Genomic DNA, 72,089 nt, shown 5'->3' on the forward strand with positions numbered 1-72,089 from the left:
GCTGTAGTCAATGAATAGCATTCTCACGTAGGTGTTCCTCTTGTTCAGGTGGGAAAGGGCAGTGTGGAGTGCAATAGAGATTGCATCATCTGTGGATCTGTTGGGGCGGTATGCAAATTGGAGTGGGTCTAGGGTTTCTGGGATATTGTTGTTGATGTGAGCCATGACCAGCCTTTCAAAGCACTTCATGGCTACAGACATGAGTGCTATGGGTCGGTAGTCATTTAGGCAGGTTATCTTAGTGTTCTTTGGCACAGGTACTATGGTGGTCTGCTTGAAACATGTTGGTATTATAGACTCAGTCAGGGACATGTTGAAAATGTCAGTGAAGACAGTTGCCAGTTGGTCAGCGCATGCTCGGAGTACACGTCCTGGTAATCAGTCTGGCTCTGCGGCCTTGTGAATGTTGACCTGCTTAAAAGTCTTACACACATCGGCTATGGAGAGCGTGATCACATAGTCATCCGGAACAGTTGATGCTCTCATGCATGCTTCAGTGTTGCTTGCCTCGAAGCAAGCGTAGAAGTGATTTAGCTTGTCTGGTAGGCTCGTGTCACTGGGCAGCTCGCGGCTGTGCATCCCTTTGTAGTCTGTAATAGTTTGCAAGCCCTGCCATATCCGACGAGCATCGGAGCCAGTGTAGTACGATTCAATCTTAGTCCTGTATTGACTATTTGCCTGTTTGATGGTTTATTAGAGGGCATAGCGGGATTTCTTATAAGCGTCTGGGTTAGAGTCCCGCTCCTTGAAAGTGGCAGCTCTACCTTTTAGCTCAGTGCGGAAGTTTCCTGTAATCCATTGCTTCTGGTTGGGGTATGTACGTATGGTCACTGTGGGGACGACGTCATTGATGCACTTATTGATAAAGCCAGTGACTGATGTGGTGTACTCCTCAAAGCCATCGGAAGAATCCCGGAACATATTCCAGTCTGTGCTAGCAAAACAGTCCTGTAGCTTTGCATCTGCGTCATCTAACCACTTCCTTATGAACCGAGTCACTGGTGCTTCCTGCTTTAATTTTTGCTTATAAGCAGGAATCTGGAGGATAGAATTATGGTCAGATTTGCCAAATGGAGGGCGAGGGAGAGCTTTGTACGCATCTCGTTGTGTGGAGTAAAGGTGGTCTAGAGTTTATTTTCCCCTGGTTGCACATTTAACATGCTGGTAGAAATTAGATAGAATGGATTTAAGTTTCCCTGCATTAAAGTCCCCGGCCACTAGGAGCGCTGCCTCTGGATGAGCGTTTTACTGTTTGCTTATGGCCTTATACAGCTCATTGAGCGCAATCTTAGTGCCAGCATCGGTTTGTGGTGATACATAGACAGCTACAAAAAATATAGAAGAAAACTCTCTTGGTAAATAGTGTGGTCTACAGCTTATCATGAGATACTCTGCCTCAGGCGAGCAAAACCTTGAGACTTCCTTAGTATTAGATTTCATGCACCAGCTGTTGTTTACAAATATACACAGACCGCCGTCCCTTGTCCAACCGGAGTCAGCCGTTCTATCCTGCCGATGTAGCATATATCCCGCCAGCTGTATGTTATCCATGTCGTCGTTCAGCCACGACTCGGGGAAACATAAGATAATACAGTTTTTAATGTCTAGTTGGTAGGATATCCTTGATCTTAGGTCGTCCATTTTGTTTTCCAATGATTGTACATTGGTTAATAGGATGATGGAAGAGGTAGATTACACGCTCGCCGTCGGATCCTTACAAGGCACCCTGACCTACGCCCACAATATCTCTGTCTCTTTCTCATGCGAATGACGGGGATTTGGAACTTGTCTGGTGTCTGTAGAATATCCTTCGCGTCCGACTCGTTGAAGAAAAAATCTTAGTCCAATACGAGGTGAGTAATCGCTGTCCTGAAATCCAGAAGCTCTTTTTGGTCAAAAGAGACGGTGGCAGAAACATTATTTACAGCATAAATTACATACACGCGAAAAAGCACACATAATACACAACTGGTTAGGGGGCCGTAAAATGGTAGCCATCTCCTCCGTCACCAGTACTCTGTATTAAACCCGTTGCCCAGCACAAGAGACCAATTTAAGTTTTACAGACTCTATTGAGTAATACGATTAACATACAGTTCCAGTCAAAAGTTTGGACACACCAACTCATTCAAGGGTTTTTCTTTATTTTTACTATTTCCTACATTGTAGAATAATAGTGAAGACATCAAAACTATGAAATAATACATATGGAACCATGCAGTAAACAAAAAAGTGTTAAACAAATCAAAATATATTTCATATTTGAGATTCTTTAACTAGCCACCCTTTGCCTTGATGACAGCTTTGCACACTCTTGGCATTCTCTCAACCAGCTTCACTTGGAATGCTTTTCCAACAGTCTTGAAGGAGTTCCCAAATATGCTTAGCACTTGTTGGCTGCTTTTCCTTCACTCTGCTGTCCAACTCATCCCAAACCATCTCAATTGGGTTGAGGTCGAGGGATGGTGGAGGCCAGGTCATCTGATGCAGCACTCCATCACTCTCCTTCTGGGTAAAACAGCCCTTAAACAGCCTGGAGGTCTGTTGGGTCATTGTCCTGTTGAAAAAAACTAATGATAGTCCCACAAAGCCCAAATCAGATGGGATTGTGTATCGCTGCAGAATGCTGTGGTAGCCATGCAGGATAAATGTGCCTTGAATTCTAAGTAAATCACAGATAACGTCACCAGCAAAGCACCCCCACATCAAAACACCTCCTCCTCCATGCTTTACGGTGGGAACTACACATGCGGAGATCATCCATTCACCCACACCGCATCTCACAAAGACATGGCAGTTGGATCCAAAAATCTCAAATTTGGACTCCAGACCAAAGGACAAATTTCCACCGGTCTAATGTCCGTTGCGCATGTTTCTTGGCCCAAGCAGGTCTCTTCTTGTTATATGTGTCCTTTAGTAGTGGTTTATTTGCAGCAATTCGACCATGAAGACCTGATTCACACAGTCCCCTCTGAACAGTTGATGTTGAGCTGTGTCTGTGACTTGAACTCTGTGAAGCATTTATTTGGGCTGCAATTTCTGAGGCTGGTAACTGTAATAAACTTATACTCTGCAGCAGAGGTAACTCTGGGTCTTCCATTCCTGTGGTGGTACTCATGAGAGCCAGTTTCACCATAGCGCTTGATGGTTTTTGTCACTGCACTTGAAGAAACTTTCAACGTTCTTGAAATGTTCTGTATTGCTTGACCTTCATGTCTTAAAGTAATGATGGACTGTCATTTCGCTTTGCTTATTTAATCTGTTCTTGCCATAATATGGACTTGGTCTTTTACCAAATACAGGGAGGGAAAAAAGTATTTGATCCCCTGCTGATTTTGTACGTTTGCCCACTGACAAAGACATAATCAGTCTATAATTTTAATGTTAGGTTTATTTGAACAGTGAGTGACAGAATAACAACAACAAAAAAATCCAGCAAAACGCATGTCAAAAATGTTATAAATTGATTTGCATTTTAATGAGGGAAATACGTATTTGACCCCTCTGCAAAACATGACTTAGTACTTGGTGGCAAAACCCTTGTTGGCAATCACAGAGGTCAGACATTTCTTGTAGTTGGCCACCAGGTTTGCACACATCTCAGGAGGGATTTTGTCCCACTCCTCTTTGCTGATCTTCTCCAAGTCATTAAGGTTTTGAGCCTGACGTTTGGCAACTCGAACCTTCAGCTCCCTCCATAGATTTCCAATGGGATTAAGGTCTGGAGACTGGCTAGGCCACTCCAGGACCTTAATGTTCTTCTTCTTGAGCCAGTCCTTTGTTGCCTTGGCCGTGTGTTTTGGGTCATTGTCATGCTGGAATACCCACCCATGACCCATTTTCAATGCCCTGGCTGAGGGAAGGAGGTTCTCACCCAAGATTTGACGGTACATGGCCCGTCCATCGTCCCTTTGATGCGGTGAAGTTGTCCTGTCCCCTTAGCAGAAAAACACCCCCAAAGCATAATGTTTCCACCTCCATGTTTGACGGTGGGGATGGTGTTCTTGAGGTCATAGGCAGCATTCCTCCTCCTCCAAACACGGCGAGTAGAGTTGATGCCAAAGAGCTCCATTTTGGTCTCATCTGACCACAACACTTTCACCCAGTTCTCCTCTGAATCATTCAGATGTTCATTGGCAAACTTCAGACGGGCATGTATATGTGCTTTCTTGAGCAGGGGGACCTTGCGGGCACTGCAGGATTTCAGTCCTTCACGGCGTAGTGTGTTACCAATTGTTTTCTTGGTGACTATGGTCCCAGCTGCCTTGAGATCATTGACAAGATCCTCCCGTGCAGTTCTGGGCTGATTCCTCACCATTCTCATGATCATTGCAACTCCACGAGGTGAGATTTACATTTACATTTACATTTTAGTCATTTAGCAGACGCTCTTAACCAGAGCGACTTACAGGAGCAATTAGGGTTAAGTGCCTTGCTCAAGGGCACATTAACGTCATTTAGCAGACGCTCTTAGCCAGAGCGACTCACAAATTGGTGCGTTCACCCTATAGCCAGTGGGATAACCACTTTACAATTTGGGGGGGGGGGGGGGGGGGGGGGGGTTAGAAGGAATACTTTAGCCTATCCCAGGTATTCCTTAAAGAGGTGGGGTTTCAAATGTCTCCGGAAGGTGGTGAGTGACTCCGCTGTCCTGGCGTCGTGAGGGAGCTTGTTCCACCATTGGGGTGCCAGAGCAGCGAACAGTTTTGACTGGGCTGAGGGGGAGCTGTGCTTCCGCAGAGGAAGGGGAGCCAGCAGGCCAGAGGTGGATGAACGCAATGTCCTCGTTTGGGTGTAGGGACTGATCAGAGCCTGAAGGTACAGGGGTGCCGTTCCCCTCACTGCTCCAAAGGCAAGCACCATGGTCTTGTAGCGGATGCGAGCTTCAATTGGAAGCCAGTGGAGTGTGCGGAGGAGGGGGGTGACGTGAGAGAACTTGGGAAGGTTGAACACCAGACGGGCTGCGGCATTCTGGATGAGTTGTAGGGGTTTAATGGCACAGGCAGGGAGCCCAGCCAACAGCGAGTTGCAGTAGTCCAGACGGGAGATGACAAGTGCCTGGACCAGGACCTGCGCCGCTTCCTGTGTAAGGCAGGGTCGCACTCTCCGAATGTTGTAGAGCATGAACCTGCAGGAGCGGGTCACCGCCTTGATGTTGGCGGAGAACGACAGGGTGTTGTCCAGGGTCACGCCTAGGCTCTTCGCACTCTGGGAGGAGGACACAGCGGAGTTGTCTACCGTGATGGCGAGATCATGGAACGGGCAGTCCTTCCCGGGGAGGAAGAGCAGCTCCGTCTTGCCAGGGTTCAGCTTGAGGTGGTGATCCGTCATCCATACTGATATGTCTGCCAGACATGCAGAGATGCGATTCGCCACCTGGTGATCAGAAGGGGGAAAGGAGAAGATTAGTTGTGTATCGTCAGCGTAGCAATGATAGGAAAGGCCATGTGAGGATATGACAGAGCCAAGTGACTTGGTGTATAGGGAGAAAAGGAGAGGGCCCAAAACCGATCCCTGGGGGACACCAGTGGTGAGAGCACGTGGTGCGGAGACAGCTTCCCGCCACGCCACTTGGTAGGAGCGACCGGTCAGGTAGGACGCAATCCAGGAGTGAGCCGCGCCGGAGATGCCCATTTCGGAGAGGGTGGAGAGGAGGATCTGATGGTTCACAGTATCAAAGGCAGCAGACAGATCTAGAAGGACAAGAGCAGAGGAGAGAGAGTTAGCTTTAGCAGTGCGGAGAGTCTCTGTGACACAGAGAAGAGCAGTCTCAGTTGAATGACCAGTCCTGAAACCTGATTGGTTTGGATCAAGAAGGTCATTCTGAGAGAGATAGCAAGAGAGTTGGCTAAAGACGGCACGCTCAATAGTTTTGGAAAGAAAAGAAAGAAGGGATACTGGTCTGTAGTTGTTGACATCAGTGGGGTCGAGTGTTGGTTTTTTGAGAAGGGGAGTAACTCTCGCTCTCTTGAAGACGGAAGGGACATGGCCAGCGGTCAAGGATGAGTTGATCAGCGAGGTGAGGTAGGGGAGAAGGTCACCGGAGATGGTCTGGAGAAGGGAGGAGGGGATGGGGTCAAGCGGGCAGGTTGTTGGGCGGCCTGCAGTCACAAGTCGCAGGATCTTATCTGGAGAGAGAGGGGAGAAAGAAGTCAAAGCATAGGGTAGGGCAGTGTGAGCAGGACCAGCAGTGTCATTAGGCTTAACAAACAAGGATCGGATGTCGTCAACCTTCTTTTCAAAGTGGTTGACGAAGTCATCCACAGAGAGAGAGGAGGGGGGGAGGGGGGGGGGGAGGATTCAGGAGGGAGGAAAATGTGGCAAAGAGCTTCCTAGGGTTAGAGGCAGATGCTTGGAATTTAGAGTGGTAGAAGGTGGCCTTAGCAGCAGAAACAGATGAAGAAAATGTAGAGAGGAGGGAGTGAAAAGATGCCAGGTCGGCAGGGAATTTAGTTTTCTTCCATTTCCGCTCCGCTGCCCGGAGCTCTGTTCTGTGAGCTCGCAATGAGTCATCAAGCCACGGAGCTGGAGGGGAGGACCGAGCCGGCCGTGAGGATAGGGGACACAGAGAGTCAAAGGATGCAGAAAGGGAGGAGAGGAGGGTTGAGGAGGCAGAATCAGGAGATTGGAGGGAGAAGGATTGAGCAGAGGGAAGAGATGATAGGATGGAAGAGGAGAGAGTAGTGGGAGAGAGAGAGCGAAGGTTGCGGCGGCGCATTACCATCTGTGTAGGGGCAGAGTGAGTAGTGTGGGAGGAGAGTGAGAGAGAAAAGGAAACAAAGTAGTGGTCGGAGACTTGGAGGGGAGTTGCAGTGAGATTAGTAGAGGAGCAGCATCTAGTGAAGATGAGGTCAAGCGTATTGCCTGCCTTGTGAGTAGGGGGGGACGGTGAGAGGGTGAGGTCAAAAGAGGAGAGGAGTGGAAAGAAGGAGGCAGAGAGAAATGAGTCAAATGTGGACATAGGGAGGTTGAAATCCCCCAAAACTGTGAGGGGTGAGCCATCCTCAGGGAAGGAACTTATCAAGGCGTCAAGCTCATTGATGAACTCTCCAAGGGAACCTGGAGGGCGATAGATGACAAGGATATTAAGCTTAAATGGGCTAGTGACTGTGACAGCATGGAATTCAAATGAGGAGATAGACAGATGGGTTAGGGGAAAAATTGAGAATGTCCACTTGGGAGAGATGAGGATTCCTGTACCACCACCCCTCTGACCAGATGCTCTCGGGGTATGCGAGAACACATGGTCAGACGAGGAGAGAGCAGTAGGAGTAGCGGTGTTTTCAGTGGTGATCCATGTTTCCGTCAGCGCCAGGAAGTCGAGGGACTGGAGGTTGGCATAGGCTGGGATGAAGTCAGCTTTGTTGGCAGCAGAACGGCAGTTCCAGAGGCTGCCTGCGACCTGGAACTCCACGTGGGTGGTGCGTGCAGGGACCACCAAATTGGAGAGGCAGCAGCCACGCGGTGTGGTGCGTTTGTGTAGCCTGTGCAGAGAGGAGAGAACAGGGATAGGCAGAGGCATAGTTGACAGGCTGTAGCAAATGGCTACAAAAATGCAGAGGAGATCGGAATGAAATGGGCTAAGCATCTGGGAGTGGAGAGAGCAGGGCCTCCCTCACCAAATCTTCTAGCTCGGAAACTAAAATTGTTTCACTGAACCACCCGAACAAAGACTCTCCCAACTTCCGCCTTTGGAAATCAGAATTGTTGTGAACCACAGCGGTTCAATGTTTAAAGGAGTAGACTCAACCCACTTTGTTCAGCTAGCCAACTATGACTCCATAGCCAACTAGCAGACTAGCATCCAATAACAATAACACACCGTTTAGCGCCAACACTTGGTCACAACAAACCACCAATATTGTGATATCACACTAAACAGATCATTCGTGTCTGTGTCAAGTTCCTTATATGACGCAGCAATGATTAGACGTTGGCTAGCTAGGACAAGTAAATTGTGGTTAGCTACTACAGTACAGCCAAATGGTCATGTTGGGTAGCTAGCAATGGCCACTGTGTCGACTCTGTTTGAAGAACGGCTAGCTAGCTAGCTTCGTGCTACAGCTGGCACGGCCGAGGACACTGCCAAGACACAGTAACTACCCACAACAACCCACGAAGCCTAGCTATGACGCCGTAGCCAACCTGCAAGCTAGCATCCATTAACACACAACTTAGCATCAACACCTGGCCACAACAAACTGCCAAGAGTGTGTCAGCACACCAAACAGACAATTCAAGTCCGTGTCGAGTTCCCTTCACAACGCAGCAAAAAAATAATAATAATAATAATAATAATAATTATTAAACGTTGGAACCAGCTCTCCAGCGTTGCTAATCGTTACCAATAGCTACCCGCTAGCTAGCTAGCCTCGTGCCTCGATACTAGTCCACAATTACCTATGGAAAGCTACTACAACCACAATACTAACCTACAATAAATTCAGATCTTGCATGGAGCCCCAGGCCGAGGGAGATTGACAGTTATTTTGTGTCACCTTCTCACCAAGCTGCTTGGCGATGGTCTTGTAGCCCATTCCAGCCTTGTGTAGGTCTACAATCTTGTCCCTGACATCCTTGGAGAGCTCTTTGGTCTTGGCCATGGTGGAGAGTTTGGAATCTGATTGATTAATTGCTTCTGTGGACAGGTGTCTTTTATACAGGTAACAAGCTGAGATTAGGAGCACTCCCTTTAAGAGTGTGCTCCTAATCTCAGCTCGTTACCTGTATAAAAGACACCTGGGAGCCAGAAATCATTCTGATTGAGAGGGGGTCAAATACTTATTTCCCTCATTAAAATGGAAATCAATTTATAACATTTTTGACATGCGTTTTTCTGGATTTTTTTGTTGTTATTCTGTCTCTCACTGTTCAAATAAACCTACCATTAAAATTATAGACTGATCATTTCTTTGTCAGTGGGCAAATGTACAAAATCAGCAGGGGATCAAACACTTTTTTCCCTCACTGTAAATATTGCCTACACAATACCTTTCAACATGCCAGTATCTGTGTAAATTTTTTAAGAAATGCTGGTATAAATAATACAATATACAAAATAAAATACGTTAAATTAACCATCAATTTGTTTAAAATGTGGTTGCAATGCTGTGAAAAAGAGTTGTAGTTTAGCATGTCTTTGTAGGGGACTCTTATTCTGAGATTTAAAAATACGCGATCGTGCTGACAGCATAATATTCTGCTGCTTGGAGAGCGGTTATTCACACAGCGCATGCTTTTTGCACGGAAACGCGCAGAGGCCAGTGCCGGCTAAACTTGAGCAAACTTGTTTCGGCCTCTATGTGAAGTCAATTGGGATGTAATCCAAGCAGCCTATCATCAGTTTGATGTACGTTTAGATTGGCATATGCCCTGATAAGGATATTATAATTTAGTATTTGCATTTGCATTTCCTCAGTTTGAATTTACCTGTCATACAATGAGGAACATAGGCCTATGACCTAATATGTCATTATAGCTATTTCAATCATTGCACATTTCTAATGGATAAAGGTATCCTACCAAAGGAATGCTTGAATTCATTTATTGCGTAGTTGTTCATTTATTTGTATAATATGCATATGCATCACTGAACACTAGGCGATGTGTCACCTCCATAATTTCTCTCTTCCCAGAAATAAAATGAACAATGAGGTTTTCTGGAAATGTGCTCAATTATGAAATGTAACATACATTCCAGACCAGACAGACAGCCACAGAGAAAATGAATTTTCCAAAGTATAATTGTGATATTAAATATGCATGTACAGTGGGGGAAAAAAAGTATTTAGTCAGCCACCAATTGTGCAAGTTCTCCCACTTAAAAAGATGAGAGAGGCCTGTAATTTTCATCATAGGTACACGTCAACTATGACAGACAAATTGAGAAAAATAAATCCAGAAAATCACATTGTGGGATTTTTAATGAATTTATTTGCAAATTATGGTGGAAAATAAGTATTTGGTCACCTACAAACAAACAAGATTTCTGGCTCTCACAGACCTGTAACTTCTTCTTTAAGAGGCTCCTCTGTCCTCCACTCGTTACCTGTATTAACGGCACCTGTTTGAACTTGTTATTAGTATAAAAGACACCTGTCCACAACCTCAAACAGTCACACTCCAAACTCCACTATGGCCAAGACCAAAGACCAAGGACACCAGAAACAAAATTGTAGACCTGCACCAGGCTGGGAAGACTGAATCTGCAATAGGTAAGCAGCTTGGTTTGAAGAAATCAACTGTGGGAGCAATTATTAGGAAATGGAAGACATACAAGACCACTGATAATCTCCCTCGATCTGGGGTTCCACGCAAGATCTCACCCCGTGGGGTCAAAATGATCACAAGAACGGTGAGCAAAAATCCCAGAACCACACGGGGGGACCTAGTGAATGACCTGCAGAGAGCTGGGACCAAAGTAACAAAGCCTACCATCAGTAACACACTACGCCGCCAGGGACTCAAATCCTGCAGTGCCAGACGTGTCCCCCTGCTTAAGCCAGTACATGTCCAGGCCCGTCTGAAGTTTGCTAGAGTGCATTTGGATGATCCAGAAGAGGATTGGGAGAATGTCATATGGTCAGATGAAACCAAAATAGAACTTTTTGGTAAAAACTCAACTCGTCGTGTTTGGAGGACAAAGAATGCTGAGTTGCATCCAAAGAACACCATACCTAATGTGAAGCATGGGGATGGAAACATCATGCTTTGGGGCTGTTTTTCTGCAAAGGGACCAGGACGACTGATCCGTGTGAAGGAAAGAATGAATGGGGCCATGTATCGTGAGATTTTGAGTGAAAACCTCCTTCCATCAGCAAGGGCATTGAAGATGAAACGTGGCTGGGTCTTTCAGCATGACAATGATCCCAAACACACTGCCCGGGCAACGAAGGAGTGGCTTCGTAAGAAGCATTTCAAGGTCCTGGAGTGGCCTAGCCAGTCTCCAGATCTCAACCCCATAGAAAATCTTTGGAGGGAGTTGAAAGTCCGTGTTGCCCAGCGACAGCCCCAAAACATCACTGCTCTAGAGGAGATCTGCATGGAGGAATGGCAGCAACAGTGATGTGTAAACCTTGTGAAGACTTACAGAAAACGTTTGACCTGTGTCATTGCCAACAAAGGGTATATAACAAAGTATTGAGAAACTTTTGTTATTGACCAAATACTTATTTTCCACCATAATTAGCAAATAAATTCATTAAAAATCCTACAATGTGATTTTCTGGATATTTTTCCCTCATTTTGTCTGTCATAGTTGATGTTTACCTATGATGAAAATTACAGGCCTCTCTCATCTTTTTAAGTGGGAGAACTTGCACAATTGGTGGCTGACTAAATACTATTTTCCCCCACTGTAAGCATGGGAGGACAGGGCACATATGCACCCCTTTTCAGCTGGATAAGACACAGACTAACTAAACTGGGACAAAGCCACTGCAATGTTGGAGCTAGAAACATAAGCATTTCACTGCAGCTGGGATAACAATATCTGCAAAATATGTGTATGAGACAAACAAAATTGAAATGTGATTAGCAGCACAGTTTTGTGTAGTGAACCATTTACTGATGCAAATCAATTTCAAGAGTCTCAAATTGTTGGGGTCTCTTGTGGTGGTGAGAAAAAAGTGTTATGCATTAATTTCCCCCAGACTTTCCTATTCTATTAAATCATAAGTGATAGGCTATAGTCAGAGTTTCTTTGCTATAGTAGCTTGGAGAGGTAAAACGAACTGCCTCCAGTGCTTCAGAAAGTATTCAGACCCCTTGACATTTTCCACATTTTGTTACGTTACAGCCTTATTCTAAAATTAATTAAATTAAATATAATCTTCAGCAATCTACACACAATACCCCATAATGACAAAGTGAAAACAGGTTTGTATATATTTTTGCACATTTATACCAATTTATTTACATAAGTATTCAGACCCTTTGCTATGAGACTCGAAATTTAGCTCAGGTGCATCCTGTTTCCATTGATCATCCTTGAGATGTTTCTACAACTTGATTGGAGTCCATCTGTGGTAAATTAAATTGATTGGACATGATTTGGAAAGGCACACACGTCTATATAAGGTCCCACAGTTGACAGTGCATGTCAGAGCAAAAACCAAGCCATGAGGTCGAAGGAATTGTCCGTAGAGCTCCAAGACAGGATTGTATCGAGGCACAGATCTGGGGAAGGGTACCAAAACATTTCTGCAGCATTGAAGGTCCCCAAGAACATAGCGGCTTCCATCATTCTTAAATGTAAGAAGTTTGGAACCACCAAGACTCTTCCTAGAGCTGGCCGCCTGGCCAAACTGAGCAATCGGGGGTGAAGGGCCTTGGTCAGGGAGGTGACCAAGAACCCGATGGTTACTCTAACAGAGCTCCAGAGTTCCTTTGTGGAGATGGGAGAACCTTCCAGAAGGACAACCATCTCTGCTGCACTCCACCAATCAGGCCTTTATGGTACAGTGGCCAGACGGAAGCCACTCCTCAGTAAAAGGCACATGACAGCCCGCACATTTCAGTTTTTTATTTGTAATATATTAGCAAACATTTCTAAAAACCTGTTTTTGCTTTGTCATTATGTGGTATTGTGTGTAGATTGCTGAGGGAAAAAAACAATGTAATTCATTTTAGAACAAGGCTGTAAATTAACAAAATGTGGAAAAAGTCAAGGGGTCTGAATACTTTCCGAAGGCACTGTATGAAGACCCTTGATAGAATTAGACTAATGTGTCCCTAATCTTTTCTGATTCCCATTAATGTAATTAGTTTCATGAGTACTGTCTGAACAAGGAGTCATTGCTGTAAAATAATAGCCACTGCTGTGACTTAATCCAAAACATCTGGCACGCCTCTTATTGTATAGAGTAGGCCTATGTAAGGCTTTCATCCAAAGCAAACAGGGTAAAGAATAGAATTAGATCAGGGAGGAAATTAATCTTCTTAATCGAACAAAAGCAATTAAAATAGCAACAAGCTCAGACTGTGCTCAATACACAGCCAAAATTAGGGTAGCCTCATGCTGAGCAAGGTACTTGGCAAACTGATGCCCATGCCAAGGCTTGTGCGAGGCTACTTACGCACTTACTTACATGTGAAACTCAAGGTACTCATGAATTACTTCCTAATACTCCATAGCCAGAATGTGAGTTTATCCAAAATAGCCTAATGGTGATAAAGCTACAAAATATCTGATCTAACATCATGTTTGATTTGTCGACTGTGAACTTTAATTGTAGCCCTTTGTACTGTTGCTCACTGAAAAAGCCATGCATTAATCATACTTATTTTCCACACATTCTCTTTTTTCTCTATCAGCAGCATTTGTGCTCAGGGGGCATTTACATGTTCAATGTGACTCAATTATTCAATTTAGAAAACAGCTAAGAAGTAAATCAATGAAACGAGATAGGGAAAATGCAGTTAGGACAAGTTATTTTCTTCTCAAATTAAAGTGATGATGATGGAATTCACGGGAGAGATTAAATGAGTCCATTTAACCCCCTCGATTTAATTGTAATGTTTTATTTCCATTAAGGAAGAAACATGATTCCAGAAATCTATTAACCCATAAGAAGTTTTTAATATTTTTAATGTAATTTAACGCCTTATTTTTGCCACTAAACGGTCTCCATACATACTTCCATTAATCTTTTCAACCAGTACCGGGGGACATTTAGATGAGTCTTGTGAGGCCTGTGGGCCTTTCCTTGGGTTGCACTACAATCCCTGATGTATCAGATTAGAGTGAAAAGGCATAGAGCATCATGCATTGTAACCATTTAGAGGGGGAAAACACATTGTTTCACGTTAAAGTCTCAGGAGAATCAGGTACAAATGTAGTCTTGGTCCTGCCACTGATAGCCAGCAAAGAGAGAGCAGAATGGTAGATACCGCCGTTTGTCTGGAGTGAAATTGAAGGGAATGTGAGCCAATTAATTTGATTTCTTCCACCCTGGATACTGTTGCCTTCAATGTGTAACAATTTTCATTCAACAACAATGAAGGCATTGTGTTTAGAACAAACAAACAGATTCAAAGCAACAAATGTGCCCATTTTCTGAGTATGCTGCATTTATTCACACTGGTGCATGATCACATCTTTGATCACACACGCAAGGCTAACCGGAAATGAGTCATAGATGGTGGATTCCCATTTAAAAGTGATAACGGGGGTGGTATTAAGTGTTGAGGAGGATCAGTTGAAATTGAAGATTCCCGGTGTCTGTGATGCCCGCCGTTTGGTGCGACGGAGATCTGGAGGAGAGTGTGGTGAAACGGGGAAGACATTGTCTGTCCTGCTGAGTTTTAATGTAGAGTCTTTGCCGACAAGGTCAAAAGTGTAAGTTATCCCATGAGAGCTTTTGTTCTGAAAATACAAGTTTATGGGCATGTTGCAGCAGTGTATAGTAGGGAGATTCCTAGATGTGAGGAGTGTGCAGGAGGGCATGAAACAAAGGAATGTGTAGTAGTGGAGAATGTTGTGTGTGTTAGCTGTGGGGATGCCCATGGGGCTGAAGATTGGAGGTGTCCAGTGAGAGAAAGGCAGGTTGAAGTTGCCATGGTCAGAGTAGTACAGAAAGTGTCGTATGGCGAAGCAGTGAAGAGAGTGGTAGAGGAAGATGGGTACAGGGTGAGGGATACTGAGAGGATTCCTGTGGATAGGCAGAGACCAAGAGAGAGCGATGGGAAGAATATGTGCTTCAGTAAGATGTGCTTTTTAGCATTCATAGCCATGGTTGTCAATTGTACTGTAGAAATGGATTGGAAGTCACAGAAAGGTTGTGGTGTCTGTGGCAGAGAAGTACTTGGGATTGCAAGGATTTACTGCAGAACAGTTGCAGGGGGTATTGAGTGGCAGTGTTCTATCCTCTCAGACCGTTGGTCTGGAGTAGGATTAGATAGGGTTAAATAGTAGAATAGTTATTTGTATTTTTTTATTTTTTTTAGAGGGTTAATAGTTGGCAGGGCAATTTTCATTTTAATTTTTTTAAATGTTGTATTACCGTATCAAGAATTTAATGTAGGTAGGCCGTGAATGGCCTCACACACCAGTACAGTAGGTGGCGGTGTATGCACCTAAAAATTGGATGCGATCCACCAACCAAATCCTAAGAGTGGTGAGAAAGTGTAAGAAGGTGCTAAATGTGATGCGCTGTCTGACGGGGAAGGAATGGGGGGCTGGGCGTTCCTCATTGAAGACCATGTATGTTGCATTGATCCGATCTGTAATAGACTATGGAAGTATAGCATATGGTTCGGCAGCCCGGACCTCACTGGAAAGGCTAGATGTCATACAGGGGCAAGGACTCAGAATATGTAGTGGGGCGTTTCGGACGTCCCCAGTGGCTGCATTACAGGTGGAGATGGGGATATGCCATTGCAGATTAGGAGACAGCAGCTGGCAATGAATTATTGGGTCAACCTACAAGGACATGGGGTGTCTCATCCTGCGAAAGGGATTTTACAGGCATGCTGGGAACATGAGCGACAATAGAACACGAGCTTCGGGTGGGTGGGTAATACCCAGGCGAAGGAGATGAGACTGTATGGAAGGGAGTTTAGTCCAACGGCAGTTATTCCTGTAAATCCACCATGGCTACTCCCGCCTCCAGTAGTTGATCTAGAAGTGTTGGAGAGACTACAGAAAGATAAGGAGGGTGTTGATCCATCTGATTTCTTTAAGAGACGTCTGGAAACTGTGTATCAGGATTTTATGGCCATTTACACATATGGTTCAAAAGATCCAAGGACAGGACGTACTGGGTCAGCATTTGTAGTGCAGGAATGTGGGGTGGAAGTCAGGAAACGTATTACAGATCATCTGGCTGTATATACGGTGGAGCTGATGGCCATACTGTTGGCCTTGCAGTGGGTGGAGGAAGTCAAACAAGACAGAGTAGTTATTTGCTCTGATTCATGTGCAGTGTTAATGAGTCTCCAGTCCTTCAGCTCACGTAGCAGACAAGACCTTCTTTATAAGGTGCAACAAAACCATGGCAGGATTAAACAGATGGGTATTCAGATAAGATTTACTTGAGTCCCAGCCCATGTGGGGGTTGAGGGGAACGAGGCAGTAGATGAACAGGCTAAACAAGCACTTAGTAGTGGGGATGTTGATGTTGAAGTTTCAATGAGCAAGGCAGAGGCAAAAAGACTGATATTTACAGTGATGGTGCAGAGATGGCAGGAGCAGTGGAATAGAGATAATAAGGGAAGGCATTTATTTCAAGTACAGAGGAAAGTCGGGGAGGGGAGGACGGCAGGAAGGGACAGAAGAGAGGAGGCTATTTTGACAAAATTAAGGGTGGGACACAGCCAGTTGAATACAACATTAAATGTGATACAACAGGAAAGTGTGATTATTGTCAGGAAACAGAGACTGTGGAGCATGTATTGCTACAGTGTGGGCAGTATCAGAGGGAAAGAGAGAGGATGAGATCTAGAATGAGCTAGAATGGGATACAGGAAATTAGTTTGAGTAGAACGTCATTAGATATAGTCTCAAATATTTTGTTATATTTTTTAAGAGTAACGGGGCTGGCAGGTAGTATTTAGTATGCGCTCCAGCAGGTATATCTCACTGGTCATCCCCAAAGCCAACACCTCCTTTGGCCGCCATTCCTTCCAGTTCTCTGCTGCCAATGACTGGAACGAACTGCAAAAATCTCTGAAGCTGGAGACTCTTATCTCCCTCACTAACTTTAAGCATCAGTTGTCAGAGCACCTTACCTATCACTGCACCTGTACACAGCCCTTCTGAAATTAGCCCACTCAACTACCTCATCCCCATATTGTTATTTACTTTGCTCATTTGCACCCCAGTATCTCTATTTGCACATCATCTCTTGCACATCTATCATTCCAGTGTTAATACTAATTGTAATTATTTTGCACTATGGCCTATTTATTGCCTTACCTCCATAACTTGCTACATTTGCACACACTGTATATATATTTTCTGTTGTATTTTTGACTTTATGTTTGGTTTTAACCCATATGTAACTCTGTGTTGTTGTTTTTATCGCACTGCTTTGCTTTATCTTGGCCAGGTCGCAGTTGTAAATGAGAACTTGTTCTCAACTGGCTTACCTGGTTAAATAAAGGTGAAAAAAAAAATGTGTTTCTCCCCGTCTCTGGCCCACACTCCAGTACAGTAGGTGGCGGTAATGCACCATAACGTTGGATGCCACCCGCCGATAAACCCCCACTGGAGAAGAAGAAGAAGAAGCAGAACCAAATCCTAAAGAAGAAGAAGAAGAAGCAGAACCAAATCCTAAAGAAGAAGAAGAAGAAGAAGAAGAAGAAGAAGAAGAAGAAGAAGAAGAAGAAGAAGAAGAGCGATTGTAAACAGACGAAAAGCACCCATCTTTTACAGCACAGGGAAGTCTTATTTCAACAAAACATCATGGGGGCCGTTCTCGGACTGTGCTCCATGGCGAGTTGGGTAAGCCTTCGGTTTTTTCTTAATTAAAATAAAAGTCGACATCAGATCCAGCTTTTTTTTTAAACGGACCGAATCAACAATTTCTTCTGACGACAGCTTCGCTAGCTACAGTAATCCTAATGTTACTGTAGCTGTGTTAGCGTCAATGCGCAACAACAAAGCCAGGGTGGTTCCCTGTTCATTCTGGCCTGGTGCATTGCCTTTTAATAAAATACATTGGTCCCGGATAATCTTTCAAAAACATGACTACAATTGTATTAGCTAATTTTAGCTAGCTAATGTTAGATTGTTAAAATTATCATAATTGTATTGATAGACAATCGTCATATGCAGGTTTTGTCAGTTCGATCGCCGACTATGTTTTTATGTACATTAACCACGCACTGTTAGTTTGGTTTGCTTTGCGTGCTCTCTCTACGTTCACATTTTCGATTCTACAGCAATGTAGGCCTACTTGAGAGCTAGTTAGACAGCCACTTTGTCATTGATAGCTTAGCTAGTTTAAGCCCGGTACTTGGAAATATTGCAACACGGTAGCTAGCCGTCAAAACAGAATCAAATGTCAGATAACATCTGACGTTAACTATGACGTCTCCAGTTAGCCTACCAGTGCATTGTGAAATGTGGGCCATGAAAATACTCTTGAACATAACGGCACTCAGTTCAGGTAGGCATATGTCTGGGATTGTTTCCTATTTAGTTTAACTAATCCTATTCCTGAAACCATTTTCAAGCTAAAAGTGTAGCGTTAACTGTCTGGTCTTTCTTCCACATTGGTATCAACTTGATTAGGTTTGACACCTGCCATGGCCAGATCTCTATTCTTAGCAGAGATTTGGTTTCCAACGTAGTTAGCAACTTGGCAAAAACAACAGTGTGTTGGTGTTACGTCAACCCTAAGTAGATTTATTAACTTTTGTCAATTAATGAAAACCCTATTGACTTTGTACTTAGGCTGTATTCTAACTGTAAAACCATTCAGTGGTGGGCAGATATATTATTCTGTCAGCATCAGTTCAATACTTGTATGATTTAGCTAATTGGTTTTAATCATGTTTAACCTCATTCCCTTGTCTTGCCTTGTAGATCCCCTGCCTGTGTGGCACTGCCCCCTGCCTGGTGTGCAAATTCTGCCCCAGTGGGAATAACTCCACTGTCACCCGACTGATCTATGCCTTCTTCCTCCTGCTGGGCGTGGGCATTGCATGCATTATGCTCATGCCAGGGATGGAAGAGCAGCTCAATAAGGTACCAAACTATGTGGTTATGTATTTGATATACAACATTTACAATTTAGATAACTAATTCTACACATTTTTGTTTGGCCTGAATAATTACTTGTGCATCTTGGCTCTTGCAGATTCCAGGATTCTGTGATGGGGGAATGGGTACATCAATTCCAGGTGTGGAGGGTCATATCAACTGTGATGTCTTGGTTGGCTACAAGGCTGTGTACCGTGTCTGCTTTGGAATGGCCATGTTCTTCCTGCTCTTCTCCCTCCTCATGGTCAAAGTCAAGAGTAGCCAAGATCCCAGAGCTTCTGTACACAATGGGTAAATAGCACTGTGTCTTATTCAGTAAGCATTATATACTGCAATGCAGGAAGAGAAATGAGGAACAAGGGTATCTAAAAGTATATTTAAGTTCAAACAGGTCGATCAGTTAAAATAATTACGCTTTCTTTTAGGTTTTGGTTCTTCAAGTTTGCTGCTGCGACTGCCATTACCATCGGTGCATTCTTCATTCCAGAGGGTCCCTTCACAACTGGTAATGGTCCTTATGAATTTTTTTCTGGCTCATGGAAATATACGTTTAGCCAATAATACTCACTTAGCCTGCAGCTATTTGAAAGTAGTTCACACTTTGCCCTTCTCTCCCTTAGTTTGGTTCTACATAGGAATGGCTGGAGCTTTTTGCTTCATCCTGATCCAGCTGGTCCTGCTGATTGACTTTGCCCACTCCTGGAATGAGTCCTGGGTGGAGAAGATGGAGGAGGGCAACTCTCGCTGCTGGTATGCAGGTATGGTAATCAACAGGAGCTTCTCTTTAAGAATACCTTGTGAAAATGCACTGGTGACAGGTTGAGTTAAAGCAATCCTCTGTGTCTACACTTTTCTAACTCCCACTGTCCCCACTGTCCAGACATAACTAGTAAGTGTCATTCCTCCCGTGCAGCTCTGCTGTCTGCTACAACCATCAACTACATCCTGTCCCTGGTGTCTCTGGTCATGTTCTACATCTACTACACCCACACTGACGGCTGCACTGAGAACAAAGCCTTCATCAGTGTCAACATGCTGCTGTGTGTCGGAGCCTCAGTCATGTCCGTCCTGCCCAAGATTCAGGTAAGGAAGTGCATTGGGCCAGCATGTCTCCTCACACTCCATGTTGTACCCTGAAAACCTTAGTCTCTGGACCTTCATCTTGTATAATAAACATGTAATTATAATATATTCTGACACATTTACATCTTGGTGTTATCGTACCCCTTTTCTCAACAGGAGTCCCAGCCAAGGTCCGGGTTGCTGCAGTCTTCCATTGTGACTCTGTACACCATGTATCTCACCTGGTCTGCCATGACTAACGAGCCAGGTGAGTGTTTTAATGATCAAAATACACCAATAAGTGGCTAGCTCTTCATCAAGACAAGCACTTTAGTAAATGTGTTTGTCTTTGCCATCCACAGACAGGAAATGTAACCCAAGCTTGCTGGGTATCATTGGCCTCAACAACACCACCCCAGCTGGTAAGGACCACCCTGTTGTTCAGTGGTGGGATGCTCAGGGCATTGTGGGGCTGGTCCTGTTCCTGATGTGTGTTCTGTACTCAAGGTAAGGAAACAGGTCAGGCCCAAACAACAATGTCTGCAGTGTTTCTCTTCTAAGGAACTGCTAATGCTATTTTACCATTTACCAGCTTTGTGCAGCTGCTATTGACCCTGACAATAACATGTTATCCATTCACTTCTCTAGCATCCGCAACTCCTCCAACACCCAGGTGAACAAACTGACTCTGACCAGTGACGAGTCTGCCCTGATTGAGGATGGCCACCACCCTGAGAACTTTGACGTGGAAGATGGTGAGAACCGTGCCGTGGACAACGAGAAGGACGGAGTCACCTACAGCTACTCCTTCTTCCACTTCATGCTCTTCCTGGCTTCCCTCTACATCATGATGACCCTCACCAACTGGTACAGGTGTGTGTCCTCACTCTCCTGGGTGATTTGGTCTGGTAGGATGATAACTAGGCAATTGCAGTAATGTATTGAATATTGTGAAAATATATACAGGCCACTTATTTAAAAGGTAGCCAATAGATGTTGTAAAATAGTCAATGAAACGCAGAAGTTCCATTGACCAGGTTGGCGCACAGTCAAGAAATCTGATCTAACAAAGTGGATATTTGTCAAATCCGTCATGATTTATGTATTGTAACAGGCCCACAATGTGGTTGCTTAAGTCCAGTTTGGATATACAGTATTTGGCTGTTTTCACTGCATAACATATAGAAGTTGTCTCTTTTCGGGTTTAGAAGAAGTGCCTGCTAAATGCTAACTCCACTCCCGTTCGGATAAGATGGTTAGCATAGCTAGTAAACAGAAATCGGTGGTGGTTGTCAGTTGTTTTTAACTCAAATGCAATTGATTGGTTAAGGATAACATTAACATGTATTGGGGTTGACATCCATACAAGCATTATACTCCGATTGTTACCTCAACATAGTGTGAAATACACACAGACAGTAGCCTAAATGAGATCTTTCCCTGTTGTTTTTGATTTTCTCAGCCCTGACTCCAACTATGAGACAATGACCAGCAAGTGGCCCTCTGTGTGGGTGAAGATCTCCTCCAGCTGGATCTGCATTGCCCTCTATGTGTGGACCCTGGCAGCCCCACTGGTCCTGGTCAACCGAGACTTTGACTGATGATCTAAAGAATGAGGGGGGCAATCATTTGCTCAAGATTATAATTTTGAATATTCAACTTGTAAGGTGAACAAGCTCTGTAAATACTGTATGTGCATCCCCCGTGGATAACCCACCCACCCTTTTTGTTAATAAACTGCATGCATGCTATAGTATTGAATACATAGGTGTTTTATGTACCATGTTTTATCCTATTGAAAAATTAAATGTTTTTTGCAGAGTTGGGTTTGAAAAAGGTTGCTGGGGCTTGGAGAGATGGTCAGTGGACATCAGTGTGGTCAGTTAAAGAAGGGAGGACTCGTCCTCAACTGTAATTGATTCTGGATAAGAGACATTCAGAAAGAACTGTTGATTTGTTACAAAATGGGCAAGACTGCTTGATGTTTGATAATATGCTACACTTTACTTTAAGTTATGCATATGTAGCAATGAGGTGCAGGGTTTCAGATATTAGCTCATTGATGTAATCCTAAATTCATTTCCATCAGTGATGTACCATTGGCATGATATTATAGGCTGATCTACCATCATGCTTTGCTGTGCTTTCCTTTTCAGAACATCCTCCCAAATCGCAAAACTGAAACTTTCCCTTTTGCAACATGCACATCTTGTTATAGGTCAAATATTAGTCCCTCAGTTGTGTACATTGTTACTTATGTTTCGCACTGGAGTTATCTTAATGTAAAATACTGATGTTCAGTGGATGTTATTTTGTAGATGCTTTAACATACTAGAAATGTGTATTCAGTATTTCTAGCAGACTGACAATTGTTTTTGCCTTTTGACGTATTAAAGCACATTGTAACCCACCTTTAATAAATAAAGGCAAAGCATGCGTTTTCCTGAATTCTGCCACTTCATTATACCTTCACCTACAGAACAAAGCATTCAGAATGTAATTATGCTTTTGCTGTTCTTTTAATGTTATTGCGAAGCTTGTAACAGTGACAATCTATGCATCTTAACATGAAACCTTATACATACGGTACACACCAGACTACAGTACTTGAAATGATGAACTGTAGGTTTTACTAAGACAAGGAAATATGATGCAGGCACTTCTGTTTTTTGTTCATTAAAGATTGATGTGATCCTTAAAACATATCAATACAGAAATCAATACTACATAGTGAAACATTCCCCTTTTCACAAGAAATGCTGAAACCTAAACCAACAACATAATTGCAGCCTCATCTTTATCAGGGTTTACGTGGAAATAGTGAAGAAACAATACTAAATGACGGAATATCTTACTTCTGACCTATGGACAGGAATGTACCAAAAAGATACAGGGAAATAAATAGATCATTTTGACGAGTATCTACAAAAGGTCCAATCCTTTTTCTGCTCCTTGTATGCCTTGTTAAATCTCCAGCTGTGTCGAGTCAGTAGTGTCACCCTCTGGGTTGAGTTCACACAGGTAGAAGAGCGTTGCCTCGCTGGCCTCTGCCTCAGTCAGGGGCTCCAGGCGGATCAGAGAGCTCCGTGGAGGCTCCTCGTCTGGCTCCAGGAGGTCTGTGGGCACCTCAGTGCTGTGCTGCAGCAGGCTGTCTCCCTCTGTGGCCAAAGGGGTGCAGCCATCCAGGAAGGCCAGCAGAGGGCAGGATGTGTACTGGACCAGCTGGTTGTCTGCAGAGAAACCAGACTTGCCTCCTTTGGATAGCAGCCCTGCATTTTCTTTGGAACCACCACCACCACTCCCCTAAAGATGACATAATTGAGTGAAATTAATGAGGATTCAGAAATACAAATAAAAGGACAATTCAGACAGACTTGGGGTGTAATCATTACGTAGATTCTGTGGCAAAACGTTTCGCAACAGAAACCGTTTCCTCCAAATGGGAAATGCAAACAAGAGTTACTATTGGACAAATTCAGGTAGGTCCCTCCCTGTTTCATTCCGTTTGCTGTGTTTGGTTCTTAAAACGGTTTCTGTAATGAATACACCCCGGATATTGAATTGAGTGGGGGAACCAGGTAATTCTATACAAGTGCATCACTGTAGATTTTGTATGGAAATGTAATTAACATAAACCTCTGGGGCCTATCAACTTCCCTGTTCATCATGACATACAACAGAAATGTAATGCACTATTACATTTCAATATGAAAAGCATACCTCTAAAATATCTGGATCAATGCTGAACTGCTTCCCGTACAACATAGCCTGAAAGTCTTCCAAACTGCAGTCAATGCTGTCCAAGTAGTCCATCAGCTCAACCCTGTTAAACATTTGGATGCCTATTAACTGTAAGCCGAGACAATAATTCAATAGGCCTTACAAATGCAAAAATGCAAGTTATTCAGGAACTACAGGCCACAAAGGTAAAGCTAGTCAAGTCCACTTACTTGCCGAGGAGGTTGATATTCTGAGAAATAGCTCCACTCTCATTGAGGATTGAGTCCATCATCTTCATGGGATCCTCTAGGCTCAAGCCTGACGGTTTGTTGAGCTGCAAGGTGCTGCTTGTGGGAAGGCTATCATATGTGCTTATGGTGGTCTCTTTTGGTTCGATTACCAAAGAGTTGGTCTGTCCTATATTGTCAACGCTGTCTGTCTGTGACACAGTATTGCTGTTGAAGACCTCAACTATTTCTACATCCCTAAGAATGAAGGAGAGGAGAAAAGGCATGAGGATAGATGATGGCAGATGGAAATATACATTAAACAAAAGTGTTTATGTTGACTTACGATTGATCCAATACTCTCTGTGATCTCTGTGTCATCGTCAGTTACATCACAGATGATGACATCGTCAGTAAGATCAGTGCTCTTCAAACCACTGACAGAGGGCTAGGAGAGAGTTAAGAATGTACATCTTAAGAATAGCTTACATTGAGAAAACATACTTTTGAAGTAACATTAAAAACTCATATTATGGAAGAAATCTGCCCCACCGCCAATGTCAAGTTTTGTTCTCACAATAAGCAATTTTCCTGGGCAGTGATCCTGCCTTAATATTGTCAAGAAAAATAGATCTATTTGCTAGTATCATTAGTGTCATGACTGATTGGATGGACACCACCATGTACACTTTACATAAGGAGGTAAACCCATTCAGAACTACACATACTTTGTTGTGGTCCAGAGGAGGTTCATCGTAGATTTCATGGATGTATTTAGGCTTCTTTCCATTGCTGTTCAGTAGAATAGGCCTGTAAAATGGAGATTGAGATGTAAAATGGATTAACAGTGTTTAGTAATCGATGATTTCATTCAGAGGAAGAATTGCTATACTATGAAGCCTTACCTCTTGCGTTTTAAACTCATTCGGTTCTTCTGTACCAATGTGACAATGAATTCTATCAACTGCAATGAATAAAGACAATTATTACCAAAGTTAGACTGAACTATAATACCCTAAAGGCCAATTGTTAAGTGGTTTTATTGTAAGGAAATTGTTTCCAATTCAATTCCCACTGAATATGGAAAGTCATTCTTGGTGCAGAATTTTTTTCTGCACCTTCTTAATGATTTGCTGCTGTTGGGAGTGCTTCTGTCTCAGGTCTGATATTTCCCTCCATAGACCTTCATTATCTCTGTAAACATAAATTCAAGCATCAGCATAGAACTGTCTCCAAACCAACACATCACTACACATCACTACTACTTTCTAACCACCATTTGATAGCCAGGTGCATGGTAGTTTGCTTACCTTTTCAGTGTGTTGAGTCTAGAATCAATGCTTTCTTGTTTTCCGTGAACATTCTGGACACTGGCCAAAATATTGGACAGGTCTTCCTGTCTGATCATGGTATCATCTGGTCTTGCATTGGAAACCTGAAAAAATATGCCCTTATTCAGTTTGACATACTGATATAGGTCATTTATTTGTTTACCATCATATGTTTGTTTACATGAGGCCTTACCTTTCTTTTTATGTTTTCCAGCAAGTCATCCTGACCATGTTTAAAGTAATGATGCTGAAATTCAACTGGTCCATCCCGCTCTTGCTTTACTATGCCTGTGTCGATGTGCATCACTTTGCGAAATCCATCTGCAAATTGACCACCCATTAGACAGCTGCACAGGAGGCATTCCAATAAAACTGAGCCGCTATGTTTATAGAAGCGCTTACTTACACATATTCAGCTGTCTGACAAAGCTGGCCATGTTGTTGTGCTTGAAGAACTTGGGAAGGATCTCCTTGGCAAATCGCTGTTCATCCATGACAAGGAAACTGTTACCCTCCTAAAAAAAAAAAAAAGAATTAGGAGATTATAATGTCTACAACTACTTCCATTCAATTACATTTCTGTGTGTTACATTTCAGGAACTAAATAGAGCATGGGTATTCTTGCTTTATTTTATCATGGAATGCTTATTTATATGCTCTTATAGGAAGCTAGCCAGTTTTATTTATATGCTCTTATAAGAAACTAGCCAATTTGCAAACAGATCATTCAAAATAACGTGCTAGCTGCCTTTAGCCAGCAGGGACAACAATAGCAAATGAATCTCAGTAACAAAACGATGCTTCTTGAAGCCTACTACCGACACCTGCATCTAGGACTAGGCAGACATAGATACTATAACTCGGTATATGAGGCCACAGATGATAAATAGCTAACTAGCTATTTAGCTGGCTAACTCGTTTCACACCCTGCAGAGTCAAGTGCTAGCGCTACCTAGCTCTGCCAGGCTGGCACACTCATTTGGGCAATATAATTTACCTGACTCCAACAAATAAATTCATTGGTGTCAGAATCCTCCACAAGAGTCCAAAGCTTTGTGAGAAAGGCTGGTACATTTGAGTTTTGTTTCATTTTGCAAACTGAAGATGGAAAAATGCCTTTTGTTGATGAAAAAAGCAAGTCGCTGAGAAGAAGAAAACAAGCGTCCTAAGCATGCATACAACTTCCTGTTTGAAGAGCAGCAGCTGATTGGTTGAATGTTGACTTACGTAACGTTTCACACTTGTAACATGCATGGATCATTTTACATTTGCAAATTATTGCTAAAATGTTTTAGTTTTTCTGTGACATACTTTAAAGTAACTGACCAGTGTTTCCAGATTTCTATTAAATATGACCTATAATAAATCACAATATGAGTTAAATCGTTTTCCTTCCAAAAAAAGGTAATTAAGTATTGCTGAAGTGTTGTAGGTTTCCTGACATGTTTTAAAGGTACACTCAACAATATGACATAGATGCAGAAACTGAACAGCATAGCGGGTCAGTTTCCGCAACAACTAAGAGCGTTGAAGCTCGAGGCTCAACTTTTCTGCTGTTCTGGTGCCCTGGATACCACACTGAACAGCATGAAGCGAACCCATGCACATGCGCAGATACTGTGTGTGACTTTGTGAGAGGTCTTGCATCTTGCTCATCTCAATATTTGTGGTTCTACTGCTGGCAATGTCATTTACATTTACATCATTTAGCAGACGCTCTTATCCAGAGCGACTTACAAATTGGTGCATTCAACTTATGATAGCCAGTGGGACAACCACTTAAAAAAAAAAAAAATTATGGGGGGTGGGGGAAGAAGGATTACTTTATACTATTCCAGGTATTCCTTAAAGAGGTAGGGTTTCAAGTGTCTCCGGAAGGTGGTCAGTGACTCCGCTATCCTGGCGTCGTGGGGGAGCTTGTTCCACCATTGGGGTTCCAGAGCAGCGAATAGCTTTGACTGGGCTGGTCGGGAACTGTGCTTCCGTAGAGGTAGGGGAGATAGCAGGCCAGAGGTGGATGAACGTAGTGCCCTCGTTTGGGTGTAGGGTCTGATCAGAGCCTGAAGGTAAGGAGGTGCCGTTCCCCTCACAGGAACGGCACCTCCTTAGGCAAGTACCATGGTCTTGTAGCCTCAACTGGAAGCCAGTGGAGTGTGCGGAGGTGCGGGGTGACATGAGAGAACTTGGGAAGGTTGAACACCAGACGGGCTGCAGCGTTCTGGATAAGTTGTAGGGGTTTAATGGCACAGGCAGGGAGCCCAGCCAACAGTGAGTTGCAGTAATCCAGACGGGAGAGGACAAGTGCCTGGATTAGGACCTGTGCCGCTTTCTGTGTAAGGTAGGGTCGTGCTCTGCGAATGTTGTAGAGCATGAACCTGCAGGATTGGGTCACCACTTTGATGTTAGCGGAGAACGACAGGGTGTTGTCCAGGGTCACGCCAAGGTTCTTTGCACTCTGGGAGGAGGACACAACGGAGTTGTCAACCGTGATGGCGAGATCATAGAGCGGGCAGTCCTTCCCCGAGAGGAAGAGCAGCTCCGTCTTGCCGAGGTTCATCTTGAGGTGGTGATCCGACATCCACACTGATATGTCTGCCAGACATGCAGAGATGCGATTCACCACCTGGTTATCAGAAGGGGGAAAGGAGAAAATTAATTGTGTGTCGTCTGCGTAGCAATGATAGGAGAGACGAGACTCTGAGTCTAGCAATAAGAGGTCATACAATAAGTTTTGTAGTGATTCCTATGTTGTTGATGTAAAGCATGTTTGTTGGTCTGTGGTGTGTAATGACAAGCATCCAGACGCTGCACTTGACACATTTATGAAATTGCTTATTCCAGTTACTAATAAGCATGCACCCGTTAAGAAAATGACTGAAAAAACTATTAATATCCCTGTGGATTGATGAGGAATTGAAAAATGGTGTGGTTGAGAGGAATGAGGCAAAGGGAATGGCAAATAAGTCTGGCTGCACAACCGATTGGAAAACGTACTGCAAATTGAGAAATCATGTGACTAAACTGAATAAAAAGAAGAAACTATACTATGAAACAAAGATAAATGACATAAAGAATGATAGTAAAAAGCATTGGAGCAGCTTAAATGATATTTTGGGCAAAAAGGCACTCAGCTCCATCATTCATTGAATCAGATTGCTCATTCATCACAAAACCCACTGATATTGCCAATTACTTTAATTATTTTTTCATTGGCAAGACTAGCAAAGTTAGGCATGGCATGCCAGCAACAAACGCTGACACTACACATCCAAGTATAACTGATCAAATTATTAAAGACAAACATTTGAATTTTGAATTTTGTAAAGTGAGTGTGGAAGATGGAATATTTGATGGAAAATTACTGAGGATAATAGCGGACGATATTGCCACTCCTATTTGCCATATCTTCAATCTAAGCCTACGAGAAAGTGTGTAACCTCAGGCCTGGAGGGAAGAAAAAGTAATTCCGCCACCCAAGAATAGTAAAGCCCCCTTTACTGGCTCAAATAGGCGACCAATCAGCCTGTTACCAACCATTAGTAAACTTTTTGAAAAAATTGTGTTTGACCAGATACAATGCTATTTTACTGTAAACAAATTGACAACTTTCAGCACACTTATAGAGAAGGACATTCAACAAGCATGGCACTTAAACAAATGACTGATGATTTAGTAAGTCGCTCTGGATAAGAGCATCTGCTAAATTATGTAAATGTAAATGATTGGCTGAGAGAAATTGATGATAAAAAGATTGTGGGAGCTGTTTTGTTAGACTTCAGTACGGGATCATAGTCTGCTGATGGAAAAACGTGTTATTGCTTTACACCCCCTGCTATATTGTGGATAAAGAGTTACCTGTCTAACAGAACACAGAGGGTGTTCTTAAATGGAAGCCTCTCCAACATAATCCAGGTAGAATGAGGAATTCCCCAGGGCAGCTGTCTAGGCCCCTAACTTTTTTCAATCTTTATTAATAGCATGCCACTGGCCTTGAGTAAAGCCAGTGTGTCTATGTATGCGGATGACTCAACACTATACACGTCAGCTACTACAGCGAGTGAAATCACTGCAACACTTAACAAAGAGCTGCAGTTAGTTTCAGAATGGGTGGCAAGGAATATATTAGTCCTAAATATTTCAAAAACTTAAAGCATTGTATTTGGGACAAATCATTCACTAAACCCTAAACCAACAAAATCTTGTAATAAAAACATTTTTGGAAATGGAGCAAGTTGAGGTGACTAAACTGCTTGGAGTAACTCTGTATTGTAAACTGTCATGGTAAAAACATGTTGATACAACAGTAGCTAAGATGGGGAGAAGACTGTCCATAATAAAGTGTTGCTCTGGCTTTTTTCACCCCTTTTTCGTGATATCCAATTGATAGTTACAGTATTGTCCCAGCGCTGCAACTCCCCTACGGACTCAGGAGAGGCAAAGGGCGAGAGCCATGTATCCTCCAAAACACGACCCTGCCAAGCCGCACTACTTCTTTACACTGCTCGCTTAACCTGGAAGCCAGCCGCACCAATGTGTCGGAGGAAACACTGTCCAGCTTGCACCCGGCCCCGCCACAAGGAGTCGCTAGAGCACGATGGGACAAGGAAATCCCAGCCGGCCAAACCCTCCCTAACAACGCTGGGCCAATCGTGCGCCGCCTCATGGGTCTCCCAGTCACGGCCAGCTGTGACACAGCCTGGGATTGAAACCGGGTCTGTAGTGATGCCTCAAGCATTGCGACGCAGTGTCTTAGACCGCTGCGCCACTCTGGAGGCCCAAGCTCTGCCTTTTTAACAACACTATCAACAAGGCAGGTCCTACAGGCTCTAGTTTTGTCGCACCTGGACTACTGTTCAGTCGTGTGGTCAGGTGCCACAAAGAGGGACCTCGGAAAATTACAATTGGCTCAGAACAGGGCAGCACGGCTGGCCCTTAAATGTACACTTAGAGCTAACATTAATAATATGCAATACAATCTCTCATGGCTCAAAGTGGAGGAGAGATTGACTTCATCACTACTTGTTTTTGTAAGAAGTGTTGATGTGCTGAATGCACTGAAGTGTCTGTTTAAACTAGTAGCACACAGCTCGAACACCCATGCATACCCCACAAGGCATGCCACCAAAGGTCTCTTCACAATCGACAAGTCAAGAACAGACTATGGGAGGCGCACAGTACTACATAGTATCACGTTTCAGAAGAAGACCCAGATGCAGACAGTGTCGAAGTAACAAAAGCTTATTACAAAAACAGGGGGCAGGTAAACGACAAGTCAAGGGCAGGCAGAGGTCAGTAATCCAGATCAGAGTCCAAAAGGTACAGAACAGCAGGCAGTCTCAGGGTCAGGGCAGCCAGAGGTCAATAATCCAAGGTGGTGTGACAAGGTACAGAACGGCAGGCAGTCTCAGGGTCAGGGCAGCCAGAGGTCAATAATCCAGGGTGGTGTGACAAGGTACAGAACGGCAGGCAGGCTCAGGGTCAGGGTCAGGGCAGGCAGAATGGGCAAACCAGGAACTTGAGAACGACAGGAGCAAGGGGAAAACCTCTGGTAGGCTTGACGAAACAAAACAAACTGGCAACAGACAAACAGAGAACACAGGTATAAATACACAGGGGATAATGGGGAAGATGGGCAACACCTGGAGGAGGGTGGAGACAATCACAAAGACAGGTGAAACAGATCAGGGTGTGACACATAGAGCCATGGCTACATGGAACTCTATTCCACATCAGGTAACTGATGCAAGCAGTAGAATTAGATTTAAAAAACAGATAAAAATACCCCTTATGGAACAGCGGGGACTTTGAAGAGACACACACAGGCACAGACACACATACACATGATAAGACATGCACTCTACACACAAGTACACATGGATTTTGTATTGTAGATATGTGATAGTAGAGTAGTGGCCTGAGGGAACACACTTAATGTGTTGTGAAAAGTGTTTTGAAATGTAATATCATGTAATATTTTAAATTGTATAAAACTGCCTTAATGTTGCTGGACCCCAGGAAGAGTAACTGCTGCCTTGGTAGCAGCTAATGGGGATCCTTAATAAATACAAATACAAATACCTTTAAAGTAACCGACCAGTGTTTACAGATGTCTACGAAATATGACCTTTAATTAATTACAATATAAGTAAAGTAGTTTTCCTTCCAAAAAATTGTAATTAAGTATGTTATAAAGCAACTTTTCTGTATTGGAATGGTGTGGACAAACCCAAACAACAGAATGGTGTGGGCGTATACCGGTCATTAAAAATATTCATGAGAGTAGACTGCTGATTGGCCAGCTCATCCTCCTCAGGAGGATGACATCATCCTCTATGAGGAAATAGCAAGCATTTTTTTAAATAGGCTGTTTGAGATAAAAGTTTGAGGGGGGTATTTGAAGTGTTTTTTTCTCCACTTTATGCTTTTGACACAAATACAAGTATAGGATGAGTCAACAACATTATTTGGGTATGAGTTAACAGAAAATTAACTTTTAAAAGTGAGATTTTCACTGAACGGTTACTTTAAGGTAACTGGAAATGTTCTCACACAGATATTGACAGCCTTTCAATTGATGCTCTTGAGTCAGCTGGCAGGGGAGGATGCACATAACGCCCCCCATTTATTAGCTTTGTTTACGTTAGATTGTTGAGTCATTCTCTGTCTTGCCACTAGGTGTCAGCCATAGATCATGTCAATTCCATGCTAAAGTGAATAATGGCACCATAACCATTCTGAGGATAACCTGTCACCCCTCAAGTTTACTCACTACAGGTAGCATGTAACATTTTTAGGATAGTTTCCTACCTCAGATATTTCTCAAATTTCTGCTTCTATAACTTATGCTCATGGCACTTTTATTCTAATGTAAATATTTGTTTGTTTTCATTACAGTCTGCTTTTCTTCAACTCTATTCCCTGCATAACGGTCTAACACAAATAAAAGTATAGCAATTATCAAAGTACTGAAGTGAAATGAAGAATACATTGTCAATTGTTCTTGATCATTCATTCAATTTCTGGAATAATAATATTTGCAATGTTCAGGACAAAATGTCCTGCTAAAACTGAGAGAAAAAATCTATTTACTATTACAGTAATCTCAGTGGAAAAAGACAGAAAGGAGAGTTCAGGGGTTAAGTAAAACCATTTCCCTCCACAGGTTGAGAGGACCACTGTTGACTACCTACCTGCTAGAGTGCAGCTAGAGTACAGCAGAAACAATGTGTGGGGGTTGGTTGGCCAAAACTGCCTGCTTTGTGAAACAGATAAGCAAGGACGTAACTTATTCCCAGAGGGCATTTCTTATTTGCCATAAAAGGTACACTATTGCGGTCTATTGTTAGGTAACTTTTCATTTGATTGGTATTAATTGCATTATTCAGAGGGATTAATGCAAATGTTTAAGAATTCCTAAATGCTGCACATGAAGAAAATGTAATGCTATTGAACTGTATTTATCTCACACACATACACTTCATTTCAGTGCTTTTTTCCTCTGTGGCTTAAAAACATAGGCTAACATACTACACCGAGAGGGGGACCATTTGCAGAAAGATCTATGTTGCCGACAGCGCATGCCTCTTCTAACATTCAGACATCATAACAAATTGAGGTTGACAAGTGCACAGCTAATTGGGTCAGACGGTAATATTACATCAAAAGACGTCATGAAGTCCTTTTAAATGGCAGTAATTAGGACATTCTTTGATTCTGAGACAGAGAGATTATAGGAAAGGCAAAATCACAGCACATTAAAGTAAGACAGGTGATATTCTGCCTTTCATTGTATAAGTACAGGGAGGTAAGCTCAGTGCCATATGTACAATTGTCCTGGATCGAAGTAAAATACTGCTTGACCCTTGAACATTAGTATATTTAGACAGTATGGTGCTGAAGTATGTAAGTTGCTTCTTATTATATTTGACAATATCCCTGCCACGGTTGAAAAACGTCCATCGTTGAAAAAATGCTGGAGAGTAGGTGTAGTGCCAGCAAATACAGTTCTTTTTGGGGACTTACAGTATGTCTCACTTGGTGGCAGGCAGCATTGTTAAAGGGCTAATTCAGAAGATTAAATTGGTTTGACTTTTGCGTTTGGTGAATGGTTGTGACACCCTTCCTATCTGACTCTTCCCGTCTGACTTGTAAGGTGTTAATGCCGTAGGAACATATTGATACAGTGTTCCAAAAGGAATTGGCTACATGACTTTACCTATATTTATCGTATTAGCAACTTTTATTCAGGCCTGTGTTTGTACGCAACCGTGAGGAGGACAAAAGCACTGTTAAGGTTCAAGTTTTACCAATGCATTCCTTAATCATGCCCATTCCCTGGACCAGGCTCAGGGTGTTCAGGTAATGGTTGTGAAGCTGCATACTCACTCACTCTCTTTTTGCAGCAAAGTTGGAACAAAAACGTTGGAATGAATTGACATTTTCCATTGGATGTAGAACTTGGACCCTCGTTTTATAGTCGTTGTTGTTCTCTCTCATTATTCGATCAATCTTGTAGTCTAACGGAACCAAATAAAAATATATTAGTCCAGATCTCAGCAGATTTGTTTTTTACTTAATTAATAAATACGTTTGGAGTTTGCCATGTACTGTAGGTATTAGACTTCCTTCAGACTGACAAAGGAGCAGTTTCACTGCTGTTTCAAACATTTTTGATTAAGTGTAACAAAATGGGAATGCCTCTGTATATTAATTGATGCTGCATTTCCATATTCCACCACACAAATTGAAATAAAATGATCTCACCAAAGAAGTAGTTATTTTTAAGAGCTATGTGCAACAATAAAACACACGTTCTCAGTTGGATGTTAGAGACAAACGTTCAAACTCTTTTCTTTGCTTTGAGGAAGTTCTTAGTAAAAACATCCATTTATTTTCTTTTAGCTCAGTGAGACTTGGAAATGAAATGACAACTTACAAGCCAGAACCCATAAAATATATGTTTGCACATTTCACATTAGTGTTAAGTCCTGGGTTGAGAAGAAATGGGTTACAGCATGGTATCAATATCCAAGACCAGAGAGGACATTTAGGCCAATAGGGCTGGGATGGAGGCCCTGAATTTAGTGAATTTGTTTTAAATTTGTCTTCAGATTGATTACATACTGTATAGGCCTAGTAAAACTATTGACAGGATTCAGAAACCTGGCCAAAGCCTTTACTTACCCATTAGCTTGCGTAGATCTCTCTCATTTTCTTTAAGGAACAATGATGGCATTGGGCATACATGGATGGTTTTATTCTAATGAAATCTAAAATCTTTGATGAAGTGGTTTGTCCAAAGGTAGATGCAAAGTGGGACCCTAGGGACATCCCTACCCTAAACTCTAACCCTAACCTTAACCCCCTACCCTTACCCTAGCCCTAACCTTAACCATAACCCTTACCGAAACAATTTGACATGTCAACTTCAAAGGGCTGATGTCAGAGTTAGACGTCCCAAGGATTCCACTTAGACTTTTCCTTGTCCAAATGCTCTTATGTCCCTTTTTGCCTCCAGCTTCCATCAGCTGACACGAATGATGTACACTAGATCACTAGACACTTAAAAAAGAAAGAATAAAAAATAACCTCTACATTTCCCACTCGGGTGGATGTTGTGCTTTGTGACAGATGGGGGTTCAATAGACTTTAGCTAGCTAGCTAATATTGCATTGCTACTGCATTTTGTTGTCCTGAGTGGCGCAGTGGTCTAAGGCACTGCATCGCAGTGCTAACTGCGCCACTAGAGATCCTGGTTCGAATCCAGGCTCTGTCGCAGCCGGCCGCGACCGGGAGACTCATGGGCGGCGCACAATTGGCCCAGCGTCGTCCAGGGTAGGGGAGTGAATGGCCGGCAGGGATGTAGCTCAGTTGATAGAGCATGGCGTTTGCAACGCCAGGGTTGTGGGTTTGATTCCCACGGGGGGCCAGTATAAAAAAAAAAATGTATTCACTAACTGTAAGTCGCTCTGGATAAGAGTGTCTGCTAAATGACTTAAATGTAAAAATATGTTTACTTTACAGGCGACATGCCTGATGAGACATTTTATCACCAGAGAATTCGATAGCTACTGACGTTAATTACAGTAAAATAAAACCTGTGCGGACCAGAACTAGCTAGCAAAACTCACAGGATATTATTATTTTCTGAGAAATAATCTCTCTTGTCGACTCGGACAATGTTCTGACTTACTGTATATTTTACGAGGTTGGCCTGCTATTATACAAGGTTGAAGCACTTCTGACACCATGTTATGATCGTAAGATATGACCAATACAGAGACACTGCACAGAAGAGCAGGAGGGAGCAAATGGCTTAGCTTCAAAATGTTAGTGATCAATTGAATCATTCATGAAATTAATACCCAAACCCGGCCTGTACCCTAGTTATTGATTTAAAAAAACAGGCCCTACCCGGCCCTAACCCGATGTAAGATGTCGGGGCCCATAGGACTCGGGTTGGTAGCAGAGCTCTACTAGGGTGGACCAGAGCTACTGCAGACAAGAGCTAGCTAGTAGCTATAACCAGGATCAGAGCTAGTTAGTGCGAACCAGAGCTAGGCCAATGCTAGTGCGGACCAGAGCTAGCTAGCTACTAGCTACGCCCAGGATCAGAGCTGGACCAGAGCTAGTGTGGACCAGAGCTAGCTAGCGACTAACTACTCCCAGGATCAGAGCTAGTTAGTGCGGACCAGAGCTAGGCCAATGCTAGTGCGACCCAGAGCTAGCTACCTACTAGCTACGCCCTGGATCAGAGCTGGACCAGAGCTAGTGTGGACCAGAGCTAGCTAGCGACTAACTACTCCCTGGACCAGAGCTATTTAGTGTGGACCAGAGTCAGACCACAGCTCTGATCCGGTGCATAGCTAGTAGCTAGTCGCTATTTCCTATTGAAGCCTATGGAGCTTTTATGCAAATGCTCAATGGTTATAGTTCAAAAAGCAAAATAGTATCAACAATCTTTTGTCAGTAAGTATTCAGATCCATTGAATTTTACCACAGTTTGTCACGTTACAGCCTTATGCTAAAATTGATTAAATAAAAAAATGTCCTCAGCAATCTACACACAATAACACATAATGACAAAGTGAAAACATGTTTCTAGAATTTTTTGTAAATGTATTCAAAATAAAAAATAGAAATACCTTATTTACATAAGTACTCAGACCCTTTGCTATGAGACTCGAAATTGAGCTCAGGTGCATCCTGTTTCCATTGATCATCCTTGAGATGTTTCTACAACTTGATTGGAGTCCATCTGTGGTAAATTCAATTGATTGGACATGATTTGGAAAGGCACACACCTGTCTATATAAGGTCTCACAGTTGACAGTGCATGTCAGAGCAAAGACCAAGCCATGAGGTCGAAGGAATTGTCCGTAGAGCTCCGAGACAGGATTGTGTCGAGGCACAGATCTGGGGAAGGGTACCAAAACATTTCTGCAGCATTGAAGGTCCCCAAGAACACAGTTTGGAACCACCAAGACTCTTCCTAGAGCTGGCCGCCTGGCCAAACTGAGCAATTGGGGCCTTGGTCAGGGAGGTGACCAGGATCCCGATGGTCACTCTGACAGAGCTCTAGAGTTCCTCTGTGGAGATGGGAGAACCTTCCAGAAGGACAACCATCGCTGCAGCACTCCACCAATCAGGCCTTTATGGTAGAGTGGCCAGACGGAAGCCACTCCTCAGTAAAAGGCACATGACAGCCCGCTTGGAGTTTGCCAAAAGGCACCTAAAGACTCTCAGACCATGAGAAACAAGATTCTCTTGTCTGATGAAACCAAGATTGAACTCTTTGGCCTGAATGTCAAGCGTCACGTCTGGAGGAAACCTGGCACCATCTCTATGGTGAAGCATGGTGGTGGCAGCATCATGCTGTGGGGATGTTTTTCAGCGGCAGGGACTGGGAGACTAGTCAGGACCGAGGCAAAGATGAACGGAGCAAAGTACATGAAAACCTGTTCCAGAGCGCTCAGGACCTCAGACTGGGGGCGAAGGTTCACCTTCCAACAGGACAACGACCCTAAGCACACAGCGAAGACAACGCAGGAGTGGCTTCGGAACAAGTCTCTGAATGTCCTTGAGTGGCCTAGCCAGAGCCTGGACTTGAACCCGATCTAGCATCTCTGAAGAGACCTGAAAATAGCTGTGCAGCAACGCTCCCCATCCAACCTGACAGAGCTTGAGAGGATCTGCAGAGAAGAATGGGTGAAACTCCCCAAGTATAGGTGTGCCAAGCTTGTAGCGTCATATCCAAGAAGACTCAAGGCTGTAATTGCTGCCAAAGAAGCTTCAACAAAGTACTGAGTAAAGGGTCTGAATACTTATGTAATATTTCTGTTTTTTATTTGTAATATATCAGCAAAGATTTTGAAAACATTTTTTGCTTGGTCATTATGGGGTCTTGTATGTAGATTGATGAGGGGAAAAAACTGTTGAATCAATTTTAGAATAAGGCTGTAACCTAACAAAATGTGGAAAATGTCAAGGGGTCTGAATACTTTCCGAAGGCACTGTAAGTTGCATCAAAACATTATTTTTTTCTCAAGTAACATGAAGACAGTCTGCCTGCACATTCTGACGTTATTTTGGTGTTGATAGCTTTTACAGTTTTGGCCTTACAGGTGGCAGTGGAATCAAATCAAATTGTATTTGTCACATGCGCCGAATACCGTGAAATGCTGACTTACAATCCCTTAACCAACAATGCAGTTCAAGAAATAGAGTTAAGAAAATATTTACTAAATAAACTAAGGTAAAAAAATTAATAAAGGCAAATAATAATAAGTAGAAACAATTTCTAAAGTTGTGCATGGCTTTCAACAAGCACACCTAACTAGCGCTGGCTAGCTAGCTAACTAGTTAGCCAAACAGCTCAACTTCCAGCAGCCTTTGCTAGTCTATTGGTCAATTTCGCGCCTATCCCATTTGCTTATTTGACATACATTTTTGTTTAGCTAACACCTTTCATACAAACAATTCTAGCTTGTCTTTTTACTTGCAGACGGAGGATCGAACTGCCTTTTTTGGCCTCCCAAACAGTGAGGTAACCAACCTGCAGTGATAGGCCAATGATTTGCCACACTAACTCGTAGCTGACCGACCAAGTAGGTAGCTAGGTGAGCTTTCAACTCTCCCTGGTGCGTCCCAGATCCCAATAATCTCTCCATCTTCCTGAAGTGTGCACTCGCTCACTACACTACTTACTCCCCACACATTTCAAAGCATTGGATTGGTGTTGGCATGGGCTACAGGGGGTTTCAATATATCTGTCTTTTCCTTTCAAATCCGTGAAGGGAAGTGAACAAGTGCACACTCCGGGAGAAAGGAGACATCTGTCTCTCTCTCTCTCTCTCTCTCTCTCTCTCTCTCTCTCTCTCTCTCTCTCTCTCTCTCTCTCTCTCTCTCTCTCTCTCTCTCTCTCTCTCTCTCTCTCTCTCTCTCTCTCTCTCTCTCTCTCTCTCTCTCTCTCTCTCTCTCTCTCTCTCTCTCTCTCTCTGTCTGTCTGTCTGTCTGTCTGTCTGTCTGTCTGTCTGTCTGTGTCTGTGCCTCTCACCCTCTCTGAGTCTCTCTGCCTGACAAGCTCTTTCTTCAAATAAGGGGATGCTCTCATGGCTACAGTTTTTGTGCAGGCATAGGTCTGCCTCTCCTTTCTTTATGTTAAGCTTTGCTGTAACACAAGTAGCTAGTAGGCCGTCTGACTGTAAAATGTGAGTGTGTATGTAGCTAGGAATATTTATGTATGTGACAACAGTGCTGATGTAGAAATGTCTTTATAGCTATATAAATTGGATGGACATTTGTTTGTATGTCTCTACAAGACAGCGCTGCTATTCCTTCCTTGGGAAGTCCGGTTCACTCCTAGCCCAGCTTCTAGACCAAGATTGTATTCTTGGTCTAGCCACAACACTAGCCCACCATGCTACTTATTTACCAACCATTGTCTGTGCCTGTTTTGCGACGCTTTTCCCATGTCGGAGGATATATTTGTGGTCGGTGGACGGTTCTGATTCCGAATGCGTTGTTTGCATCGCAAAAATTAAATCCAATTGTTAGTCGCAAACATGGATGTCATTCTACTTCTTGTCTGCTTCCTGTCTGCGGCAGAATGGTGCTCATATTGCGAGGCTGATTAGCTAGGACAAACAGTTTGTGAGAACACAACATGGAATCCATGTTTGGTTTTGATTTGGAGGGGGTGGTAGCATCCAACAATTCGATGTAATAGTTTATTGTGAACTGCTCGGTGATGTAAGGGGCAACTTTTTAAGAAGATCTGTCTACCGACTATGGATAGCCTATACATTCCGATGTGGAACACGTGCTGCTGCTACACAGGTACAGTCATTTGATCGTGAGTTATCTCGAACGCATTCTCTATGCAATACAATTAGACCTTGTCTTATTAGTATATGAAATAATTAATAAAGAGGTCTACGTTTGGGCTCCAAGACCACTCCATCACCACTGACAACTCCATTGTGTCCACCTCCCAGACTGCGAAGAACCTCGGTGTGACCTTGGACGACACCTTGTGGAATTCAGAGCCGAACCGATGGTGCTAGGATGCATAGACTACTACTGCTGCAACTCACACTGATTCACATGTAAGTTCTACCTGACAATTTGTATTGATTTATACGTCTCAGGCTCTGCACTCTCTTTGTTGGCATCATGTACCTTGCTTTCTGTGAGTAGTCTCGAAAACCTGACCCTAGGCAACACAGTGACTGGGGTCTGGTTTCAATGATGGACTCTTTTGGCATATAGGAACTACGTCACTACTTTATCCGCTTTAATAAAATACAAAATAGTAGCTAGCAAGATGGAGATCACGGAAGTTATTTTTACTGAGTGCGTTTCACAAGTGGCTAGTTTGCATCAATTACCTTAACTAAAACCACTGCAAAGGTTTTGCCTGCAAACTTTGGTTTTAAATCGCGACGTTCTGGCATGTCTGCCTCGTGGCAGTGACGTAGTTCCTCTATGCCAAAAGAGTCCATCATTGAAACCAGTCACTGTGTTGCCTAGGGTCGGGTTTTTGAGACTATGCTGTGAGCCAGTCATAATTAGCACACTAACACAACTGTTTTCAGATAGTAAATCTCACACATTGTTTGACTCACAAATGTGAGCTCTTCTAATCATGTGGGTTTATAAAGGACAAAACATGAAAGTGGTTATTTTATTATATCAATCATTATCCTTTCTCACAATTTATTTGCTGCAGGAATAGACAGACACAAATCCAGGTTAGCGTCTGTTTTGTATTCAGGTTATAGCCTGTTGATTCAGGGTTTCTACTCTCACCATCTGTGTGAGGTGACATCATTTTATGTACAATGACATCACTCTATAATAATGATATCAAGCCTTTGTAGAAAACACCTGATTCCTCCATAAAATCATTAGCAGAGCAGCAGAGCAGAGATCAAAACGGCATGGGCACATATGGCTTTGTTCCGACTAGACATATATAGTTCATTACCTAACTAACACCTCCACATCCTTAGGGTTAGCTCCAAATCCTTCCAGTTGCATGATCTACATGTCTGAAAATCCTGCTCCCTCTTCAACTTCTTGCACTTTCTCACCAATTTCTTCCTTTTCGATGAATTAAATAAAGCAATTTGGCCTGCATGTAGGCTGCTTTATCCCAGTGCGAGGCTTGCATGCCAAGAGTAATAAAAGCAAATAAATACATAAACGAAGCCTCCAAACTTTCAGAACCACCTGGCACACATGTTTATATGCACCGGTATTAACATGTTCTTGTACTTTATGGCTCAGAAAACACTTACAGCGGTGTCACTAGGCCATGGGGACACAGCTCAGCCCCATTAGGCATTTATACATGACCCAGGAGTGAACTACATCGTGAGGAGAGGAGGGTAACAGAGATTTGGCCTGGCTCAGTCAAGGTGATTATGACACACCTTTTATTATGATGGTTGTATGATCTTGAAGAGTGCAGAAAGGTGGACAGCAGTTTTCTCTGTACATGAGATGTAAGCTCAGGTGATGTGAATGTCCAGCAAACTGTGCTTTTCAAGGTGTTGTTGTGATAATAGGGAATAATACAGCACATATCGTTTTCATACAGAGGACGAGGAGCAGTGCTTTGCCAGCTGCTAGATGCCCGCTGGGCTTCTACATATTCAGCACTTTAGAGCAGTTGTTCCCAACCAGAGGTACTAGGACCCCTGGGGGTACTTGGCCTATCCACAGGGGGTACTTGAGAAGAGTCATGAGACCGTAGGCCTACTGGTAAAATGCACATGAGGGGCTACTTCAGGGGTACTCTGGGTAGATCAAACTCAGTTGGTGGTACAGTAACCGAAAAAGGTTGGGAACCACTGCTTTAAAGAGTATTCAAAAGAGGTGGAGCCACTAATGCTTCTTGAAGCCACTATCATCTTAAGAGCTTGGGCGTAACCTTAATGGCTATTCCTCTCACTCTTGAAGATTAACCTAACGTTGCAGGCGTAAAATAAACGCATGAACAGGGTCACCAGAAACCGGAAGCATGACGACCCGCTAAGGGTGCTTGGAGATAAACAGCACATGATACCCATTTGTGATTGTTAGGCATGGCTGACAGTGATTTCAACGCACTGAAGCGTATTTCCAGTGTAGATCATTTCCACATACTTGCGGTGACGTGCACGTTCATTTTGTGATGCTTGTTTCTCAGACAGCTATTGAGGTCTGTCTGTGTTGGGCTATAAGAATAATGTACTGGCTCCAGTAGGGCTGTTGATAAGACCAGAAGCATTACTACCACATCACTGGCAGATGCTCAGGTCCTCTCTCTCTCTCTCTCTCCCTCTCTCTCTCTCTCTCTCTCTCTCTCTCTCTCTCTCTCTCTCTCTCTACAGGCCTCCCTCAGCCCCCTCCCTAACAGAGACATTTTACTGGGTAATAGATCTGCTCTCAGCAGTATATCCGCCGCGCAACTTGCAGTGCCATCTACCATCCACTGTCTGGCTCTGTTTTCTCCTCTGGGCTGTTTTTGATACACAGCTCTACCCCCTCAGTGTTTGGTGTGCCTCTCACCATGTCAAACTGAGTGGGACCATGGAAGCTGTTCACGTTGACTTGGGTGTCCTCCAGTTTCTCCAGAGAAACTTCTAAACTGACATGAAGGAACTATATAAAACTGACCTAGTTGTTTTACCAAACAATTTATGTTAGCCAGACATATAATGCAAATAGAATAGTGAAGATGCCTTCATAAAGGACTTCATTTGAGAGAATAAAAATGAATGCTAATTTAGTAATATATTCAACTATGATGACACATAAGGCGACTTGAATTCAACACTTCTATGCAAACAGAGAGAAAAGGGGAACATTGAACAGCCCACTGAAAGACTGCTTAAATAAAATAAAAAACGGTCTTCCTTAGTATAGCTGTCACGTTGTCTAATGATTTGAAGAAAGGCACAGGAATACGTGTTAGGGGTTTTATTTACTCCACACAACACAAGGTACGTCATCAAAAATGATGGGGACGAAGCCCAAAACAAACACGTATATATATTACAAAGGGATGTAACCCAAACAAAAGAGAGAGGTGTAACCTCTACACAATACACGAGACGAGACCCGTAAACACAAGAGCACAGCACACGGTACTCACGAGACCAACGGACACTGGACAATAATTGACAAGGACAATGGGGAACAGAGGGCACATATATACACATACTAATCAGGGGGAATGGGAACCAGGTGTGCGTAATGAGACAAGACAGTCCGGGGTTGGTGGTAATGAACCAGGTCAGTGACGCCTAGAAGGCTGGTGACGTAGACCTCCGGAGCTGGTGAATAGAATGAGCAGCAGTACCGGGGGGATACGTGACACTAACCCCCCCCACCGGCCTCGGGGACGACCACAGGAATGTGGTGCGGGTTGGTCAGGGCGCCGACGGTGAAAATCCCTGGTCTGCGAAGTGTCCAGGATGTCCACCGCAGGAACCCAGCACCGCTTCTCTGGGCCGTACCCCACCCAGTCAATGAGGTACTGGAGACGCCCCGCCCGACGCCTCGAATCCAGGACTTCACGGACCGAGTACGCCGGACCTCCCTCGATGTCCAGAGGAGGAGGGGCGTCATTGGGTCCTGGCCTGAGGAGAGACACATGAAAAGTCGGGTTAATGCGGTAATCAGCAGGGAGTTGCAAACGGTACGTTACCTCATTAACCCTCCTCAGGACTTTAAACAGCCCCACAAACTGCGGGCTCAGCTTCCGGAAGGGCAAGCGGAGGGGCAGGTTCCGGGTGGAGAGCCAGACCCGGTCGCCTGGAGAGAAAACAGGCGCCTCACTGTGGTGGAGGTCGGCCTGTTCCTTGTGCCGAAGCACGGCCTGCTGGAGACGAGTGTGCACAGCATTCCAGATCTCCTCAGCGCGCCAAAACCACTCGTCCACCGCAGGGGCCTCGGTCTGGCTCGGATACCAAGGTGCCAGGGCCGGCTGATACCCCAACATGCACTGGAAAGGAGTGAGGTTAGTGGAGGAGTGGCGGAGGGAATTCTGCGCATACTCAGCCCAAGCAGTTTCCTCTTAAACCTGAGCAGTATAATGAACACATTCACTCAAACATCTGTGAATATACTATTTTCAAATCTGCAGTAATATAGGCTGTAATTTGTTCTCTAATAATGGTGTTCTTTGTACATCGACTATCTGGGTTATAATCTATCATCTGGGTTATAATCTATCATGTGTAAAAATGTGTCTGTCCGGAGCGTGTCTGTCCGGAGCGTGAACCTGCATGCTGCCAAGCAGATTACTTGCAGTCGGTCCTTTGTATTTGGAGAGATACACCAACACTGGGCTTTCATAAAACTGGCCTTGGGCTTTCCTACTGACATGAACATAATTGAGCAAAAAGCCTAATGTCCTACATGTCCCTGTGCTTGAATTCGAGACAGGCTTGACCTGAGCACATAATTTAGACACAAATGTCTAAGTGTCAGACACAAATGTGTCCAAATTTGCATTGCTACTAATACTGTAGTGTAGGCCTTGGATGGCCTCCCCACCCTCCTCAGTTTGGGGCGATAGAGGATACTACAGTTACATTGGAGGAGTGTGTTGTCAAGGGCAGGCAATTACTTCCAGGGGACATGTGTTGGCCTTGGCATACTTATAAAGGGCAAACACTTGCCAAAGGAGATAGGCAGCATTATTCAACATCTGTGGTTTCTAGAGATGATTGTGTCAGCAAATCTACTCAGTGTACTCACAAATTCCATCAGATTTGGTGAATATGTATATTCTGCATCTTCCCTTCTGTTATTTTACACATCGACAGTGTAAGTTCTAATGACTCCTTAGAGAGAGTTCATCCAAGTCCCTGGTGCACTTGAGAAAGCAGGGCACCTCTTTGTCTGGCTTTGCAGTGCCCTTTTCCCAGTACCCCATTGTGAATTCACTTAAGCATTCCGTACACATCTACCCCCCACCACTCACAGTACCATAGGAGAGGTTAACCTTTGTAAGTCAATCGCTACAATTCACCATGTGCCTGATGGGCTGTACCAACACTGCCAGAGAAATGAAAAAGGTCCAGTAATCATTGGGTATCCCCAATTAAAGTACCTTGAATTCCTTGACAATGCCCTTTTCTCTGGTCTGTCAAAGTGCCCTCCAGAGAAATCGTGACTTATAATAAAGAAATTGAATTATCGGGGGTATAAAACACAGATTGTCTTTTTTCTTACATTTCCTTTGATTGAATAGAGGCAGGTCCAAAGCTTATTTGGGGCACAGGGAGATGAAGAGGTCCTTTAGGATAAGTGAACATGGGAACATTTTCCTTCGTGCTTCGGAGAATGAGGTGTTGTAGAAATATAAAATGAACAATTCTCAAAATAAAATATTGTATTAGTATCAGCATTTAATAGATATTACATTTTTGTTTCAGCAATGTTCCAAATTCGCCCATAATAATTGGTTGACTGTGTCAAATAAAGTTGTTGAATTTATTTAAATCTCATTACTTCCCTGAAGAGGTTTTATGTCTTTGGCAGTCATGTGCCCTGCTCAGGGTATTGTGGCTAAACTTGTATCAATAAATGAAGCAAGAACTACAATGGACGCTAGCTAAAGGAATCACATTTTTGTTCCACACCATGAACGTTCTATTTTCTTTACTGATGTAAATACCCCATAGACTTAGATAGACATAGCATCATTGTATCTGTCTCATTATGGCATCTGTGAGAGCATGGGAATCGCCATTGAGGCCATCTCCATTTTGAAGTAGTCCATTTTCTTCTTTTACTACTTCTTTAAGTTGGCAAACAAACTGAAACGGTGCACACTGCCACCTAGAGTGTGTTGTTTGAACAGGTATGAAGCCAAGGTTTGCAATTTACTGTCACCTGCAGTTATGGAATGTTTGCTCACAAGTATAATTCATTGGCTGATCCCTCCTGATGACCTGGATGGAATTATGTGAACCTTCCTTAACCAATAGGAAGTCCCACCCAGTTGACTACTTCAAAATGGTGAAAGTCCTTAATGGCGCTGCCCATACTAAAACAGGCTTTTGGGCACTAGAGTCCTCTATCTGTCTCTGGCACTGACCCTCAGAACTTGGAAGTATAGAATACTGATTTATAGTGCTCATTCCCATCATAATATTTTGTTTAATTGTATGTTGAAGTACTGCACTGTTATTTTCAGAAAGTATTCACAAACCCTGGACAATGCAAAAAGTCTGGGTAGCCATGATTAGCTGTTCAGGAGTCTTATGGCTTCGGGGTAGAAGCTGTTAAAAAGCCTTTTGGACCTAGACTTGGCGATCCGGTACCGCTTGCTGTGCGGTAGCAGAGAGAACAGTCTCTGTCTAGGGTGGCTGGAGGCTTTGACAATTTCTAGGGCCTTCCTCTGACACCGCCTGGTATGGAGGTCCTGGATAGCAGGAAGCTTGGCCCCAGAGGGTACGCACTGTAGTGCCTTGTGGTAGGAGGTCGAACTGTTGCCATACCAGGCAGTGATGCAACCAGTCAGGATGCTCTCGATGGTGCAGCTGTATAACTTTTTGAGGATCTGAGGACCCGTGCCAAATATTTTCAGTCTCCTGAGGGGGAAAAGGCTTTGTCGTGCCCTCTTAATGACTGTCTTGGTGTGTTTGGACCATGATAGTTTGTTGGTGATGTGGACACCAAAGAACTTGAAGCTCTCAACCTGTTCCACTACAGCCGTGTCGATGAGAATGCTCAGTTCTCTTTTTTTTCCTGCAGTCCACAATCATCTCCTTTGTCTTGATCACGTTGAGGGGCAGGTTGTTATCATGGCACCACACGGCCAGGTCTCTGACCTCCACCCTACAGGCTGTCTCATCGTTGTCGGTGATCAGGCCTACCACTGTTGTGTCATCGGCAAACTTAATGATGGTGTTGGAGTCGTGCCTGGCCATGCAGTCATGGGTGAACAGGGATTACAGGAGGGGACTGAGCACGCACCCCTGAGGGGCCCCCGTGTTGAGGATCAGCGTGGCAGATGTGTTGTTAGAGATTGCATCATCTGTGGATCTATTGGGGTGGTATGCAAATTGGAGTGGGTCTAGGGTTTCTGGGATAATGGTGTTGATGTGAGCCTTGACCAGCCTTTCAAAGCACTTCATGGCTACAGACGTGAGTGCTATGGGTCGGTAGTCATTTAGGCAGGTTATCTTAGTGTTCTTGTTTACAGGGACTATGGTGGTCTGCTTGAAACATGTTGGTATTACAGACTCAATCAGGGACATGTTGAAAATGTCAGTGAAGACACTTGCCAGTTGGTCAGCGCATGCTCGGAGTACACGTCCTGGTAATCCGTCTGACCCTGCGGCCTTGTGAATGTTGACCTGCTTTAAATTCTTACTCATATTGGCTACGGAGAGCATGATCACATAGTCATCCGGAACATCTGATGCTCTCATGCATGCTTCAGTGTTGCTTGCCTCGAAGCGAGCATAGAAGTGATTTAGCTCGTCTGGTAGGTTTGTGTCACTGGGCAGCTTACGGCTGTGCTTCCCTTTGTTGTCTGTAATAGTTTGCAAGCCCTGCCACATCCGACGAGGGTCGGAGCTGGTGTAGTACGATTCAATCTTAGTCCTGTAATGACTCTTTGCCTGTTTGATGGTTTGTCGGAGGGCATAGCGGGATTTCTTATAAGCTTCCGGGTTAGAGTCCCGCTCCTTGAAAGCGGCAGCTCTACCCTTTAGCTCAGTGCGGAAGTTGCCTGTAATCCATTGCTTCTGGTTGGGGTATGTATGTACGGTCACTGTTGCGATGACGTCATCAATGCACTTTTTGATGAAGCCAGTGACTGATGTGGTGTACTCCTCAATGCCATCGGAAGAATCCCGGAACATATTCCAGTCTGTGCTAGCAAAACAGTCCTGTAGCTTAGCATCTGCGTCATCTGACCACTTCCTTATTAACCGAGTGACTGGTGCTTCCTGCTTTAGTTTTTGCTTATAAGCAGCAATCAGGAGAATTATGGTCAGATTTGCCAAATGGAGGGCGAGGGAGAGCTTTGTACATGTCTCTGTGTGTGGAGTAAAGGTGGTCTAGATTTTTTTCCTGTGGTTGCACATTTAAAATGCTGATAGAAAAGAATCACCATTAACCTTATGGTGAAATCCCTGAGCAGTTTCCTTCCTTTAGTTAGGAAGGACGCCTGTACCTTTGTAGTGACTGGGTGTATTCATACACCATCCAAAGCCTAATTAATAACTTCACCATGCTCAAAGGGATGTTCAGCGTCTGTTTTTTTTTGTTTTGTTTGTTTTTTACACATCTACCAATCGGTGCCTTTCTTTGCGAGGCATTGAAAAACCTCCCTGGTCTTTGTGGTTGAATCTGTGCTTGAAATTCACTATTCGATTGAGCGACCTTACAGATAATTGTATGTGTGGGGTACAGAGATGGGGTAGTCGATTCAAAAATCATGTTAATCACTATTATTGAACACAGAATGACTCAATGTAACTTATTATGTGATTTATTAACCACATTTCTACTCCTGAACTTATTTAGGCTTGCCATAACAAAGGGGTTGAACACTTATTGACTCAAGACATTACACATCATGAACATTCTATTGTCGTCCGACATCAAACTTGTCGTTGGTGTTATTAAAAAGTATAAACACAAAAACAACATCGGCAGCCTGGTGGTCCAAAATAGCATAACTGGTGTATTTTAACACCAAGAAACCTATCAGTTTAAAAACGTATTTCGTTTCTGACAAACTAGCAAACCAGGCAACTAAAAGCAACTTGTTTTGGTTCATTTCTAGCTTGTTAGCTAGCTAGCTAACGTTAGGTTAGCTGGCTAGCCAGTTCAATAATGACCGTATCATATAGCTGACAATGTCTTAACTTTAGCTAATTTGTATTCAGTATTCACTCACAACAAGATCATTATTTACAAGTTAATGGCGAGCTAATTACAGAAAATAGCTTACAGTTGTGAGTGTGACAAAATAAAAGCAGGGCATTCTACCGGAGAATTTCAGAACTAAGACACTGTCTCGCTGGCCTGACATTATATCCTAATTTGACTTTGGTGCACGCCATGTTGTTCTTCACATTACCGTCTCTGGTAAACACATACTATATCAAATAAAATCAAAGTTTCTTTGTCACATACACAGGATACAGAAGGTGTAAACGGTACAGTGAAATGGTTACTTGCATAGTGGAGTCTTTTGTTTAGACATGTAGCTAGCTAGCTAGCTAAACAATGAACCATAATCCCAACTCATTATGTTACTACCCTACATGCATCTACAGGCAGATAAAGCTAACCAACTAGGTTCAATGTTAGCTAGCTAGCTAACATTAAGCTATAACTAGCAATACAAATGGCTCTGAGATACGAATAATATTACTACAGAGATCATATACATAATGTTAGCTAGTGAGCCAGCCAGCCAGCTAACGTTAGCTAGCGATCTAACAGTACACTTTAACTTGCAATGAAAACAACTTTCTGACTAAATTAGAAACGTATAATATCTGAAAATGTAGCTAGCTAGACTCTCTTACCCATATACATGGATGAACGCTTCTCCCTCTCTGTCACGGATGCCATGGTTGCCCTTAGTTTGAAGATGTAATCTGGAGACAGGTGTTTTATACAACAGCCTTCTGTGTGTTCTCTTTTCGACCCCCTACGCATATTTGTAATCAAACGCCTTAATTTTTTCCGTCTCCTTAGCTATCATACTCTGCTTCCACCGGGCATTCCACTGATTTCAAAACTCAGTCCTCCAGAAAGTGGAGAGCATTAGCCACACTTTTGCAGTTCTTTGTGATCTCGTTCAAAAAAGCCACTTTAGAAACGATTACCTACACATACTGAGCTGCTCATGTTATAGACAGAAGCGTGCTACATGACGACCAATCCAAACTCATCTCTCGTCATGTCCAGCCCATCCATTATCTCAACCAATCATGGCTAGCGGGAAGGTTCCTGTCTTTTTCCGTGGCTAAACCAACTAGACTTGTAATTTATAAATGTTATCCGTATTTACAGATGGCATACAAGTTTGTTACTAAAGCACATGAAAGTTCACATGTTCCAGAATATATTTCTGCCCCAAAACACATTTTGATTGAAAACAAATGATAGATATGGATGGAACTGATAGGATAGACCAATTGGAAGTAACTTGATTTCATATTTAGTTATTTTCTTGCTGGAGGGAATAACCAGGTTTCCAGTCAGTCATGTCATAAGGATACATCTGCCAGTCTAAAGTATGGAGGACTACCTGTAAAGGGTCTACCTGATTATATCTGGACGTTCTAAGTGCCTGAAACTAGGGACAGTGTGAATGTTTCCTATCTGTAAACTAGGAAGACACTGATTCTGTGCTTGATGTCAAAGTGGATAGGAATGACAGGAAGAAAGGGGGGTTCTATGCCCAAATCCACTTCCTCTCAGTGGCCTGTTTGGTGTTTTGTCTCTGAACACTATGGTTTTCAGTGCTCCAAGCATCCAGATGGTTGGTGCGACACATGGAACAAAAACAGAACCATGAGTAAGGATGGTCCCAGGCTAGTTTTTTCCCCTTTTTTCCAAAACACATGTGATTTCAGTCAGCCCTCCCTTCTCAGCCGTGTCATCTGAAACATTGAGACTTCCCCACATGGGCCAAACCACAGTAGATTTTATTGCACAAAGTTATATACAGTGAGGGAAAAAAGTATTTGATCCCTGCTGATTTTGTACGTTTGCCCACTGACAAAGAAATGATCAGTCTATAATTTTAATGGTGGGTTTATTTGAACAGTGAGAGACAGAATAACAAACAAAAAAATCCAGAAAAACGCATGTCAAAAACGTTATAAATTGATTTGCATTTTAATGAGGGAATTAAGTATTTGACCCCCTCTCAATTAGAAAGATTTCTGGCTCCCATGTGTCTTTTATACAGGTAATGAGCTGAGATTAAGAGCACACTCTTAAAGGGAGTGCTCCTAATCTCAGCTTGTTACCTGTATAAAAGACACCTGTCCACAGAAGCAATCAATCAATCAGATTCCAAACTCTCCACCATGGCCAAGACCAAAGAGCTCTCCAAGGATGTCAGGGACAAGATTGTAGACCTACACAAGGCTGGAATGGGCTACAAGACCATCGCCAAGCAGCTTGGTGAGAAGGTGACAACATTTGGTGCGATTATTCGCAAATGGAAGAAACACAAAATAACTGTCAATCTCCCTCGGCCTGGGGCTCCATGCAAGATCTCAACTCGTGGAGTTGCAATGATCATGAGAACGGTGAGGAATCAGCCCAGAACTACACGGGAGGATCTTGTCAATGATCTCAAGGCAGCTGGGACAATAGTCACCAAGAAAACAATTGGTAACACACTACGCCGTGAAGAACTGAAATCCTGCAGCGCCCGCAAGGTCACCCTGCTCAAGAAAGCACATATACAGGCCCATCTGAAGTTTGCCAATGAACATCTGAATGATTCAGAGGAGAACTGGGTGAAAGTGTTGTGGTCAGATGAGAGCAAAATTGAGCTCTTTGGCATCAACTCAACTCGCCGTGTTTGGAGGAGGAGGAATGCTGCCTATGACCCCAAGAACACCATCCCCACTGTCAAACATGGAGGTGGAAACATTATGCTTTGGGGGTGTTTTTCTGCTAAGGGGGCAGGACAACTTCACCGCATCAAAGGGACGATGGACGGGGCCATGTACCGTCAAATCTTGGGTGAGAACCTCCTTCCCTCAGCCAGGGCATTGAAAATGGGTTGTGGATGGGTATTCCAGCATGACAATGACCCAAAACACATGGCCAAGGCAACAAAGGAGTGGCTCAAGAAGAAGGACATTAAAGTCCTGGAGTGGCCTAGCCAGTCTCCAGACCTTAATCCATAGAAAATCTGTGGAGGGAGCTGAAGGTTCGAGTTGCCAAACGTCAGCCTCGAAACCTTAATGACTTGGAGAAGATCTGCAAAGAGGAGTGGGACAAAATCCCTCCTGATATGTGTGCAAACCTGGTGGCCAACTACAAGAAACGTCATGTTTTGCAGAGGGGTCAAATACGTATTTCCCTCATTAAAATGCAAATCAATTCATAACATTTTTGACATGCGTTTTTCTGGATTATTTAGTTGTTATTCTGTCTCTAACTGTTCAAATAAACCTACCATTAAAATTATAGACCGATCATGTCTTTGTCAGTGGGCAAACGTACAAAATCAGCAGGGGATCAAATACCTTTTTCCCTCACTGTATATACAGTTGAAGTCGGAAGATTACATACACTTAGGTTGGAGTCATTAAAACTCGTTTTTCAACCACTCCACAAATTTCTTGTTAACAAACTATAGTTTTGGCAATTCGGTTAGGACATCTACTTTGTGCATGACACAAGTAATTTTTCCAACAATTGTTTGCAGACAGATTATTTCACTTATAATTTACTGTATCACAATTCCAGTGGGTCAGAAGTTTACATACACTAAGTTGACTGTGCCTTTAAACAACTTGGAAAATTTCAGAAAATGATGTGGCTTTAGAAGCTTCTGATAGGCTAATTGACATCATTTGAGTCAATTGGAGGTATACCTGTGGGTGTATTTCAAGGCCTACCTTCAAACTCAGTGCCTCTTTGCTTGACGTCATGGGAAAATCAAAAGAAATCAGCCAAGACCTCAGAAAGAAAATTGTACACCTCCACAAGTCTGGTTCATCCTTGGGAGCAATTTCCAAACGCCTGAAGATACCACATTCGTCTGAACAAACAATATTACGCAAGTATAAACACCATGGGACCATGCAGCCGTCACACCGCTCAGGAAGGAGACGCGGTCTGTCTCCTAGAGATGAACATAGTGGTGCGAAAAGTGCAAATCAATCCCAGATCAACAGCAAAGAACCTTGTGAAGATGCTGGGGGAAACAGGTACAAAAGTATCTATATCCACAGTAAAACGAGTCCTATATCGACATAATCTGAAATGCCGCTCAGCAAGGAAGAAGCCACTGCTCCCAAACTGCCATAAAAAAGCCAGACTACGGTTTGCAACTGCACATGGGGACAAAGATCGTACTTTTTGGAGAAATGTCCTCTGGTCTGATGAAACAAAAATAGAACTGTTTGGCCATAATGACCATCGTTATGTTTGGAGGAAAAAGGGGGTCTCTTGCAAGACGAAGAACACCATCCCAACCGTGAAGCACTGGGGTGGCAGCATCATGCTGTGGGGGTGCTTTGCTGCAGGAGGGACTGGTGCACTTCACAAAATAGATGGCATCATGAGGAAGGAAAATGATGTGGATATATTGAAGCAACATCTCAAGACATCGGTCAGGAAGTTAAAGCTTGGTCGCAAATGGGTCTTCCAAATGGACAATGACCCCAAGCATACTTCCAAAGTTGTGGCAAAATGGCTTAAGGACAACTAAGTCAAGGTATTGGAGTGGCCATCACAAAGCCCTGACCTCAATCCTATAGAAAATGTGTGGGCAGATCTGAAAAAGCGTGTGCGAGCAAGGAGGCCTACAAACCTGACTCAGTTACACAAGCTCTGTCAGGAGGAATGGGCCAAAATTCACCCAACTTATTGTGGGAAGCTGGTGGAAGGCTACCCGAAACGTTTGACCCAAGTTAAACAATTTAAAGGCAATGCTACCAAATACTAATTGAGTGTATGTAAACTTCTGACCCACTGGGAATGTGAGGAAGGAAATAAAAGCTGAAATAAATCATTCTCTCTACTATTATTCTGACACTTAAAATAAAGTGGTAATCCTAACTGACCTAAGACAGGGAATTTTTACTAGGATTAAATGTCAGGAATTGTGAAAAACTGAGTTTAAATGTATTTGGCTAAGGTGTATGTAAACGTCTGACTTCAACTGTATACATATGTGTGTGTGTGTGTGTGTGTGTGTGTGTGTGTGTGTGTGTGTGTGTGTGTGTGTGTGTGTGTGTGTGTGTGTTTCGGTAGACTGAGCAAAACAGTTGGTATTAACATTTTACAGGGTCATTGAATAGACCCAGAGAGACCCACAGATACCCACAGAGCTGCCTTTGATGTGTTGTATTGCATGTGCGTGAAGTTGATTGCATGGCTTCGGTCAAGATTGCCCAAGGAGAGATCATGTCTTTCCCAATGCTAACCAAAACCTGGTACAATGAATTTTTTTTTTTGATGATGCTATGTTGTATTACATTACATTAGAATAATCATCAAACTATGTTTTTGAACATAATCTGGGCTGTTTATTGCATGATGTTATAAATTATAATGTCCAAACACAACATTGTTCAACAAAATTGGTCTTGGGCTTAAAAAGTAAGCTCTTAACCCTATGTATCTTTTGTTCTGAGGTCAAAACAACACTTAAGTTGACCCAGTTGTTAGGCACTTGTTTATAGTAACCAGAATGAACCCAATGGGATTTTTATGTCAAATGTACCCTCCTTTACTATGCTCCTTTGGCCACATTTAAGACATTGCACCATGTGGTTATGCCACCGAACAGGATTCTCAAAGAGAAAGAGAGAATGTGTAAAAAAGGACGTATAAGGATCTGAAAACTACAAGTAATTGCATGTTGCTGGCAGAGGCAGTGCTACATGCCTGTTTAGTTTTGTGTGTGGCAGGAAAGTGGTTTGCTTCTTTTATAATAACCTCAGATATACACAAAGACCCTTTAACTAGTGTGCACTTATCAAATTGTAAACACTGGCAAGCAAGCCTGTATATTCAGGAGGCAGGAGTGTGGGAGAACCAACACTGGGTAACAAGTGGAATAATGGGTGGTATTTACATGTACAAGGTATTTACATGTACACTACCAGTCAAAAGTTTGGACACACCTACTCATTCAATGGTTTTTCTTTATTTTAACTATTTATTACATTGTAGAATAATAGTGAAGACATCAACACTATGAAATAACACATATGGAATCATGTAGTAACCAAAAAAGTGTTAAACAAATCAAAATATATTTTATATTTTTGATTCTTCAAATAGCCACCATTTGCCTTGATGACAGCTTTGCACACTCTTGGCATTCTCTCAACCAGCTTCATGACGTAGTTACCTGGAATGCATTTCAATTAACAGGTGTGCCTTCTTCAAAGTTAATTGGTGGAATTTCTTTCCTTCTTAATGCATTTGAGCCAATCAGTTGTGTTGTGACAAGGGAGGGGGGTATACAGAAGATAGTAGTCCATATTATGGCAAGAACAGCTCAAATAAGCAAACAGAAACGACAGTCCATCATTACTTTAAGTCATGAAGGTCAGTCAATATGGAATATTTCAAGAACTTTGAAAGTTTCTTCAAGTGCAATCGCAAAAACCATCAAGCGTTATGATGAAACTGGCTCTCATGAGGACCACCACAGGAATGGAAGACCCTGAGTTACCTCTGCTGCAGAGGATAAGTTCATTAGAGTCACCAGCCTCAGAAATTGCAGCCCAAATAAATGCTTCAAAGAGTTCAAGTAACAGACACATCTCAACATCAACTGTTCAGAGGAGACTGTGTGAATCAGGCCTTCATGGTCGAATTGCTGCAAAGAAACCCACTACTAAAGGACACCAATAAGAAGAGACTTGCTTGGGCCAAGAAACACGAGCAATGGACATTATACTGGTGGAAAGCTGTCCTTTGGTCAGATTTTTGGTTCCAACCCCCGTGTCTTTGTGAGACGCGGTGTGGGTGAACGGATTATCTCTGCATGTGTATTTCCCACCGTAAATCATGGAGGAGGAGGTGTTATGGTGTGGGGGTGCTTTGCTGGTGACACTGTCTGTGATTTATTTAGAATTCAAGGCACACTTAACCAGCATGGCTACCACAGCATTCTGCAGCAATACACCATCGCATCTGGTTTGGGCATAGTGGGACTATCATTTGTTTTTCAACAGGACAATGACCCAACACACCTCCAAGCTGTGTAAGGCCTATTTTACCAAGAAGGAGAGTGATGGAGTGCTGCATCAGATGACCTGGCCTCCAGAATCCCCCAACCTCAACCCAATTGAGATGGGTTGGGATGAGTCGGACCGCAAAGTGAAGGAAAAGCAGCCATCAAGTGCTCAGCATATGTGGGAACTCCTTCAAGACTGTTTGAAAAGCATTCCAGGTGAAGCTGGTTGAGAGAATGCCAAGAGTTTGCAAAGCTGCCATCAAGGCAAAGTGTGGCTATTTGAAGAATCTAAAATATAAAATATATTTTGATTTGTTTAACACTTTTTTGGTTACTACATAATTCCATATGTGTTATTTCATAGTTTTGATGTCTTCACTATTATTCTACAAATGTAGAAAATAGTAAAAATAAAGAAAAACCCTTGAATGAGTAGGTGTGTCCAAACCTTTGACTGGTTGAGAATATTTGAGAATCTTACTTGAACATATTCTAATCGCTTAAAAGCTATTGAAACTTATTTTTGCTGAAGTGTCTACTGATAAAATTAGATAATATCCCTCTAATTTTATTAAATTAAACTTGATACTGTATGTCCAGCCATGTCGACCCCACCTGCTCTATTTTTTTTAGGACAAACTATTAAGGAACTTCCCCTTTCAACCCAAAATTGTCTTTGATGGAGAGAGATAAATGAGTTTGTTTTGTCACGAGTCCACCACATGCTCAAGATGAATTCAAATCGTATATCAAGAACTCCATAACTCAATACTTCATCCACATCTTAGCAGTAAGGCTATCACCAGGAACTAGTGGTGGATGGCTGGTGCACACCTGTGTTTCTCACTGTCTGGTTCTCTGGCCATTCTGTCTGTGTCCTTACAGAGATGTACACAGGAAGAAAACCCAAACATAGCTGTTTTTGTGTTGGTCTCAGTCTTAATAACGGGTTCCATTCAGCTGAAATTGCCTTGATATGGGCCTTTGAAAAAGGGGATTTTTTTATTAGAAGACAAGCGACACTGTAATCACCAGCTCCCAAAGAAAACCACTGTGCTAAATAATTTACTGTAAACAGCAAGGGAATGTTAATTATCCACTGGCTCCAATCTTAAAGGACTAAATGGATTTAACTTGTAATTTTGAATGGCGGAAGAGGAACCTCACACATAGCTGTGTGGGGGACTGCACTGTATACCAAGTTCAGTGTTTCACCAGCATGCACTTTCTCTATTAAATAATATTTTGGCCATCAGTAACTCCTCTCTAGCATGCTACCTATCTAAATGGCTATAGCAGGTGTTTATTCTGTCCATCTAGGGTTTTAAAACCTGTTTTTAGATGACATTATTGTGTACTGTTGGTTGAAATATATACTTGTAAAAGACCACCTGCATCACTGCTAAGTCCCACGTTTGGACACCACTGATTATAGTCATGCCTGATAATCACGCTATAAAAAACAACTTGTGAGACTATGATGAGTTTCTTGATGATGTCAGGCCAGTGGCTATTGACTCGAACCAGCCTAATATTGTTATGAACACCTGGCTTTTTCATTTTGTATAACGATGGTGTCATCCCTTGGACAATTGTGTAAGCTAAACAATGTGCATTTGAAATAAAATAGAAAGAACTGGATAGAAAAATGAAAACAGTATAACCTTCATCAAAGAACAGAGGCTCGTTCATATCAGTTCATGGGTACTGATTTAGATCCAAAACGTTTTGTTTAGTAGCAGCAATGTGGTTTTAATTACATTATACGATATGCTTTCAAATCGAAGTTAGCTGTACTGGAAGACATGCTGAAGTCAGAGCAAAAACATAGACTTCCCATCCAAAGCTTGTGAAAGGCCACCTTTTGATCTAGTGTATACGAAACAAAGCCCATAATTAAAAAAAGAATACATAGAAAATCCTAAAAACAAAAGCAGTACTGTCACCTGTTTTACATTTATTTTCACAGTATTTAACTGTGGTTTTGTATGGCTGTTGCTAGAGGAGTGTAAAAGCTGTCTGTGATAAGCCTCTATTCCCTGTCTAAATCCTCTTAGCTCCCTCGGGACCAGGACCAGAGTTGGCCATAAATGCAGAGCTTCCAGCAGAGGTCCTTCTTTTATAAATTTTATAGTGACAGGTTACAGAGCGCCAGGTCAGGGGAGTGAACCCCACAGCTTTTACACAGGGATTCAGGCCCACCACACATGCTCAGAGTTTATGCCACACAGGAACACACTCCGAGTCAACAAGGGGTCACACATTTTTCTGTTACTTAAGTAACTTACTGGGGTAGACTTAATGATGGAGCCTCAGGGATTGGAAGCGGCACTGAGCCGGTTGTCAGTTCATTTCACAACCACGCAGCACATGATGATGAGGCTGATTAGCATTGATTGCTTAGTCAGTTGATTAGCGAGTAATAATAGATTGATTAACTGTAATCCAAGGTATGGATTCTAGTCAGGGTTCTAGTCTCTGACTCAGCGTAATCTCAATTTAGAGGCACATTCCTATTTAACTCATGAGGACAGGTATTTTTCCCATAGAGGGGCTAAATACATTTAGATACAAGAGTCTGCACACACACTAAATAAGCCCACATACATACACCGATGCATGCTAACATTTGAGCAAATTAAGTTACTTTTAATTTAGCGTAGCCTATTCCTCTGTAATTTACAATGTAAATCTTCTTAGCCTTTTCAACATTGACCTTTTCATTATGTCTTGAGTCATTGTTAGAGGATGTTTACGATCGTTAGAAGCTAACATTTTGATCTGGCAGTATGTTTCTCAATTCACTTGGCAACCGTCCAAGGATCCTTACTCTCACCTCACCATTGGCACAGCAAACGTCCATGTTCAGGGCATAGTCAGTAATATATGACATCTGTGAATTATTATGATCATCATGGGTCATGGCAAGCAAAAATGATGTCTTTAGATTAATCTTCAAGTGGTCAAAACCTAGCTTGCCATCAGTATGTCAGTAAATCTCCCTGAAGATTCCACATTCCCAATAGCCTTTGAACTCATTGTCCCTGTATTTAAATTCTCCTACGTACCTGTGTTTCAATTTCCTGTAGACTCGAACACTGACATTCCAGACAACTTCAATAAAAGTAAACAAATCCCCTGATGGAAATCAAAGCTGCTGTACTCTGGCAAATAAATACAAAACGACATACTCTAAAGTAGACAATGTTTGTGTACCAGAGGCCTCCACTGTATTGTTGGCCCCCACTGATGACCAAAGGCACCAAAGAATCAATGCAACGTTGAGAGTAATTTGTGCAGTTTTCAGGACATGGCGTCATGGAAATGTATTTTTATTTGCACTTGTATCTTTGTTATTCATGTGCAGCTAAAGCAGACTCAGTGTGGTCAGACTCCTGCTTGAGTTTTTATCTACCAGACCGGAGCAGTAAACCCTGAACCTTTAAAAACCTGGCATAGAGAGACAGTGGTCTTCATATCTCTTTTGCTCTCCTGAAGCTGCATCAGTTGGACAAACAGTGTGATGAGCAGACCAGAGCCAGTGAGCAGTCAGTGACTGCAAGGACAGCGCACACAATGGTGCATCTATTTCCACTGACAGGTCAATCACTCACACACACTGATATGAAAAGGAAAACAGCTGAACATCTGATCAAAATGACATCAGATGGACCCTTTTTTTCCAGAAAAGACATGCTCCTGTACGTGATTGTTTTCCAATGGCAACCTGCCAGGTATTCAACTTCATTATAGGGTCTCTTTGTTGACTGTTATATAACACAGCATCCGTAAATAATGTGAGGACATTTCTAGCACCTTGTGTGCCGCATGTTTAATTCATGAAAAGTTCCTCAGTTGTTGCTAAGCATGAGCATTCACCACTGAAGAAATGCACTAATTCTTCTGGCTCTCCGTTGGAGGCTCTCTCTCAACATGCAGGAAGGTACTTCGAGGCTGCTGGGCAGCGTGCCTTTGCCTGGCTGTTTTGGCTGGATGCTAGAAAGCCATCAGCGTGTCTGATGGGACTAAAACCTCTGTGGACAAGGGATAAAGGGCTGCATACTCACAAAGAGGGATGGAGCTCAACCCTAAACTTTGACCCTCCTTCTAAAACACTGGGCGTAAATTGGCACAGATGGTTCAATATGTAAGCTACAATGGGGGCATTCACACAGCCGTTTAGCTACTGATCACAACAAACCCTACTGGGCTTAGCGTGTGCAGGTATCTGCAGTCCATCTGATGAGAGGGGTTTCTGCACTCCATTTATGGATGCAACACAACTACTAACACAGCTTCTTTCTCTTCCTCAGATCGTTTGTGTTTCACTTCATTACCGTCTATGTGTAATCATTCCACAGTCGAACGTCGAGCCTCATTAACTAAGGGGTTGTGTAGAAAAATGTGTCACATCACGTCTCTAGTTGGTGCAATGTCTATTCCAAAGCATGAAATTATGAAGGCCTAATTTAAGTTTCAGATGTCTGCTGCACAAATATTTAAACTACAACTACTGCTTTGATGTTGTGTCATGTCTAGACCATACATAATTTAAGAGTGTGGCACCAGCTGGTACCATGTCCCTTTCTACCATCTCTTCAGGGTTCCCACAGACTGTAGAATGTTCCCTTGCTTCTCTGAGAAAGTATAGAGGCTTATACTGAAGGGTCTTGCTCTGTTACACTGTCTCAACTAAAAGACAGGGGAGACCTCTAGACTTACCACATGAGAATAGCGTGTAGAAAGGACTGCAGATCAACAAGATCAGAACTTGATTGAACTGTTGAATTACATCTGAACACCAGGGTCAAAGTCACAAGATCTAGTCAAGGTCTTTGGAGCCCTAGTTCATTACACATCCAGGATTGTATTGGACATGCATCAGTAGTCGACGGCCTCCTAGGAACTCCTGTACAGGTTATAGGCTGGGCTTTCTGATGTCAGAGGTCATCTGTGTTTAAGGCCATGTCCAATATGAAAGCAAAACAGTTTGAGAAGTATCGAAACAACTACTTCAAGGTCTCAGAGCGAATGACATCACCGATTGAAACGCTACTAGCGCGCACCGCTAACTAGCTAGCCATTTCACACCGCTTCCACTCACCCCCCTTTGACCTCCTCCTTTTCCGCAGCAACCAGTGATCTGGGTCAACAGCATCAATGTAAACGTTTTTGCTTCCATCCGTCTCCTCGCCTCTACCTGGGCTTGAACCAGGGACCCTCTGCACACATCGACAACAGTCACCCTCGAAGCATCGTTACCCATCGCTCCACAAAAGCGTCGGCCCTTGCAGAGAAAGGGAAACAACTACTTCAAGGTCTCAGAGCGAGTGACGTCACCGATTGAAATGCTATTAGCACGCACCGCTAACTAGCTAGCCATTTCACACCGGTTACAAAGGCTTTATGAATACTCTATGAAGTCACTCTGAATCTGCTTAAAAATGGGAGTGTATCTCATAATACCAGCTGCACCTGGTCTGAGTTAACATGACAGTCATACAACTGAAAAAAGCCTGTTATGGTTAACTGAAGTGATATGAATTGAACTGATGCAAAGCCCATCCATTTCAGCCAAGGGAGTTCATGTGTTTTGCCTTGTTTGTCTGTGTTTCGGTCCATATTGTGACTTGCCTGACTGAGAATACACTGCTGGTGAAAGACAACACCCCAGCACATGTGGATGAGGTTGTGAGCATGGAGGTTTAGAGTATTCTCCTTACGAGTCTTTGCGTGACCTGCCCTTGTGACACACATAACGCTAAGATCAATATCCCTGACAATGTGGGATATCTCGGATCACACAGGATCAAAGGCAGAGCTGCCGCTGGCCAACCTTCACAAAGACATTCAGATGCTTCAAAGGATTTCGAAAACCATAATGAAAAGCTGGATTAAAGGCCAGGTGATCTCCACACTAATGTTATGTCAGTAGTGGTGCCTTGTGTTAAAAATCAACTGATCATGCTTATTAACAACAAGCTAACACAAGTGTCTTCAATGAAAAAAAGTCCATGTTCTTTTATGTAATTTTCGAGAAATTGTTGTGCAAGACAACAACACTCTGTATGAAGTCTTGCCAGGCATCTATGATTTTCCCAATAGCTGGCAATAACACCTTAGCTTACCTTGGCAGTCCCAGATGGAATGCATATCCCCAAGGAATAGAGACGATTACTGGAATCTACATGAGACGCTTTGGGAAATGTGAAGTGTCTTCTGTAGAATAGATACAGAATGGGCCAATGTACTGTATGTTTATCAAGGCTCAGTGGTGATAGATAATGGACAACCTAATTGGATACTGTGTTGAATGTGCGATGCTAAGCTTATTATACTTTCTTACCTTCAGATATCAGTGCCTGTTAATGCCCCCTTTCAAATATTCCGGAATGGGGTATACTATATTAACAGATTTTGCAAATGAAGAGCAGAGAGGGGAGGAAGTGTCTCATGTTTCCTGTGACTCTCCAAACCGTGGAGAGACTTGAACATTCTTGATTGAGGGTATCATTGTGGTGGTATTAGGCTTGCCTGACAACTCAAACGGAATTCTTCCGCTACTCTATCGTTCGCTACATACTTCAGTCTGAGACTGCCATCATTGAAGTCGTTTGTGGTGACCTCAAAATGAGGAGTGTTGTACAAAACAATGTCATCAGCGATTGGATCATCTCTAACCATTCAGAGTATCAAAGCCAATAAGACCAATCAGACAGTCTAGAATAGATTTTCATTCTAGAAATCGATGGGTTGGGCCAGAGCCAGAACACACAGAGAAGAAACTAACGTCCGTGGGCGTGGTGTAAGGAGTTTGGATAGCCAGGTAAGTATTAGGTTACAGAGAGAACATGGCAACTCCTTGCCCCTAGTCATGCTCTGCCCTGGAAAAACATATGGCATGTATTACCAAAGGACTCCATATGATTAGCAAGAGAGAGGAGTGTTGTAGATGAAGCCCTGAGTTTATTGAGCTGGAGGAGTCTCAGGGCATCAATCCACGCTGAGCGCAGTGCACTGCTCTCTCCTATTCCACTGGGCTCCTGCAGCAGGTGGTTCACATTTTTACAGAGAATAATTAAATAATAATAATAATAATAACACACATTCAGTATGAAATGGAATGGAATGGAAAATTCATCCAGGAAACAAAAAGAAAAGTTTCCGACATGATTCCAGGGCTGGAGCGAGAGGGGTGGAGGGTGATAAATCCAAAGCCCTTATTTTATTGTTAGCTTGGAATGTTGCACGTTAGCAGAGAAGCACTTTGATTCTTAAATGGGACCTCACTATTTTCAACTGCTAAGGTCAGCGTTATTCCTTGAAATTAGTGCAAGTGCTTACGTTTTTCACCATACAATTGACTCCAACACTTACAGTGAGGGAAAAAAGTATTTGATCCCCTGCTGATTTTGTACGTTTGCCCACTGACAAAGACATGATCAGTCTATAATTTTTATGTTAGGTTTACTTGAACAGTGAGAGACAGAATAACAACAAAAAAATCCAGAAAAACGCATGTCAAAAATGTTATAAATTGATTTGCATTTTAATGAGGGAAATAAGTATTTGACACCTCTGCAAAACATGACTTAGCACTTGGTGGCAAAACCCTTGTTGGCAATCACAGAGGTCAGACATTTCTTGTAGTTGGCCACCAGGTTTGCACACATCTCAGGAGGGATTTTGTCCCACTCCTCTTTGCAGATCTTCTCCAAGTCATTAAGGTTTCGAGGCTGACGTTTGGCAACTCGAACCTTCAGCTCCCTCCACAGATTTTCTATGGGATTAAGGTCTGGAGACTGGCTAGGCCACTCCAGGTCCTTAATGTGCTTCTTCTTGAGCCACTCCTTTGTTGCCTTGGCCGTGTGTTTTGGGTCATTGTCATGCTGGAATACCCATCCAGGACCCATTTTCAATGCCCTGGCTGAGGGAAGGAGGTTCTCACCCAAGATTTGACGGTACATGGCCCCGTCCATCGTCCCTTTGATGCGGTGAAGTTGTCCTGCCCCCTTAGCAGAAAAACACCCCCAAAGCATAATGTTTCCACCTCCATGTTTGACAGTGGGGATGGTGTTCTTGGGGTCATAGGCAGCATTCCTCCTCCTCCAAACACGGCGAGTTGAGTTGATGCCAAAGAGCTCAATTTTGCTCTCATCTGACCACAACACTTTCACCCAGTTCTCCTCTGAATCATTCAGATGTTCATTGGCAAACTTCAGATGGGCCTGTATATGTGCTTTCTTGAGCAGGAGGACCTTGCGGGCGCTGCAGGATTTCAGTTCTTCACGGCGTAGTGTGTTACCAATTGTTTTCTTGGTTACTATTGTCCCAGCTGCCTTGAGATCATTGACAAGATCCTCCCGTGTAGTTCTGGGCTGATTCCTCTTGCATGGAGCCCCAGGCCGAGGGAGATTGACAGTTATTTTGTGTTTCTTCCATTTGCGAATAATCGCACCAACTGTTGTCACCTTCTCACCAAGCTGCTTGGCGATGGTCTTGTAGCCCATTCCAGCCTTGTGTAGGTCTACAATCTTGTCCCTGACATCCTTGGAGAGCTCTTTGGTCTTGGCCATGGTAGAGAGTTTGGAATCTGATTGATTGATTGCTTCTGTGGACAGGTGTCTTTTATACAGGTAACAAGCTGAGATTATCTATTATCTCAGCTCGTTACCTGTATAAAAGACACCTGGGAGCCAGAAAACTTTCTGATTGAGAGGGGGTCAAATACTTATTTCCCTCATTAAAATGCAAATCAATTTATAACATTTTTGACATGCGTACAAAATCAGCAGGGGATAAAATATGTTTTTCCTCACTGTATGTGTTATTGTCATCTTTTTTATTTTGACCATATGCCAAATAAGTTCTGCAACTCATTCTGACATTTCTCTCTCCCCCAATATCAGTTATCTGATGCAAACTGCTGGCAAGTTGTGCTACTTGACCTTTTGAGTGGGGTTAAGGAGGTCAGATTCCTAAGACACACACACACACACACACACCACACTCTCTCCTACCCACACTGCAATATTTCCTTAATTAGATGATTTTGGATGGTACAGGTATCCAGAGCCTATACCCAGCGGCTAACACCCTGTTTCTGATTTTCTTCATAAGAAAAAGCAGGTCCAGAAAAGTACAAATACAGCATTTCTGGCCTTTACTGAAATAGGTAATAATCCAATAAAAAGAACCCAGTGTTCTCTTCTAAATCTGTGAATAGCTCAACAATTAATCATTGAATCAACTTTTAGACCCACAGCGTTTTATGATGCAGTCAAAAGGCATTCACTGAGAAATCTACTTTTAGCTTTCAAATGGACATAGACAAGTCATATCTTATGAGATGAGACTACATGGATGACAGGCCGCTTGACCAGTTCTTTAGGAAAGACGGTTAGATATTACAGGAATTGCCTGTCTTTAGTATTCAGGACATAGCGGATGGATGCCAGCACGGTCAAGCAAACTCTCAAAAGACAATGTGCTCATGGAATTGGTAGGCCTTTCCAAGTTGGACAGTTATTTGCAGAGACCAGTCTCAAAGAGCGATCCTTTCTCACTCTCTCTCGTCATGTGATGTAAACTGGCATTGGGTGGCCTCTGTGTCGGTCCCTCTATAGCTGCGGGCAGAATCTGTGCAGTTTTGTTACACCGACATAGTTGCTCTCATGATTTCAACTATAAAAGCATAACATTCCCCTTCTTTTTGATTCAAATAAGCATTTAATTTCTGAGGCCCTCTGTGGTTTGGCTGCCAGCTGCTGTTTGTACACGGAGATGCCGCATGATGATAAGGTATTCGCTGGAGAAACTGGAGAGGGCTGCAGCACTGGCAAAACCCGAGTGCCGGAGACAGCCAATAAATACTATAAAATCCATGTGGTCCTGGTGGAGTGGAGGATATAACCATGCACTGCTGCTCTGAGGCTTGGGCTTTGGCTCTTTCACATGGTGGGGGAATAAAAAGACTGAGTGGTTCAATGTGGCTCGCTCGCTGGGTGAAGCAGCTTGTCAACCCGCTGACCTCTGTAAAGGCTGCTCCATCTGCAGCTTACGCCTCAGACCTCCACTCCGATGAGGGGGGGGGGGGGGTAAGGCCAACTCTGCCTCAGGCACTGGTGCGGTTGGTGGTCTTTATGTGTTTAACTGATTGGCTTTTCAGCGGGAAGGTTTCGCTCATACTTTAAAGGAGCACATAGAGAGGTGTGTTTTACCATGATGATCAGCTGTCAGAATCAACCAGGTAATGCCTCAGTCTGAAGACACTTTAAGCTTTTGGTTTGATTTGCCCATGATTTGGTTTGGCTCCTTTCTGCCGACGTCTGTCAGAACCATGATGCCAATGGGTGTTAGCATATGGGCTGATAGGAAATGAGGGGTTCATCAGCAGTAGTGTTAAAAACAGTATCTCAGAACCCATCTCCATACTACATGGCCCAGTCCAGGCCCTAGGCCTTGTGCTGCTATTATCTTTCCATTGTTTACTCAACGCCACATTCTTTGGCCTCAGCAATGGCATGTAACAATTGTGTCCAGATTCATACAAACCCTCCATGGAGTCATCAGAAACTTTAGAGGACTTGATTTACAAGCAAGTGTGGTGTGTTTATGCATGCTAGATTACCCAGGTACAGGCCTAAGGGAGCCCTAATGCTGCACTGGTGACACTTACTCACTTTATTAGAAATAGTTGTAACAGTTCTGTGCCACTTGAGGAACTGCCCCCACTATTAATGGCTACAAGGGAGCTATGCAAGGTTTTTTATTTGAGCCATGTGAAAATCTTTCCAAGAACACTGAACCTCATAAAACTCAGGGAGCCAATATAAATATGAACATCCCTGCAAACTGGTAAGTTTCCAGAACATTAGCTAAGATTCCCATTCAGTTCTAGTTAGGGTTTTATCTAACCTTAGGATGATAACATCCCAAAAACATTCAGAGAATGTTTTTGATAACAAAATATTTTAGTTATTCATTTAAAAAATATATATTTCCTTGGAATGTTCTCCTAACTTTCACTAAAATGTGCACAACATCTGTAACAACCACCACACCATTTCCCAAAAGTTCTCATTAGGGTTCCAGGTAATGTAATAATACAATGTACCAGTAATGTTTTCCCAGCAAACCAAATTTGGTTCTGTGAAAGTTTCCAGAGCATTCGTTTGGTAGCAGCAAATGTTCTTATAACATGTATAAAACATTCGCCTGATGTCGCAAGAACGTTACTATAACACATTTAATCTGTTATTTAAAGGTTCCCAGAATGTTTCATTAGGTTGTGAGAACATTGTGGGGACATGACAAGAGATATGTTCCCAAAACACAAAAACTGTCCAGTTGTGTGGATGATTCTGCAATGTTTATTTTAAGGTGGAAAAAACATTTACCTGATGTTACAAGAACGTTCCCAGAACACATTTAGCCTTTTCCATAAATATTCCTAGAACATGTCATTAGGTTGTGGGAACAGTGTGGGTACGTTACAAGATATACTGTAGGTTCCCAAAACACAAAATATGCTCAGTTGTGATGACATTCATACAATGTTTAAGTTAGGTTGCACAGGCCATTCCCTTAATGTTGTAAGAATGAAATGAATCAGTTTTTATGACGTTCATAGCATATTTGTTTTAGGTTTAACATAATAGTTAATTGATGTTCACACAATATACATTTTAACAAATAATGGAGGTCCTCAGAACATTTCAAGAACATTTAGAAAATGTTATATTTAAGTGTTACCTAATATTACCACAACATTCCCAGCATGCAAAGTAAAGCAGATTGGAATACATCCCCATTATGTTTCTCTCCAGATTTAATGGCAATTCTCATTTGAGGACTGTATTGTAGATGATATAGAAACAAATGGCATTTTAATTAGGACATTTGAACAGCATTTAATCATACAAACACAACCATATGTTTTATTTCGTATGTATGCCTTGTGTTTATATACCATCTACAATACAGTCCTCAAATGAGAATTGCCATTAAATCTGGAGAGAAACATAATGGGGATGTATCCCAATCTGCTTTACTTTGCATGCTGGGAATGTTGTGGTAATATCAGGTTAAACATTTTTAATTTTTTTATCAAAATGTTCTGAGGACCTCCAAGACAAGGTAAAATGAATATTGCGTGAACTTCAATGGAATATTAGGTTAAACCTAAAACAAATATGTTATGAACGTCATACAAACTGACTTTTTCATTCTTACAACATTAAGGGAATGTCCTGTGCAACCTAACTTATTAAACATTGTATGAATGTCATCACAACTGAGCATGTTTTGTGTTTTGGGAACATATCTCTTGTAATGTACCCACACTGTTCCCACAACCTAATTACATGTTCTGGCAACCTTTAAAGAACTCAGAAAGGCTGTTTTGTCAACATTCTTACAACATCAAGGGAATTTTTGTGCACCCTGATAAACATTATCTGAATGTCAGCACAACTGGACAGTGTTTGTGTTTTGGGAACATATCTTTTGTGATGTCCCCACATTGTTCTCACCAGACTGTTCCCACAAACTAATGAAACATTCTGGAAACTTTTAAAGAACAGATTAACTGTGTTCTAGGAACGTTCTTGCAACATCAGGTGAATGTTTTATAGAAACTATCTATATTTATCACCACGACTGGAAAGTTTTTGTGTTATGAGAACATTTGCAGCGACCTAATGAATGTTCTGGGAACTTTCACAGAACCAATTTTGGTTTGCTGGGATTCCTATTTAAGTAAAACCATTTTGATTTTCTGCAATACACATGGGCATCTTTAATATTGATATCATTACAATATTTATAACCAACACATTAAGTTCTGGATGCTTCCTCTGCTAGAGGGACCTGTAACTCACATAGATACATTGAATAGAGTTTCCAAAGTTATTCGGGAATGCAAAAAATATTCATTTTAATATGATTTTAAACAACTAAAAAAAGGGTAATACATCTGGAGTGTCACCACTGACCCTAAAGATTGGCTTGAAGATAAGATTAAAAGTAATATGATTTCAGGTGACACGGAGGATGCCAGATGGAGAGGGCCCAAATCAGTAACAATTAGGTTAAGAAGCTTATGTGAGAGGTGCTGTATTCCCATAACTATTTTTAGAATTCAGAGCATTTTTAAAGAGGAAATAAACAACTGGCAATGTATTGTTGAATGTTAAATAAATTGGCCATTACCTCTTGTGACTAATCACATGGTCTCTCTCCAGAGGTATGTGTCTGTGGGGTGAAAAATGTTAAGCAGGCTCACATGGTCAGGAAGATAAATGGGGCTAAATGGGGGTCTTTGGAAAGTGTGAACCTGGAAAAATTAGTGTTTGGTCTGCCCTGCCAGTGTTTGTGCAAGGCAGTGCGCTTGGGGAGGTGGGAATGTTATAGTGCTCCCCTCGTCTCCTGGGAACCGGGAGACAGAATGGGCCGTGAGGGAACCTATGTCAATAAAGTCAGCAAAGAAAGGGAAGGAATTAGATTTTAAGTCGGTGCTCATTTCAATGCTAAACTCATATCCCGGTCACACAAATATAATCAACTCATTATGAAATTGGTGTAACATTGGGAGGCATTTCTTTTCTATCTGGTTCGGTCCAGCTTTAACGTGACTTCAGCGGACTGGCAGACTGGCGCAAAGCTTGGCAGAGACAGATTAGAGAGAGATTGGGGCTGCAGAGAGCAGTTGGCATGCTGAAAAGAGAAGGCTAGAGAGACGTAGCACTGTTTAAAGGGCTCTGAGAACCACAGCAGTGGGGCAGAATAGACCCGGCCATCACAGTCAGCCCAGACACTTTGTTTTCCTTTCACGTCCATTTCAATAAACGTCTCCCTCACAGTCTCACCCCACAAAGGGGATCCCTAACAACTTAGTGTGGCTCTGTTCACAGGACATATGGCTTTGAATACCGATATGTCTCTACATCATGCATCTGATCAAAACATGTCTGGGAGAGCATGAGTTTGTCTGCGTTTGTATGTTAAGGATGTTTTTTCTGCCTGCCACATATTTCAAGATCTGTGCTCTTTCATGTGCTGTGCTGTGCAACTGGTGGAATGTCTGCTGCCTGGTGCAGTCAGTTCTGGTTCGATTGTTCTCTTGCCTGCAAACCATCTGTCCCCTTTACACCTCCTATTTAATCAGAAGATCATCTGCGTCTAGTCTCCAAAGGCATGTACCGTTGCTTTAATGTCCCTGCCTCAGTGTCCACACACATTTTAAATAATTTAGCAGACGCTCTTAACCACACACACACACACACACACACACACACACACACACACACACACACACACACACACACACACACACACACACACACACACACACACACACACACACCACACACACACACAGGCCGCAGTGTGGAGCAGCAGCTTGCCCTGCTTTGTATCTTCCATCAAGTCTTTTTAAAGAGGAGATGGGAAGCGAAGAACAGAGCATTGCTATTTCCAGAGTGGATACATCGCCACATAATTTATGGCAGAGTAGTGACTGGATAAGTGGATAATGAACTACTACTCATATGTTCTATCATCAGGCAGATCTCTTGGGACTGCAGATGCATATGGGCCTATGTGCATAATCTAGCACCACTGTTTGGACGTTTTAAAACAGTAGGAATCTGGTTTTAATCAGACTAAGCATCATGCAATAGTATAGACATGACCCCATTAATACTTATTTTGTGTTTACTAATGCTTTGGATGACTTACTGTGTGGCTGATTTACTTTCTGCCATCATGAAACATTACAGTACATTACAGTAAGTGCATGAAGGTATTACATGAATCTTTGATCTCTGTCACTATCAGTGTATCAACAGTTGTGTTCCCAGCAGCATTTTCAGTAGGCGTGTTTCTTTGTAAGTTGAATGTGTTGAACAGAAATAAAAAGGGCTACAACCTAAAGCTTTGACAGACAAGCCGAGGTTTTATTCACCCCCTCATTAGTTCATGCCTTCTCAATAACTCTCAGTGTGGAATGGTCAGCCCTGTCAGACTGGGTTATTTACATCATATTGCATATTTCGGGAAGTGAGCCTTGGCAACCACTTGTGACCACGAGTGAGAAGTATAATAATGTCCCCGAGATAGAGGGGGAGTTGTTCCATCCAGAGTTGTTTGGATCTAGTCCCGCTTATAACACAATGAGAAGGACATGATGAACATCCAAAACTCCTATATGACTGAAACAGACCCAACTGTGTGTTTAACTTTGTCATAGGTATCCACTAAACCTCCATTTATAGTGTTAAACCTTGACATTATTGACAATGCATACCTATTGATGACACGAGTAGTAAACAGTGTGGTGATTGATCCACTATCATTATGAAAAAAGAATGGAGGTCAGTTACCAGGAGTCTTTTCAGGACATCACTTGGCCCTAATGGAGTATCCCAATGGAAATAGAGGCTGGTGCATTCCTATGGCCTTCCTCCCCTCCACACCACATAGCTACACATCACACCAAGGGCCAAACAGCTCTCATCTTTGTGCTATGAATATCCAGATTTTACTGGAGGAGGCAGGATGAGGATGAGAACTCTCGTAGGCCTACATCCCATTGGTCACATCTATGGTGGCTCTCCCGTCATCATTTCCCATTACTTGACCTCTGGCAAGAGTTAGAAAGGGAAAAGGGGGATGTACTGTCTGGCCCACAGACTGCAAAATATTCTTGGAACATTTTGATGTGAGACAACACACTCTCTCAGACATTTTTCCTGTCCAGAACAAATTTTGGGAGTGTGTTTTTTCTCGCCTTTTAAAAGATGTGGTGGTGTTGGAGGTGTTGAAATAGTTTGCATTGTCATGTGTTCTGCAGATGTTAGGAGAAGGTGTGTGTGTGTGGGGTGGGGTGGGGTGGGGTGGGGTGGGTGGGGGGGGGGGGGGGGGGGGGGGGCAGCACTCGCAGCCTCGTGGAAGAACTAAAGTACAGATAAATGTATCCCTACTGCAAGGTGAGGGGCTTCTTTTTACTGCTCATATACCAGCATTAGAGCAATAAAGCTGATTCCTGTATGCATAAACTTTTGATTCAGTAGAGCCTGCCATCTGTAAACACTTCCAATAGCTTGTCATATTAGCCTCTTAATTGATGCGATGGACTGAGCTGGGTCCTCCTGGCATCGTCATCCCTCCCTCCCTCAAAGTTTACTCTTTCTCTCACGCAGCTTGGGTTAATGTTTTTACTCCGCTCCGTCTGGAGACGCCTGCGTGCTGTCAGTGATGTAGTTCACAACAAAACCAACTATGTCCAAAAGAAACATCAGAAGATAAAATCTTGTATTTCACAATAATAAGACAATGCTTTGCTTAGGTGAGGGCTGACGTGACTAGTGAGTGCGTTTCCCCAGCACTGGGGCATGTGTGACTGGTGAACACATGGTAACCATAATATTGGCCAGTCCATCTGGCCACAGGTTGCTACATCCAGACGTCATTTCCACCCCCACACCAGCACCAGGAAAGAGTGATGTGTCTACAATACAACTGAGCAGCAATGTTCTGTGAAGTGTAATTGCTTTGTTTATTTCTCTGGACATGTTTTGTACAGATAGATATGTAAATGTTTATGCGTATGAGGTCCGGTGTGGAGG

At 42.9% G+C, this 72,089-nt stretch overlaps 2 protein-coding genes across 2 annotated transcripts; one reads left to right on the forward strand and one right to left on the reverse strand.

The window, feature by feature from the left end:
* Positions 1 to 17,211: 17,211 nt before the first annotated feature.
* Positions 17,212 to 22,216, forward strand: LOC311108345 (serine incorporator 1-like). The gene is made up of 10 exons (XM_084150977.1): positions 17,212 to 17,443; positions 18,530 to 18,691; positions 18,804 to 18,997; positions 19,132 to 19,211; positions 19,327 to 19,464; positions 19,620 to 19,789; positions 19,946 to 20,036; positions 20,131 to 20,275; positions 20,417 to 20,641; positions 21,231 to 22,216. Exons 1-10 carry the CDS (start codon positions 17,405 to 17,407, stop codon positions 21,367 to 21,369), a joined length of 1,383 nt encoding a protein of 460 aa, XP_084007103.1. The 5' UTR covers positions 17,212 to 17,404; the 3' UTR covers positions 21,370 to 22,216.
* Positions 22,217 to 22,637: 421 nt separating this feature from the next.
* LOC311108346 (heat shock factor protein 2-like) lies at positions 22,638 to 26,193 on the reverse strand. The gene is made up of 11 exons (XM_084150978.1): positions 26,044 to 26,193; positions 25,453 to 25,561; positions 25,240 to 25,367; positions 25,026 to 25,150; positions 24,834 to 24,909; positions 24,621 to 24,679; positions 24,444 to 24,525; positions 24,033 to 24,163; positions 23,719 to 23,973; positions 23,489 to 23,591; positions 22,638 to 23,071 (listed from the first exon to the last, which is right to left on the reverse strand). The coding sequence occupies exons 1-11, from the start codon at positions 26,134 to 26,136 to the stop codon at positions 22,733 to 22,735; spliced, it is 1,500 nt and encodes a 499-aa protein (XP_084007104.1). The 5' UTR covers positions 26,137 to 26,193; the 3' UTR covers positions 22,638 to 22,732.
* Between the last annotated feature and the right edge of the window lie 45,896 nt (positions 26,194 to 72,089).

Source organism: Coregonus lavaretus (genome assembly GCF_964263955.1).
Source record: "Coregonus lavaretus genome assembly, chromosome: 33".
Classification (NCBI taxonomy): domain Eukaryota; kingdom Metazoa; phylum Chordata; class Actinopteri; order Salmoniformes; family Salmonidae; genus Coregonus; species Coregonus lavaretus.

What these genes read in the sequence shown, in the direction of transcription:
- LOC311108345 (XM_084150977.1), top strand. Translation starts at nt 17,405, where the DNA reads ATGGGGGCCGTTCTCGGACTGTGCTCCATGGCGAGTTGG. An exon ending in AGAGGGTCCCTTCACAACTG is followed by an intron (nt 19,212 to 19,326) that starts GTAATGGTCCTT and finishes TCTCTCCCTTAG; the next exon opens with TTTGGTTCTACATAGGAATG. An exon ending in TGCCATGACTAACGAGCCAG is followed by an intron (nt 20,037 to 20,130) that starts GTGAGTGTTTTA and finishes TGCCATCCACAG; the next exon opens with ACAGGAAATGTAACCCAAGC.
- LOC311108346 (XM_084150978.1), bottom strand. Translation starts at nt 26,136, where the DNA reads ATGAAACAAAACTCAAATGTACCAGCCTTTCTCACAAAGCTTTGGACT. An exon ending in ATGAGTTTAAAACGCAAGAG is followed by an intron (nt 24,526 to 24,620) that starts GTAAGGCTTCAT and finishes TCCATTTTACAG; the next exon opens with GCCTATTCTACTGAACAGCA. An exon ending in CTCCTCTGGACCACAACAAA is followed by an intron (nt 24,164 to 24,443) that starts GTATGTGTAGTT and finishes ACTCTCTCCTAG; the next exon opens with CCCTCTGTCAGTGGTTTGAA.